At 36.0% G+C, this 69,749-nt stretch overlaps 2 protein-coding genes and 3 pseudogenes across 2 annotated transcripts; all 5 read right to left on the reverse strand.

The window, feature by feature from the left end:
• Positions 1 to 971: 971 nt before the first annotated feature.
• Positions 972 to 1,897, reverse strand: LOC131395729 (olfactory receptor-like protein OLF2; annotated as a pseudogene).
• An 11,414-nt stretch (positions 1,898 to 13,311) lies between these two features.
• On the reverse strand, positions 13,312 to 14,245 carry LOC131395097 (olfactory receptor 5W2-like; annotated as a pseudogene).
• Positions 14,246 to 28,143: 13,898 nt separating this feature from the next.
• On the reverse strand, positions 28,144 to 29,078 carry LOC131395098 (olfactory receptor 5W2-like; annotated as a pseudogene).
• A 4,289-nt stretch (positions 29,079 to 33,367) lies between these two features.
• On the reverse strand, positions 33,368 to 34,312 carry LOC131395095 (olfactory receptor 5I1). Its single transcript, XM_058526896.1, has one exon. It carries the CDS (start codon positions 34,310 to 34,312, stop codon positions 33,368 to 33,370), a length of 945 nt encoding a protein of 314 aa, XP_058382879.1.
• Positions 34,313 to 64,328: 30,016 nt separating this feature from the next.
• LOC131395094 (olfactory receptor 10AG1-like) lies at positions 64,329 to 65,273 on the reverse strand. Its single transcript, XM_058526894.1, has one exon. It carries the CDS (start codon positions 65,271 to 65,273, stop codon positions 64,329 to 64,331), a length of 945 nt encoding a protein of 314 aa, XP_058382877.1.
• Between the last annotated feature and the right edge of the window lie 4,476 nt (positions 65,274 to 69,749).

The raw sequence follows: 69,749 nt of genomic DNA on the forward strand, positions 1-69,749 counted from the left end.
GTGTTCAAAACCCCGCACTGAAGGCAGTAGTTTAGGAAACAGAGCCGTGTGGTTGACAGTGTTCTGAGGCGCAGGGCGGTGTGTGAACCAGCCTTAGAGAGTGATGGGAGGAAGGAAAGGCGCCTGGAGGAAGTGGCTGGGTTCTGAGCTGCAGCGCAGAGTCTGGCTCATCAGGCCAGTGCCCTCTGAGCTCTGTAACCAGCCACACTGGTCTCCTTTACGTTCTTTTAATCCCACAGAAATGACATGTTCCTGCCCACATCAAGGCCTCTCTAATTGTTGATCCATCTGCCTAGAACGCTTTCTCTACCAGCTCTCAGTTAATTCCAATTTATCTTTTAGATCCCAGATTACTTGATTCCATTTCCAGGAAGCGCTTTATAACTTTGTTCACTATACTTGAACAATGTGTTTTGGGTTTATAGTGCCTAGTCTTTCTACATTATGGCATAATAATAGTTCATTATAAATAATTGAACGATTATTCAATTCATATTTGACACTTCCTTTAGGCAATAATTAAGATTCACTAGTATAAAAACTTCTAGAATCACCATGAAATACAAAGCACATAGAAGTACAACAGACTCTTAGAAAACGCTCAATAACTTCTAGAAATTAAGTTAATGCAAAAATAAAAGATTGAGTAAACAAAAATTTGACAAAATAGGAGTCTAGAAATTTTCCACAAATCGGGAGTGCTGAATATATACTCAAGACATAAAATGAAGCATGGTGTACTTATGGAATGACAAATTTTGGTATGGCTGGGACATAGTATAAAGACTTATTGGATCCCTCCACATTACTCAAAACAATTTTGATTTTCAAGTATTATAGTGTAAGATTGGGAGAAGATATATACATATACTTTGTAAGTGAAACCACTTTTTATTTTTAAATATTTTCATGTATAATAGTGTAAGACTGAGAGAATAACATATACATATGTATGTAACTTTTCAGTGGAATCACTTTTTGTTTTTAAATTTTTTCAGGGCCTCTTTCACATCTTTGTTCCGTAGGCTATAAATCAGAGGGTTTAACGTGGGACTCACAAGGGTGTAAAACAATGAGGTCATTTTGTCTTGATCCAGGGAGTAGGAAGAACTGGGCTGGAAATACATGAAGAGCAGAGCTCCCTGGAAAATTGCAACAACTGTTAAGTGGGAGGTGCAGGTGGAGAAAGCTTTGACCCTGCCCTCAGCAGAGTGGATCTTTATCACGGCCAGGATGATGTAACGATAAGACACAAGAAGTCCTGAAAGAGCAACCAGTTCAATCAAACCAAAAATGGTAAATATCACTAATTCATTGACCTGGTGTCTGAACAAGATAGCAAAAGGAGAGGAGGGATATCACAGAAGAAGTGGTTAATCTCATTTGATCCACAGAAACATAAATGGAGTGTTAATATTGTATTTATCAAAGCATCCATAATTCCCACCATGTAAACTCCAACCATGAGCAGGGAGCACGCTCTGCTGGACATGTTGACTGCATAGAGTAAGGGGTTGCTAATGGTCTTGTATCTATCAAAGGCCATCACCACCAACAGTAGACACTCAGAATCTACAAAAGTACAAAGGATCAACCATTGCAGAGCACAGCCATAGAAGGAAATTGACTTGTTCTTGGCAATGAGGCCTACCAGCATCTTCGGTCCAATTGCTGAGGAATAGCAGAGGTCACTGAAGGAGAGGTGGCTGAGGAAGAAGTACATCGGTGTGTGCAGCTGGGGATCCATTCTAATTAAAATGATCATCCCAAGGTTTGCAACAAGAATAATGAGATAAACAATTAGAAATGTGGTAAATAGGGTCACTTTGATTCCAGGGTTATTGCTAATTCCCAGGAGAAGGAATTCATTCAAAGAAGAGCAATTTTCCCCATCCATTCTACTTTATTCTTCTAAAATGCTACAGAAATGAACAAGAAAATGATAGATAAATGTTTTAACTCTTCTTGAAACTCACAAAAATATAATCTATAAATCATATAGAGTTTATGTCAGTATATCATACTCTTTATCATCAAAAAATAATCCAGATGTCTTATTTTTATATTGTTGACAAAAGTTATAGTGTCTGTGATAGGATTTTGAGAGTTTGATTCTCAGTTTGGGTGTAATCCATGAGGTATGCGGCTTGTGTGTACCTTCATTGCTCTATCTCAGCAGTCAGTCATGAACTGAAAGCTCATTACAGGTCAAAACACCTAAATTAAAGACAAAGGTGGAATATGCAGCCTTATGTTTGAAAAATAAATAACCAATGGAGCGTTCAAGTGATTATACTGAGTTCTTCAAGAATCATGGTTTATTTGAGTGTGTATTAAATTCAGACAAAACAAACATCTCTCATTTAAAAATAATGAATGATATGATGTTACTCCTTATTCTATGTTGTTTTATTATTTATTGAGACACTAGATATATTCTAATGAACTTTTCTTTAGAAATATATTACTGCTTTGCCTCATTATTATTACTTACACACAGGAGTGTTCTGATGCCAAAGAACATGACTCTTGACCAGCAAGAAAGAAATGTTAAAAACAAGTGGAAACAACAGAATTCAACATGTTTCATTTCTTTAGATTTTAAACCTTTTTCATGAAAAATAGAGATGGGAACACAAATAATAAACATATCTTTGGTATATAGGCTTCTGTTTGTGTGAGTGTGTGTGTATGTGTGTGCATGTACCTAGGTCTTTCTCTATACATATATGAGAATCATAATATAAGTGATGATCTGATTTTGTTTTGACTTGAGTAAATGTGATATGTGGGTCATATGGGGTTGAATTTATACAAATTAGTATTTGTATTGTGATATCTCAATTATTACTGATAAAAATAGAAAAAAATTTAAAATTTGCATCTATTTTTTCACAGTGATTAAAAAACCCAAGATTTGTCTTCTTAATTTTGATTAAGATATAAATAGGTAAAACCATTCATTTGCTAAACAAAATGAGTCTGATTCACCCTGCTTTAACAAGAAATATAATATTTTGTCACTAGATTGTTGACTGTTAACTAAAGGAAATAAATTTAAAAAATATTCATTTACAGTTTTTTAAATATTTGATTCCTCATTTTTCCAAACGTAGGGGTGTTTTTTCTTCATTCCTTAAATTTGGTGACTCAGAAACCTACCTGTATGAGCAAGTCTTTCTGTGCTTGTCTCTGGTAGCTGAACAATTTAGACAGATCACATTTTATTTTTACTTAGTGACATTCGGGACTTAAATCTCTGTAGCTTCTGCCCTCACACTTCAGTATTATGCAAACATGTGATTAATTAGATTTCTAGTTCTGAATTTTTCTCTGAGAATATTGAAATAATTTCAACAAAGTTTGAACTTTTAACTCTTCACTGTTGCACCAAATTGATCAATGTCAGGCAGGGAGAATGATTGTTACAGTTTGATTCACTTCTACCCTGAGTCTACGCCGGCTTCCTCCAGTCAAATCAGACATCCAATGAAACTCAAATAGACCATCTACTTAATTATTTTATCTGTTACTTATTATTTATCCTGTTAAATTGATTAAATTAATAAATTTATTTAGTAAAATGATTATTTTGTTATTATTTATCCTTAATTATTTTTATCCTGTTCCTTTCCTTTCTGAAACAATCTCCTTCACCTTCCCAGTTAGAAATATAGCAATCCTCAATAGTTATATTAAATACTTTTTTTATTAAGCATGTGTGATTTCATTCCTCCAACCACGTCATCCAACTAGATTTCAATTATTTTGTGAGTATAACGTCAACTGTACTTAGCACACTTTTTTTTTTAATTTTTTATTTATTGCAATAACATTGGTTTATAACATTGTATAAATTTCAGGTGTACATCATTATACATCTATTTCTGCACAGATTACATCATGTTCACCACCAAAATACTAATTACAACCTACCACCACACACGTGCCAAATTATCCCTTTCGCCCTCCCCCCTCGTCCCTTCCCCTCTGGTAACCACCAATCGAATCACTGTCTCTATGTGTTTGTTTATTGTTGTTATTATTTACTACTTAATGAAGGAAATCATACGGTATTTGACCTTCTCCCTCTGACTTATTTCGCTTTGCATAATACCCTCAATGTCCATCTATGTTGTCACAAATGGCTGGATTTCATCGTTTCTTATGGCTGAGTAGTATTCCATTGTGTATATATACCACATCTTCTTTATCCATTCGTCCCTTGATGGGCACTTAGGTTGCTTCCAAGTCTTGGCTATTGTGAATAACGCTGCAATGAACACAGGCATGCATGTAGCTTTACGCATTGGTGTTTTCAAGTTCTTTGGATAAATACCCAGCAGTGGAATAGCTGGATCATATGGTAGTTCTATCCTTGATTTTTTGAGGAATCTCCATCCTGTTTTCCATAGTGGCTGCACCAGTTTGCACTCCCACCAGCAGTGTATGAGAGTTGCCTTCTCTCCACATCCTCTCCAACACATGTTGTTTCCTGTCTTGTTAATTATAGCCATTCTGACGGGCGTGAGGTGATATCTCATTGTAGTTTTGATTTGCATTTCCCTGAAAGTTAATGTTTTTGAACATCTATTCATGTGTCTGTTGGTCATCTGTATATCTTCTTAAGAGAAATGTCTGTTCAGGTCTTTTGCCCATTTTTTAATTGGGTTGGTAGTTTTTTTGTTGTTGAGATGCATGAGTTCTTTATATATTTTGGAGATTAAGTCCTTATCAGATGTATGGTTTGCAAATATCTTCTCCCAAGTATTAGGTTGTCTTTTCGTTTTGTTAATGGTTTCCTTTGCTGTGCAGAAAGTTTTTAGTTTGATGTAGTCCCAATTGTTTATTTTTTCTATTGTTTTTCTTGCCTGGTCAGACATGGTGCTTGAAAATATGTTGCTAAGACTGATGTCGAAGAGCACACTGCTTATGTTTTCTTCTAGAAGTTTCATAGTTTCAGGTCTTACGTTCAAGTCTTTAATCCATTTGGTGTTAATTTTTGTGTATGGTGTAAGGTAAGGGTCTACTTTCATTTTTTTGCATGCAGCTATCCAGTTTTCCCAACACCATTTATTGAAGAGACTTTCTTTTCTCCATTGTATGTTCTTGGCTCCTTTGTCAAAGATTAGCTGTCCATAGATGTGTGGGCTTATTTCTGGGCTTTCGATTCTATTCCATTGATCTGTGTGTCTGTTCTTGTGCCAGTACCATGCTGTTTTGGTTACTATAGCTTTGTAGTATATTCTGAAATCAGGGAGTGTTATACCTCCAGCTTTGTTCTTTTTTCTCAGGATTCCTTTAGCTATTCGGAGTCTTTTGTTATTCCATATAAATTTTAGGATTCTTTCTTCTATTTCTGTGAAAAATGTTGTTGGAACTTTGATAGGGATTGCATTAAATCTATAGATTGCAATGTTTAAAGTAGCTATTGATAAGTATGGACTTACTGCCATTTTTTAACTTTTTTTTTCCTCAGTGTTTTAGTAGTCTTTCTCTCTTCCTTTCTTCTTCTGTACAGAATTGATGGTCTCTTTAGTTTGACCTGTGTCTGAAAGCTCTACTCTTTAACTCCCTTCCTCCTTCCTTTTATGTTTTTGATATCATATCTAACCTCTTGTTTGTGCATTTGTATCCATTACGTTCTTATCATGGAAATAGATAATTTTTCCTATTTGAGGTCTTCTCTTTTTCCCTTAAATCAGTCCCTTTAACATTTCCTGTAGCACTGTTTTCTTGTTGATGAACTCCTTTAATTTTTGCTTGTCTGGAAAATTTTTGATCTCTCCTTCCATTTTGAATGATAACCTTGCTGGGTAGAGTATTCTTAGCTGTAAGTTTTTTCCTTTTATCACTTTAAATATATCATGCCACTCTCTTCTAGCCTGTAAGGTTTCTGCTGAGAAGTCAGCTGATAGCCTTATGGGGTTTCCTTTGTATGTAACTTGACTTTCTCTTGTGGCTTTTAGGATTCTCTCTTTATCTTTAATTCTGGACATTTTGATTATGATGTGTCTTGGTGTGGGCCTCTTTGGGTTTATCTTGGTTGGGTCTCTCTGTGCTTCCTGTACCTGGATGTCTGTTTCCTTCCTTAGGTTAGGGAAGTTTTCATCTATTATTTCTTGAAATAGATTCTCTGCCCCTTTGTCTCACTCTTCTCCTTCCAGGACACCTATAACACGGATGTTAGCGCGCTTGATGTTGTCCCAGAGGTCCCTTAGACTGTCCTCACTCTTTTTAATTCTTTTCTCTTTTACCTGTTCAGCTTGGGTAATATCTTCTAGTCTTTCGCCCAGCTCACAGATCCGTTCTTCTGTATCCTCTACTCTGCTTTTGAGTCCCTCTAGTGAATTTTTCATTTCCAGTATTGTATTCTTCATTTCTGATTGGTTCTTTTTTATATCTTCCATTTCTTTGTTGACATTCTCACTGAGTTCATCTATTCTTCTCCCCACATCAGTGAGCATCCTTAACACTCTTAGTTTGAACGCTCTGTCGAGTACGTTGCTCATTTCTGTTTCACTTAGTTCCTTTTCTGGGGTTTTGTCCTGTTCTCTTACTTGGAATGTATTCTTTTGCCTCCTCATTTTGCCTCTTTCCCTGTGCTTGTGTCTACATGTTAGGTAGGTCAGCTACGTCTCCTGCTCTTGGATAAGTGACCTTATGTAAGTGATGGCTTAGGAGGCCTGCAGTGTGCTTCCCTCAGTTCTCAATGTTCCAGGGGTGACCCCTATGTGGGCTACGTGTGTCCTTCTGTTGTGGCCTGTTTGCTCTCCCTGTAGGCGCCCAGGGAGGCCAAGTTATGCTCCTGGCCAGCTGTTGTAATGCTCAGCTGCTTGTAGTTGTTGTGGGCCCTTCAGTGTCTTTATCAGGTGTGGGGAGCCCCAGTACAGTTGGCTACAAGTTCTAATACCACATTTGTGTTGCAGTATTTCTTTTAAGTGAGTAGGCCCCCAGCGTGGCAAGTTGTTAGGCTCAGGGCCTTACAATTGCTGTAAGCCTCTAGCCTATTAGGTCTCTTGTCAGCTCTCTGAGGATTGCAGCTGGGTGGGGCTGGCCTCAGGCACGGGAGCACCCAATTGTTTCAGGCTTTGGAAGGTGGGGCAAACCCCCTATGTGGGTCTTTGAGAAGCACAAATCTTGTGCAGCTGACAAGCCCTGCAGCCCACCGGTCCACACACACAGCCAACACAGTCCTGCCCCGTGTGCGTGCCCTGACCTCCTGAAGCAGACCCAGTGTCTCCATGGCGTGAGCCCCACACACTCCACTACTGCCCCACACTCTCCACAGGCTCCTTGTGCATGCCCTGCCCAGCTAAAGTCGGCTCAGTTGCCAGGCTGCAATCCAGTCACCAATCTATGCAGGCCCACAAGTTGCCTGAGGGCTTGTTGTTGGGTGGGGCCAGTCTCTAGGGTGGGCTGCGTGCCCTGGCTGAGCTGGATTAAATTGGTGCTCTAGCAGGTGGGGCAGACTGGGCTAGCAGGCCCCAGGGAGAACTCCAATGGCGTCTGTGTCAGCACGCCCACATCAGGCCACAACAAAGGCCGCAGCCAATGTCCCAGTCCCTGGAGAGGTCTCACCCCTCACCAAGATGCATTCAGGGCCTATTAGGTGGGTGTCTTTTCACCACAGCACTGTGCACCTTTCTTTCTGGAGATTTTAGGATGCTTTCTGAAATGGGTGAGTTTGCACACAGGTCCTTTAAGAGCCGGTTTTAGTGTCTTTGTGAACCGGGTTTTCTGGGGGTACTCCCCAATGTTTTAGTAGCAGGCAAAGTCAGATATTATGCCGCTGGTCTCCATTGTGCTGGGCCCACAAAATGCCCACAGCAGGGGCGCTCCCTGGCTCAGGGCCCTGTGCCTCCAGGGAAGCTGCGGACCTGTGCGCTGCTCCTGGCGGCCGTGAGGCGCTACGGCTTGTGAAGGCGGCATTTTTCCTCTCCAGAAGGGAGTCTCTGCCTCTTCCACCTCAGTTAGGATTGTCCGGTGTTGCAGGAGTTCCTCTTATCCAGTTTTCTGTTCTGTCTCAGGGGTAATTTTCCACGAGTAGTTGTAAATTGGCTGTGTCAGCGGGAGGAGGTGAGTTCAGAGTCTGCCTAGGCTGCCATCTTGACTTCCCTCCTAACCCTATGTTTTATTTAGTTTTATGGTTTCAGGTCTTATGTTCAAGTCTTTAATTCATTTTGAGTTGATTTTTGTGTATGGGGTAAGATAGGAACCCAGTTTCATTTTTTTGCAGTGGCTACCTAGTTTTCTCAGCACTGTTTATTAAAGAGATTATTTTCCCCCATTGTATATTCTTGGATTTATTGTTGTAAGTTAATTGACCGCAAATGAGTGGGTTTATTTTTGGGTTTTCTATTCTGTTCCATTGATCTATATGTAAAAACATGTCTGCTTTTATGCCAATAACATACTCTTTTTGATCACTATGGCTTTGGAATATAGTTTGAAATCAGGAAGTGTGATGCTTCTAGTTTTGTTCTGCTTTCTCAAGATTGCTTGGTAATTAGAGGTCTTTTTCGGTTCTATACAAATTTTAGGATTGTTTTTCCTATTTCCACAAAAAAAATGTCATTGGAATATTGACAGAGATTGCATTGAACATGTATATTGCTTTGGAGAGTAGGGACATTTTAACAATATTAATTCTTCCAATGCATGGTCATGGAATATCTTTCCATTTATTTTTGTCTTCTTCAATTTCTTTCATCAATATCTTATAGATTTCAGTATGTAGATCTCTTACTTCCTTGGTTAACTCTATTCCCAAATAGTTTATTCTTTTTGACACAACTGTAAATGGGATTTTTTTTCTTAATTTCTCTTTCTGGTAAATCATTGTGAATGAATAGAAATGCAACTGATTTTGTATATTGATTTTGTATCCAGAACTTTCCTGTATTTGTTTATTAGTTCTAATTGTTATTTGGTGTAGTCTTTAGGGTTTTCTATATATAATATCATGTTATGTGCAAATAGAGACAATTTCACTTTTTCCTTCCCCATTTGTATGTCTTTCATTTCTTTTAGTTTTTCTGGCTAGAACTTTCAGTAGTATGTTGAATAAAAGTAGCAAGTTTGGGCATCCTTGTCTTGTTCCTCATCTTAGAGTGAAAGATTTCACATTTTCACTGTTGAATATGATGTTAGCTATGGGTTTGTCATATACGACCTTTATTTATCTTGGTGTGAATGCCCTCTCTACCTAGTTTGCTGAGAGTTTTATCATGAAAGGATGTTGAACTTTGTCACTTGATTTTTTTCTTCATCTATCAAGATGATAAAGGGATTTTTTTTTCATTTTTTTAAATATGGTGACTACACTGATTGATTTGCAAGTGTTGAAACATCCTTACATCCCTGGAGAAAATCAGACTGGATCATGGTGCATGATCCTTTTAATGAACAATTGAATTTGGTTTGCTAATATTTTGTTAAGGATTTTTGCATCTATGTTCATCAGGAAAATTGACGTTTAATTTTTTTTCCTTGTAGTGTCTTTGTCTGGTTTTTGTACCAGGCTAATGATGGCCTTGTAAAATGAGTTTTGAATTACTGCCTACTCTTCTATGTTTTGGAAGAGTTTGAGAAGGATTGGTATTCATTCTTTAAATGTTCAATAGAATTTGCCAATAAGACGATCTGGTTTTAGACTTTTCTTTTTTGGGAGTTTTTGATTGTTGATTCAATCTCCTTACTAGTATTTGGTCTACTCAGATTTTCTATTTCTTCCTAACTCTGTCTTGGTAGGTTGTATGTTCTAGGAATTTATCAATTTCTTCTAATTTGTTGATTTTTTTGGCATGTAATCATTCATAGTAATCTCTTATGATCCTTTGTGTTTGCATAGTATCAAGTGTAATGTCCCTTCTTTAATTTATAATATTATTTATTTGAGTCCTGGCTCTTTTTTTTGCTGGTAAATCTAGCTAAAATTTGTTTATAGTTTAAAAAAATAAGCTGTTAATTTGATTGATCTTTTCCGTTGTCGTTTTAGTCGCTATTTCATTTATTTCAGCTCTGATATTTATTGCCTTTCTTCTACTAAATTTTGGCTTAGTTTGTTCTTCTTTTTCTTTTTCCTTGAGGTACAAAGTTATCTCTTTTTTTCTCTAATGTAACTATTTCTCACTGTAAACTTTATTCTTAGAACTGCTTTTGCTGCATTCTCTAACTTTCAATATGTTGTGTTTCTATTTTCATTTATCTTAAGATACTTTTTGAGCTCTTTTTTAATATCTTCTCTAACTCATTGGTTGTTCAGCAGCGTGTTGTTTAATCTCCACATATTTGTGAATTTTCCAGTTTTCTTCTTCTAACTGATTTCTAGTTTCATTCCATTGTGATGGGAAAAGACGCTTGACATGATTTCAATCTTCTATGGCTTTCCTGAATGGAAGCACTGTTGGCCATCAGAGTCAGGTGATCTGGGAACATGTTCCTTGGGTGGCAGCCACAAAAGCTCGGGTGTGGACATGTATACAATCTCCTTCCAGGGAGATATCCGTGACTTGAGGTGGGCAGGAGTGAGAGAGTTGGGGGGAGTCTGTAGGCTTTCCTGATCTCCCAGGAGGATGCCAATCAGCCTCCAGACGCATGCTAAATTTAAGGCCTGACTCTCAGGCAGCAGCTTTTAAAATATGCAAATAGAAACCAATCAGAGAAAGACTAAGAGATGGGCTTTTCTGCCCTCTATCTCTGCTCCAAGCCCTGGTATAATAACTGCAGATAGTGCTGACTTCCCTTAACAACTGCATTTTTGTTTGCTCTAGTCTCGTGGGTCTTATGGATGCAAGCTCCATTGGCTTTCAGAGATATGGGGATTTGGAGGCCTGTCCCTCTGGGAGTATTAAAATTTGGGACACTATATGTGGGGTCCACACTGTTCACTCCTCAGGGAGAAGCTGGGAGCTAGTTGTTCCCTCTCAACTGTATGTCCCTGAGTTGGGAGTGAGAGTTATGGTGAAAGTGTGTCTGAGCCTTCTTTACCTGTATCAAGGTGGATATTTTCTCATTACTCAATGTGTAAGAGTCACTTAGCTAGTTTCTTGATTTCTTTCAAAGTGAATGGTACCATGTGTAGCTCTTCATTTGTTGTGCCCATGGGAGAAGAGCAGTTTAGGAGCTTTCTGTGTCACAATAAACACTGCCCCTTGACCCCAATAATATTGTATTTGGAAAATAATATTTGTCATCAGCCACTGGGGACATGTGAGAAGGATGTGATGTAGAGTGACTAAGGAGGGAAGGGGTGATGAGGATTCAAGTAGACAGGCTGGAATATACAAAGGCTTTTGATGTAGTGCTTCCTTTTTGTATAGAATACCAAGATAAAGACTCATTATAGTCCATCTGCCCAAGCTTATATTTGAGTCATGATTCCCTAAAAAATATTCCCCATAATCTATTATTCAACCTCACAACTTTAAGAAGAGGAAGCCCAAAATTAATTGACTCACTTCTATTTTTCAAATTCCATTTAGAGGACTTAAAATTTCCTTCTCTTTAGTTCACACCCTCTAGGTCTGATAAAACAGCCGATATGTAGATCAAATCAGTCCTTAAATGCTGTAATATATAGCAGTCATAAGAGAAGGAGATGAGTTAATCAGATTGTGTGTTTACTTCCTCTAAATTAGTGGCAATCCACTGACACCCCGTTATCCTTGAACAATATATTTCAAAAAATGTTTTCTACCATACTGATGCATAAGTAACATTTCCAAAAGAATATGTGTCAACTGAGGAAAAAGTGGTACAGGTGAAATGCCTTAAAGTTTTTTATTGAGAATAAAAATTCTCTATATGTTTGTTGAGCATGAGTCTGTGTGAGAACTCACAGTGTCACACAAATGCCCCTTTGAAAACCAGAGAATCTTCATAGGCTTTACTTTCATTTAGAAATGTTTTCTTACAAAGGAATTTAAAAACAGTAGCTAGAAAATCTAAGACATTCAGTGACTTTTAACTTCTACAACTGTAATGGATAATTAAGCAAGTCCTTGAGTCTTACATGCTCCTTCACATGTCTGGCCGTATCCATGTTGTCTCAACAAGCTAATCAGTGCTTTAATCGTCAGAAACTGGAGCAGAGACAGAAGAAATAGTCAAATATTCAAGAATGTACACAGAAGAGTGTTGTTTACTTCTAGTGTAATTAATACGTAGATTTCTATAGTCCATTACCTTAGTATCCACACCATTTATGTACTTTAATAAAAGTTATAAAATATATATAATCAAGCCACATATCATTAATCCTCAGTTAATTTTGTGTTATTGACATATAATTAGCAATCAAAAATGTTATCTGATGTTTCACTTTGTTATATATTTGTTTTGCCATTTTGTGTCCCAGACACCGTGCAGTGCTTTGTATAATGGGGATGGAATGCTCAATCCTTGAGCAAAGATTGCTTACAATCCCATATTAGAGACAATGATTTAATAAACAGCGTGATACTAAAACAATATTTTAAGAAGAGCGTTGTCTGTGAACTACAAAATGGGACATTTAACCAGAGCTGAGAAAGGGGAGGAATGGAAGAGAAGCTTCCTGGAGGAAGTGATGGTGGAGTTGATAGTTAGTAATTACAGCACAATGATGTAATTTATCAAGACACTTTACATTTCTCTTTACCACCTGTCCGTGTTGGACTTCTTTAATACTAAAAAGTTATAGAACTGGCCACCTCAAGACCACTGACTGTCAGACCCTCTGTCTAGAATCCTTTCCTATCTCCAGCTTGCATTTTTTTAGATCTGAGACTGAGTATCTCCATCCAGGGAAGCCTTTCCTCTGTACACTAGATTCTAAATTTTTTTCTAGATTTTTAACCCCCAGGTTTTTACTTCATGAAAGTTTTTACTCTTATTATGAAATATTTGAGTACTTAGTTAATAAATGTTTGTTTATTCCTCTAGATTATAGGATTCATTAGTATGGAAACTACTGGATTCATCATGAAATGCAAAGTATCCAAATACACAAAAAGCACTCTGTGAACACTAGATAAATCTTAGTATCCTTGAAATAATGTTTGAATGAAAGAATGAATGATAAAAATATGGTAAAATTAGAAAAGTCATGTTAGTTTTCACTATAAAGTAGTATCATAAATAAAGTCAAGACCATAGTGAATGACAACAGGTTAGGGAGCTGCAGCCTTTTCTTATTTTGGGCTTCAGTACGGATACTCACTCATTTAAACATGTGAGAAAATTGTGTTTCCCATCTATTGTGTTATATAATTTTATGAAAATGACAATCACTAAATGTGTCTGTGTGCATAAGCGTAATATAAATATTTAAAACCATCCTTTACTTTTCAATTTTTCTAGGGCCTCTTTCACATTCTTGTTCCGTAGGCTATAAATCAGAGGGTTTAACATGGGAATCACAAGAGTGTAAAACAGTGAGGTCATTTTGTCTTGATCTAGGGAGTAGGAAGAACTCGGCCTGAAATACATGAAGAGCATAGTTCCCTGGAAAATTGCCACAGCAGTTAAGTGGGACGTGCAGGTGGAGAAAGCTTTGAACCTGCCCTCAGCAGAGTGGATCTTTATCACTGCCAGGATGATATAACAATAAGAGACAAGAACTCCTGAAATGGCACTTAGTTCAATGAAGCCAAAAATAGTGAATATTGCTAACTCATTGACCTCTGTATCTGAGCATGAGAGCAGTAGGAGAGGAGGGATATCACAGAAGAAATGGTTAATCTCATTTGACCCGCAGAAACATAAGCAGAATGTTAATGTCGTGTGTATCAAAGCATCTGCCATTCCCACCAGATAAACTCCGGCCACGAGCAGGGAGCACACTCTGCTGCACATGTTGACTGTGTAGAGCAAGGGGTTGCTAATGGCCTTGTACCGATCAAAGGCCATCACTGCCAGCAGTAGACACTCAGAATCTGCAAAAGTATAGGAGACGAAACATTGAAGAGCACAGCCATGAAAGGGGATTGATTTGTTTTTGGCTAAAAGGACCCAAGATGCTGGGTCCAATTGCTGTGGAATAGCAGAGGTCACAGAAAGAGAGGTGGCTGAGGAAGAAGTACATCGGTGTGTGCAGCTGGGAATCCATTCTAATTAAAATGATCATTCCAAGATTTGCCAGAAGATTAGTGAGATAAATAACTAGAAGCATGGCAAATAGGGTCTCTTTCATCTCAGAGTTATTAGTAATTCCCAAGAAAATAAATTCAGTCAAAGAGGAGAAATTTTCTCTCTCCATTCTTCTTTGTTCTTGCCTAAATTTATAAGAAAATAATCAAGAAAATGACAGTCATATTTTACCTCTTCTGGACATCCACAAAACATCTGTAAGGCAGAAAATGATTTCTTTCTGTAACTGTTTTTTAATGCTCAGAAAATTACCCAGTCACATACCCAGTCTTTGAAGAGATATTGCTATCTGTAAGACAATAATAAAAAATATCTGGTATAGGCAGTCGAGAAACTTTGATCTAAATCTAAATGTCATTCCTGAGGTATATGACTTCCTAGAAGCTCTATCATTTCTCTGAGCGTTACCTTCCTTATCCCAAGGAAGAAATTTAGATGAATTTATATCTAATTGTGTATTCAAAATGATATGGTAGAAACACTGGTGTTAGAGAGACCAGGTTGTAAGATGTGGGATTAAGCATTTTCTATGGTTGAAAATATTCATATGGACGCAAAAAATATTACAATTGTTATGTTCCTCAAAAATCGTAGTTGACTTGAAGACTTTGTATTAGTTTTAGAAACAATGAACATATCACACAATAGTAATAATAAAAATTACGATCTCACTGCTCCTGTTCCAAGTTGTCTTAAGTATCTGATGAGACATGAGATAAGTATTATTGATATTTTCTCTCAAAATGTTTATGGTTTGCCACAATACTTATTACCTATTTGTGAGAGTGGTCTGGTGCCAAGGAGAAGGTTTTGACCAAAGAAAAGTGCTAAAAAAATAGAAAGTGAAAACAATAGAATTTAAGACATACATTTGCATCTCTTTGGATTTTAAAGGACTTTTATATTAAAAAACAGAGATGAACCGAGGGACAATAAATGCTCCTGAGATATATAGGCTTCTCTCCTTGTTTATGTGTGTTTTTATGTGTCATATGTTTGCAGGTATATACGACTCTGTTGATATATGAGAATAGAATGTCAGTGTTGGATGTATTTTGGGGACTTCAGTAAATATGGCACGTGGTTCAGATGAAGCTGAGTTTGCTCGTGTTGTTATTTGTAATGTGGTACCTAAATTATTTTTGAAATAAAACAAAAAAACTTAAAGTCATGTATATACCTCCCCAATGATAAACACAGAAAATACTTTCTGGTGAACTTACATTAAAATAAAATAATTAAAACCATTATTTTATGGATACTATTAAGTTCAGATGAATTCTTCCAGTTCTAAGGAGAAAACATTATTTTTTGGACATTAGATTGCTGAGTTTATTAAACTGAGTAAGCAGGCATAAATGGTTTGGTTTACAAATCTCTCATGTTTTAATGTAATGTTTTCTTGTATATGCTTAAATTTAGAGACTCAGTGGTTACCAGAGGGGAAGTGAGGAGCGAGGAGGGTGAAGGGGATAATTCAGCACATGTGTGTGGTGATGGGTTGTAATTAGTATTTTGGTGGTGAACATGATGTAATCTATGCAGAAATAGATGTACAATGATGTACACCTGAAATTTTTACAATGTCATAAACCAATGTTACTGCAATAAACAAAAAATTAAAAAAAAAAAAAAAGAAACCTACCTGAGATGAGCAGGTCTTTCTGTACTTGCTACTGGTTGCTGAGAATAGGCAGATGGCACTTTATTCTACCTGGTAGCATTTGGGACTTAAATCTCCGAGGCTTCCACTCTCAGGCTTCAGTGTGTGCTAACGTGATTAACCACATTTTCTGTGCTGTATTTTCCCCTGTGAGTACAACAACTGCTTTACCAAAACCTGAGCTTTATTTCTTCACTATTGTCAACACATTGATCAGACAGGAAGAAAATTGCAAATTATTTTACGTTAAGCTTCATGTTTACACTGAATCTATACACTCTGTCTCTAGTCAAAGCAGAAATCCAGTAAAATACGAAAAAGTAATGTTCATCTCCTTTCTAGTATTCATTTTATTTCTTCCATTTTTGAAACACTCACCCTCACCACTTCATTTAGGAATATTGCTGTTCTTCTATGGTAATATTTTTATTGAGATACAATTTTATAAGCTATAAAATTTACCCTTTCAAAGTGTACACTTTTTGGTTTTCTGTATATTCACAAGGTTGTGCAGCCATCACCACTATCTAATTCCAAAACCTTTTCATCACCCCAATAAGTAACTCATACCCATTAGCAGTCACTTCGGCTTCTCGCCTCCCCTCAACCCCTGGCAACCACTGATCTACTTTCTGACTATGTACGATTGCCTATACTGGATATCTCATATAAACGGCATCATACAGTAGGTGGGTTTTCTTTGTGTTTGGTTTCTTTCTTTTAGCATATTTTAAAGGTTCATCCATGTTTTCACATATGTCAGAATTTTCTTTTTTATGCATGAATAAAATTTCATTTTATGAATATAACACATTTTGTTTACCCCTTCATCAATTAATGTACATTTGGGTTGTTTCTACTATTTCGATATTACAAATCATGTTGTTTAAACATTGATGTCAACAGAAACTATACAGGTCAGTTTCTTGAAAAGCATTGTCTTGGGGCCGGCCTGGTGGCACAAGCGGTTGGGTGCGCGTGCTCCGCTGTGGCGGCCTGGGGTTTGCCAGTTCTGATCCCCGGTGTGCACCGACACACCGCTTGGCAAGCCATGCTGTGGTGGCATCCCATATAAAGTGGAGGAAGATGGGCACGGATGTTAGCCCAGGGCCAGTCTTCCTCAGCGGAAAAAAAAAAAAAAAGAGGAGGATTGGCAGATGTTAGCACAGGGCTGATCTTCATCACAAAAAAAAAAAAATGATGAAAACAAAAAAAGATAAAAGCATTGTCTTATTCCCATCCCCCAAACACATGTCAGCCATCTATACTTCATGGATTTTATGACTCTATCACATTCTTTACACTTAGTATACTCTTTCTCGAATTATGTTTATTTTTTTCATTTAAGAATTTCTCTACTACTTTTAGGTCATTTAAGTTCTACGCTTATTTTTTGCATCACTGAAGTCACTAGTACAAGGATTTGCAAAGATTATTGCTTACCAAATATTTATTGCTAAATATTTTAGGTTACTTGAAGTAGAGCGTGGTGTACAAAGAATAGAAATATATTGGTTTTGGGAATTTTTTCTACTAGTATAGCTCATATATGCAAGGATGATTTGTTTAAAAAGTTTGCATGAATAATCATTTTTCTAAAAAAAAAAGAGTTCTACTTTTTTCTAAAAAGAAATTTAGTTTGCTGCTATCTATACTAGTTCTTTAAGAAATTGAAAATTGCTGCTAAGTTTGAATTTTATATCTCCGTAAATACTCCCCAAGGTATAACAATGGAATTCTCTATACTTCCTGAATCTTGCTCTGCTATCTTGCAATCTGATGTGACTGGGCTACTTCCTAAGGTCCCGGAGCTAACCACGCTTTCACAAAGACAATAATGATTGAAATGCCTGTCACTCTCGCTTCTACATGTGTCCTGTTCAAGTGCTGCTTCATTCAGTGGCTTTGTAAGTATGTGCAAAACAAAGAGTAAAAAGAGATTACGTAATACTTATGGATTTACTTAAAGTGTTAAAAATATTAATAAAATAATCTGAAATGAGAAATCTCGGAGTCCTACAATGGGCTGATGATAGTTTGGGCAGATTAAAGACGAGTGGACACTTTTTAGACATTTTCCTTGGAGACACAGTGCCTGTTTACCCTCCCTTGAGTTTTTGCTGTCCTTTAACTGCTTTAACCAACAGAAACAGGCAGAATTACTGGAAGTCACTTCTGAGTCCAGCCTTTAAAGAGACAGTCACTGAAAGCCATGAGCTCCATGTAGGAAGTCCAACTATCCTTCTGGATAAAGCATGTGACAGGCTCTGAGACTACGTGGAGAGGGAAGGGGGCCAGCTGAGTCTGTCTTTCTAGCCATCTCACCCTGGTGCCGGTTAAGAGAGACCCTGCATTCTAGCCTAGCTTTCCATTGAATGCTGCATTGTGATCTCAGTCAACATGAGGAAGAACAGAATTTTTGCCCAATGATCATTGTTTTAAGCCATGTAATGTTGTAAAGTGAAAAATAACTAGAATAGTGTAGAGAGAATATAACCAGAGAGAATTTTTTTTCAGGAAGCATTTATTTTTACCATTACGTCGTATTGTATATACATATGGACACATACACACACACGCACACACATATATATATATCTGCAAAGACTGAAGAAAATATTTTCCAACAATACATCTGACAAAGAACTTACACCCAGAATATATAAAGAAAACTGATAACTAATAAAAAAAAAACACAGCCCAACAAAAATGGTAAAAATGGGAAATGATTTAAATAGACAATTCACTAAAGATATATAAATGGCAAATTAACACATAAGAATGTGTTAAGCACCATTAGTCATTAGGGAAATGAGATTTAAAGCTACAATGAAATAATATGACACACCTACTAGATGGGCTAAAATTAGAAATTCTGACCATATCAAACATTAGGGAAGAAGTTGTGGAACCTCAACTCTCGTACACTCTTGTGGGGAATGTAGAATGCTACAATCACTTTGAAAAACAATTTGGCAGTTTCTTAGAAAGTTAAACATATGCCTGTACTATAATCCACTTATTTTGCTCCTGGGTTTTATCCAAGAGAATTTAAATCACATGTCCATACAATGATTTGTACTTGAATGTTTATAGCAGTTTTATTTATAATGGCCAAAAAACTTGGAACAATTCAAATGTTCATCAATAAGTGAATGACACACAAATTGTGGTATATCCATTCACTGGAATAACACTCATCAATAAAAAAGACAAACTATTGAAACATGCAACAACGTTCGTGAATCTCAAAATAATTATGATGAGTTGAAGAAGTTGCATATGAGATAGTACACAGTGTAGAATTCCATTTACACAAAATTATATACAGTGCAAACTAAGAGTGACAAAATACATAACAGTCGTTACTTGATATGGGGTGAAAAAGAAGGATGAAAAGGAAATACAAGGATATTTTGGGAGGTGATGGATATGCTTATTGTTTTCCTTGTGGTGATGGTGTAACCAAGGATATTTGGCAGAAAGAGAGTTGAAAGAGAAGAAACTAGTACATTTTTTAATGTACTAATAGCTTCACATTCATAAAATTATCGCATGTAATTCTCTAGATGGGCACCATGGAACAAAAAGAAGCCTATTTCTAGACTCAGTTCTTTAACTAACTAGCACTAAGTCTTTGATTCATCCAAATTCTCTATGTTTTAGTTTCCTTAGCAGAAATAATTGGTCTAAATAATTCCCAAGAAAATTTCCAGTACTAAAGGCTATAAAGGAATACCAAAAACATAGTACTAAAGACTAACAGATTCAGGAATCAGTATCTAAAACCACTTCTTGTATTGCCCTTATAATGAACACAGGTTTGGTTTGCAGTAATACCTGGATTCCATTAACAATCTTTGGAAATGAAAAATGAGAAAAAACGTACTGATCTCACACCTGTGGTATATCTTCACTTTTAGAATGATGATGGACTCACTAGTGTTAAAGAGTTATCACAATTCATCTTATAGTTTCCTCTCTGTTTAGTGAGGCAAAACTGAGATATTTTTACAAATAAGAATTGATGCTGAATGTAAGTTCTCTTAACAATCATTTTATTAACTCTCTACAGCAAATGGGTGATACCACAATAGCAGTTCAGAGACATGTTACTGAGAAATGAGATAAAATTAGAAACCCCCTAAAACATAATCCAGAGAAACAAAATGGATTCTATGTGGCTAACTGGGACCTAAAAACAAAATAGAGTCAGTGGCCTTAACGGGACAGAGGTGAAGTCACATATTCTGTTCCCAGAAAAACCTCAGTCGTACTTGAAACCTAATGTTTCCTTCTGTATCTGGGTTGCTCAGCCCAATACAACCTCACCTTAACCCAGCAACCAATCAGCACAAGACAATGGTTTCCATGTGAGGAGAAGCTAGTAGAGGCACTGCTAAAATGTTCCTGTGGCTTCTATGATGTTAGCCTTTGAAAGCTTGGCTGCGCCTTCCCCTCTTCGGAGTCTACGTTCAGTTTGCTCCAACGCTGCATCTCCCTGGTTTGGAAACTGTTGATGCAAATGCAATAAAACTTTCCTTTGACAAAATTCCTGTTTTCCAGAGACTTTTTGGTCAACATTACGTTCAAGTAGTAACCTTATAGCTTGAAGAAGGGCTAGAGAAAAAGAATCACCCCTGCAGCACAGATTTGTATGCAGTGTGGCAATTTTATCATTTGACATTAGAAAAATAATATCAGTAAGCTGCAGTGTTTGCTGACCAGGAGCAAATTCATACATGTGTATACATGTATATACCCTATGTACGTTTGTGTGAGTGTGTGGTTCTATATGCATGGACACACATTTTGAATTGAGGTGGAAGAAGTTGGGTTGTATTCGTTTTGGTACATTTATTTATGTAACCGTAACAGTATTACTTTGATTCTGCTTAATAATTGGCAGGGTAATGTTTATACCTAATTCTATATCATACACACACACATAATTAGGGAGCACTACATGTATATGTGTATACATATATATATGTGTGTGTGTGTATATATATAATGAATTCAAATCAACATCATTTATGACCATAATTTAAAAGATGATTATTGCTTTTAAAATTTGTGAACAAGCTGTAAATACAGCATCACTACGAGGCCCTTATTTTGAGTTCATATCTTTATTATAAAAAATAATATGTGTCTGTTTTTAACTGGAGAAAAGTCTACTGGAATAGAAAATGACTAATACTGTGTTATTTCTCTATAGGAAGAGAGTAGACCTCTTCATTCAGTGGCGCTTAACACTTCCATCTCTAAAGTCTACCCTAATTCACTATGTGGTAAAAATATGCAATTAATTAAGATTTTTCTCCACAATAAATGATGCATCTTTGTTTACAAGAGGTGAAATCTTTTGTTTTAGTGAAACGAAGAAAATAACTAAGAAAAAATAAAATATAAACAAGAAAACACAAAAAATTATTAGTACCTGCAGCTGAACTGGTGGTGTTTTTCTTGTACGCAGCTCTATCTGCCTGCTTGGGGGTTTCATTGTTGTGTCTGGAATAGTGTAGATTATATATCTATCGCTGTGTCTGGTCCCCGGGTTTTTCAATATTTTATTCTCAGAAATAAGTGACAGATATAATCGTATGGTTTATCTTCTGATGTTTCATATAGGTAGCATTATTGAGAAAGAAGTATAGAATATTTCCCATTGTTCTTTTGCTCCTATCTGCATAGATGTTCAGTCTTTTACCTGATTAAAAATAGGTCATGATCTCCAATCAACCAACATCTATTATTTATGTTTCACCAATCCTGATATAGGTATATTATTTTAATTCCATGATATTAAGCACACAAATGTACATGAACATGCACACTCCCATTAAACACATTGTGACAATTAAGGAAGATTTTATGTAAAGATAGGAAAAGCCAACTGAAATTACACTGCCTAGAGATAACCATGTTTTCTTGTATATATTATCAGATTTTCAAACAAAAAAGAGATTATAATAAACACATTTATATATAAAATATTATCAACAGAGGCATTGTGTTTCTTTCCATTGATGTATACTCATTTATTTCATTCATCCTCTGGCTTATATACAATTATTCATACCTCTTTTGCTTTTTTCAACATGGTGTTAGTGGAAAGATGGAAAATTTATACACAAAAATACTCATATACAACTCTTTATATCACAAACAACTTTAAAATGAGTGAAAGTATGCATGTATAATTCATCATATCCAGTGTTTCTTTAAGGAAATCCTCAGAAATGGACTTGAGGGACAAGAAGAGACAATTTTGGAGTTGTTACCAAATGCTAGGAGTTTTCGTATATTATCTCTTTCATTACTATAAAATATCGCATATTTAATATATTTTCTAATTTATTCTAAGTGATTATTAACAACCTCCTTAAACAGATGCAGACATTGACATCTAGACTCCCACAGATATTAGGCTTTTCTGGTTGCAAAGCACTTGCTCTCAATAGGTTCCTGATGACAATGTAATGAAATACGTCCCTCTTAAGAAATAATTATCTTAGTTAATATCATGAAACACTAAAGTATGTTTACATGAAAGTCTCATTTGAAAATTTACAAAATAAGTGGTCCCCAGATTTTTAGAGTTCTAAGCCACTGAGAGACCATCTAAGTATCACCTCTAATACAAAGCAGGATTTCAACCTTGGTGATTGATATCAGAGGGAAGTGTAAAAAGAAGGGTCACCAGCTGTGGAAGTGGTCTGTTTAATTTATTACAATGAAACACTTGAACTCTGTTAACCTTTGTGGGAAGAGAAAGTCATGTGGGGTGAAAGTGGAGGGTGGTGGCACTGCACAGTTCCAGGGAGAAACTAGAAAATAAGAAAATTGGTGACCCCTGAGATTGTGCAGCATGGCAGCCCTGGGGGATACTCTCTGTATTGGCCATGTTCTGAGTGATATTTTACAATATGTAAATCAAGACAGCTATGTGTTCGTTGAATGTCTACTGTTGATTGATATTTCATGCATAATAGTAATTCACATCAGCTGTATTTTCTGAGTCTTGATATAGTTAATTTAATTGCCGCTAAGCCAGTAAATGCAAAACTTGAGGGGGAGGAGAAAGTAAGAAGTGTTAGGCGTCTACTAGTTTATGCTGCAGAGCATTACAGGTTCTTTCCTGTTTCTTCAAAACCTCACCTGGACGTTAGCAGGGACATAGGATTTCTTCTGTTTTTTCTGTTTGTTTCTTTTATTTGTTTGTTGTTGTTTTCCTCCCTTGCTTTCTATAAAGCTATAAAACTCATCAGGCTAAAATTAGTAACATTAGTACATTTTTAAATTTGGGAGGTGATTCTTAGCAACAATTTTTAATGCCTTCATATATTTCAATGTCATTCTTTATGTGATGTTCCCAGTACTAAGATACCAAACGTACTGCTGTAGGAGATACTGTTAAAGCAAAGCTCAAACTATATAATGAATTGCTAAATATTTTCCACCAGTTAAATTCAAGAAACTGATGCATTTGTGCTACCCAAGACATTTACTACCACTGTTTACTTTTCTGGTACATATTTTAAGGATATAGGATTTTTCTTGGTCTTTTCTCCTGAGTACTTTCAAATCAATGTTTTTCCTTCAGTTGCTTCCCTGTGCTCAGGGATGTGAAAATCCCTCAGGTTACATTTTGATCAACTAAGACCTAACTCTAGCTTCTTAGACAGGGCTGTTCTTCCAGAACACGTAGACCACGTTCCCTTCAATCAACCCCCTCCTACGATTTAAACCTGAGTTGTGGAGCTACATTATTACAAATTGGATGAGCTAATTTAATTCCCAAGGGATTTCTGTTTTCATTAAGAATGGAACTACAAATAATTGAAAAAAAATGTCTTTAGGAGAAAGACATTTACTTCAGATAGAAGGAAGTGAGAAAAATTTATCTGTATGTAGGAGTTTCCAGGTAACCTTGGTGACACTACAACAATACTGTGTAAGCAAATGTTTACCTAGAAGATCACATTCTTCAGAAAATAGTTGTGTGCTCCTGAAGCTCTATTATGACACAGTTTTTATTTCATGATATTGGTACCAAAACACATTAAATTTTCATGCTGCTGGAGGAAAGACTAGCAGTGCCTGTGGGTGGATGAAGACGTGGTTATTCTACAAGCAAAGCAGCACTTTAAGTTACATAAAGATTATGTATTGAGATAGTCTATGAAATAAGTGCACTACATTAATTTTACAAATATATTATGAATACTTATTGTGTACAAGGACTTGAAAAATAAAATCCTGTGGTGGCTTACAATCTGATAGTGAATATACTTTGATTTTGGAAAATCTATTGAGTAAAATATACATATAGAAAATTTTATTTAAAGAAGTATACTGCAAGTAAGTTTTCAGAAGTAAAAGATTCTCTTCAACTAGAACCAAGCCAAAAAAAAAAAAAAAACATGTCTAGTATCAGAAATCATCCCCACACCCAGCACAAATTAATGTCCAATGTGGTAGGTTAGTTTCTAAGTTTTTGAAGTATATAGTAGTAAAATTATACAGCACTTACAATTTTTTGTCTTGCTTATTTTACTCAACATATGTTTGTGAGATTTCTCCATGTTGTTACATGTGGAGGTAGTTCATTCATCTTCATTGCTGTGTAGTTTTCCAACGTACAAAATTACCATAAAGTTATTTATCTGATCTAGAGCAAGAGCCAGCAAACTATGGCACATAAAGTTTTATGGGACTTGGGACACACCATCTTACTTACGTATGATTGAGGGTTTTTTTTGCGATACATGGACAATCCTAAGTGGTTGTGACAAAGAGTTTATGCCCTGTAACACCTAAAATATACAATATTTAACAGTTTAAGAAAAAATTTGTCAACACCTGTACTATTGTGTTGATAAAAATTTGAGTAGGTTTCAGTTTTGTACTATTGTAAATAATGCAGTGGTGAATATTTTTGTACTTGTCTTTGAGTGGACATAGCCACTCGTTTCACGTTGATATAAATCTAGGAATAGAATTTTTAGGTCAGAGGACATTTATATGTCCAGCTATAGTAGACACAAGATTACATTTTACAAAATAAAATGCCAATTCTCATTTCTACTCTCAGTGTGTAAGATTCTCAGTTGTTCCACATCTGTACCAATACTTGGTATTTCAATTGTTTACATTTTTCCCATTCTGTTTTGAGGCATAATACTCCATTTAGATATTCATTTTCATATCCTTGAATAGTAATAAAGTTGTATATCCACTTATTGAAGTGTCTATAAAATTCTGAATTTGGATAACAGGTCATGAAAAAGGTCATTTGGATACATATTTATAAGTATTCGGCCTTCTGAAATCTGTACTATCTAGCTGGCTTCAAAATCAGGGAGAGGAAGCCCACAATTAACTGATTCAGTCAATTTTATTTTTATAATTCCATTTATTGGGTTTAAAGTTTCCTATTTCTTAGTTCACACCAACTAGATCTGATAAAACAGTCAATATGTAGATCAAATCAGTCCTCAGATGCTCTAATATATAGTGGTCAAACAGAGGGAGATATATTCATAAGATTACATGTCTACATCCTCTAATTGAATAGCCATCCACTGACACTCTATTTTTCTTGGATTTATATATTTCAAACAATGTTTTCTTCCATGCTGCTGCTCATTAATAACAATTTCAAAAGAGTGTCAATTGAGAAAATATTGTACAGATGGAAAATATTGTACAATTGAGAAATATTGTACAGATTAAAGCCTTTTATCAAAAAGAAATATACTGCTCATAGGTTTTTCCTAGCATGATACCTAGTGACAAGTCACAGCGTTCAACAAATGCCCCCTTGGAAAGCAGAGGATCCTCTTGGGTTTCACTTCTATTCTGAAATGTTTTGTCACAAGGCATTTTAAAATAGCTGCGAAAAAAGCTAAGACATTCCTTGGCTTTTAACTTTGACAATTGTAATGGATAATTAAGACTTCCCTTTAGTTTTAAGGGCATGTGGTCTTTCAAATATGCAGCCATATCCATGTTGTCTCAACAGCTGAATCAATGCTTTAACCATCAGAAACTACAGCGGAGACAGATGAAATAGACAAATATTAGGAATGTACAAAGACAAATGCTCTTTACTTCCAGTGTGATTAATATGTAGGTCTTTATAGTCCTTAGTATCCACAACCATTTGCACACTATTTTTTTTTCTTTTTTCTGCTGAGGAAGATTAGCCCTGAGCCAACATCTGTTGCCAATCCTCCTCTCTTTGCTGAGGAAGAGTAGCCTGGAGCCAATATCTGTGCCCATATTCCTCCACCTTGTATATGAGACACTGCCACACGTGGCTTGATGAGTGGTGCATAGGTCCATGCCCAGGATTCAAACCTGCGAACCAAGGGCTGCAGAAGAGGAGCACACAAACTTAACCACTAGGCCATTGGTCTGGCCCCATGTACTTTCTTAAAAGTTTTTTATATAGATATATATATACGTACATATATATATACATACATATGTATTCAAGCTACATACTGTACCCTCATTTAATTGAGTTACTAACTTCTAAAAGGCATGCAAAAGTGTGACTTGGTGTTTTTAATTTATTATTTGTTTGTTTTCCCATTTTGTGTCCCAGACACTATTCAGGGCTTTGGATAAGGGATGGAAAGCTCAGTCCTTGAGAAAAGCATGCTCTAAATCTCATACTGGAGGCAGTGATTTAATCAACATGATATTAAAACAATACTTAAAAGAGATTTTTGACCATTAGCTACAGAATAGGACATTTAATCAGAGCTGACAAGGGGAAAGAAGGGATGGAAATTTTCCTGGAGGGTTATTGGAGGAGTTTATTGTTGATAACCACACCATAGTGATGTACTTTACCCTTTTCATTGCTCTTTATAGTCAAACCAATTGGAATTATTTGCTTCTTCATTTTTTCCAGCTTTGTTGAGATAAAATTGACAAATAACATCGGGTATGTTTAAGGTGTACAATGTATGTTTTGATATATGGATAATTTGTGAAATGATCACCACTCTACCTTGTTAAACAACCCATCACCTCACATAGTTACCATTATTTTGTTGTGTTGGGAACATTTAAGATCTACCCTCTTAGCAAATTTCAAGTATACAATACGGTATTTTTTGTGTGTGTGTGAGAAAGATCAGCCCTGAGCTAACATCCATGCTAATCCTCCTCTTTTTTTTTTTGCTGAGGAAGACCGGGTCTGAGCTAACATCTATTGCCAATCCTCCTCGTTTTTTTCCCCAAAGCCCCAGTAGATAGTTGTATGTCATAGTTGCACATCCTTCTAGTTGCTTTATGTGGGACGTGGCCTCAGCATGGCCAGACAAGCGGTGCATAGGTGTGCACCCGAGATCCAAACCAGGGCCGCCAGTAGCGGAGCGTGTGCACTTAACCGCTAAACCACAGGGCGGCCCAACAAAACAGTATTTTTAACTATACTTACCATGCTGTATATTAGATCCCCAGAACTTATTGATCTTATAATAGAAAGTTTACACCATTTGACCAACATCTCTTCATTTCCTCCAACCCCCATCCCGTTCCAACCACCATTCTACTCTCTGTTTCTACGAGTTCAGTGTATTTAGATTCCACATATAAGTGAGATCATACAGTATTTGTCTTTCTCTGTCTGACTTTTTTCACTTAGCATAACGCCCTCAAGATTCATCCATGTTGTAGCAACCATGACTTTTTACCTCTAAAGAGTCATGGACTTGTCCACCTCAAGATCTCTCTAATTATCAGACCCTCTGTCTACTATCTTTTCCTCTCCCAACTTGTACCTTTATAGATCTGAGACTCAATATCACCATCCAACAAAGCCTTTCTTTTATATTAGATTTAGACATTTTACATGGTATATAAAGCCCCCAGTTTTTGCTTCATAATATCTTGAGGCTTAATATGAATTATTTGAGTACTTAGTCAATTCATGTCAATTACTTCCACTAGATTATAGGATTCATTTGTATAGAAACTACTGGATGTACCATGGAATACAAGCATTTAAAAGCTCAAAGTTCACTTAGTAAACACACAATTAATTTCTTGTAATAAATTAATGTTCAAACTAACAAAAATTTGGCAAAGTTAGAAAAGTCAGGAAAGATTTCAAACAAGGAGCAAGTTTCATATATAAATTCTAGACACATCATAAAGTAAGGCATGTTTGGGGACCTGAATATTATTATGTTTGAGCTTTAAAATAAATACAAAGTATTAAATCCAAGTATTTGAGACAATTTTATTTTTCTTGTATCATGCCATATAATGTTGCAAAAATAATAACAACAATATGTGTTTGTGTGTATGTACAATACAAATATTCAAAACCAACTTTTAGTTTCCAGTTTTTCCAGGGCATCTTTCACATCCTTGTTCCGTAGGCTGTAAATCAGAGGGTTTAACATGGGAATCACAAGAGTGTAAAACAATGAGGTCATTTTGTCTTGATCTAGAGAGTAGGAAGAACTTGGCCTGAAATACATGAAGAGCATAGTTCCCTGGAAAGTTGCCACAGCAGTTAAGTGGGAGGTGCATGTGGAGAAAGCTTTGAATCTCCCATCAGCAGAGTGGATCTTCAAGATTGACAGGATAATATAACAATAAGAGACAAGAACTCCTGAAATGGTATTCAGTTCAATGAAGCCAAGAATGGTGAATAACACCAACTCATTGATCTGTATATCAGAGCAGGAAAGGATGAAAAGTGGAGGTAAATCACAGAAGAAATGGTTAATCTCATTTGACCCACAGAAACATAAGCGGAATGTTAATGTCGTGTGTATCAAAGCATCTGCCATTGCCACCAGATAAACCACAGCCATGAGCAGGGAACACACTCTGCTGGACATGTTGACTGTGTAGAGCAAGGTGTTGCTAATAGCCCTGTACCGATCATAGGCCATCACTGCCAGCAGTAGACACTCAGAATCTGCAAAGATACAGAAGATCAACTATTGCAGAGCACAACCATAGAAAGGGATTGATTTGTTCTTGGCAATGAGGTCCACTAGCATCTTGGGCCCAACTGCTGTGGAGTAGCAGAGGTCACAGAAAGAAGGTGGCTGAGGAAAAAGTACATTGCTGTGTGCAGCTGGGAATCCCTTCTAATTAAAATGATCATCCCAAGATTTGCCAGGAGATCAATGAGATAAATAACTAGAAACACGGCAAATAGGGTCACTTTCATCCCGGGGTTGTTGGTAATTCCCAGGAAAATGAATTCAGTCAAGGAGGAGCAATTTCCTCTATCCATTCTTCTTTGTTCTTGTCTAAACTTTTGAGAAAATGATCAAGAAAAGGATAGATGCATATTTAACTCTTCCAAACATCCACAAATATCCATAAGGCAAAACACAGTTTCTTTCTGCAATTGTTTTCTATACTCAGAAAATTTCTCAATCACATGTCACTCTTTAAAGAAGCATTGCTATCTATAAAATAATGCTAAACATCTGTTATAAGGAGTTGAGAAACTTGGATCCAAATCTAAATGTCATACATAAGGTATGTGACTTTCTACCAGCTCCTTAATTTCTCTGAGCATTACCTTCCTTATCTTACGGAAGAGATTTGGATGATTACATATCTTATTATATATTCAAAATGATATGGTAGAAATACTGACGTTAAAGATACGAGATTGTAACATATAGGACTAAGCAAAGCATTTACTATGCTTGAAAATATGCACATGGACACAAAAATGATTACACTTGTTATGTTCCTCAAAAAACATAATTAATTTAAAGACTTTATATTAATTAATTTAAAGACTTTATATTAATTTTAGAAACAATGAGTATATTACACAACAATAATAATGAAAATTATTATGTCACTGATCCTGGTCTAAGTTGTCTTTAGCATTTGAGGTGACATGAAATAAGTATTACTGACCTTTTCTCTAGAAATGTGTTATTGCTCTGCCACAACACTAGTTACCTGTTTGTAGTGGGCTGGTGCCAAGGAGGAGGCTTTTGACCAAAGAAAAGTGCTAAAAAAAGAAGTGAAAACAACAGAATTTAACACATACGTTTGCAGCTCTTCAGATTTTAAATAGTCTCTTATATTAAAAAATAGAAAGAGTATGAGAGACAATACATTCTTCTGAGATATATAGGCTTCTCTTCCTTGCATACGTGTGTGTTTACGTGTGTGTGTTGTGTCATTTCCTTGCATGTGTGTCTGTCTTTGTTGATATATAAGAATTGGAATGTGGGTGATGGATTCACGTTTTTAGACAAGAAAATAGGGCACATCGTCCACATGGTGTTATTTGCACACGTCATTTTTTGTAACGTGGTACCTCAATCACTTTTGAAATAAAACCAAAAAAACCCACAAATTCTTGTATATACTTGCCCAGAGATAAAAGGCATAAAGTCTTTCCATTGAACCCAGATAAAAATTTAAAAAATGTTATTTTGTGAATATTAATAATTTCAATCAGATTCTTTCAGTTCTGAGACGAAAATATCCATTGTGGACATTAAATTGCAGTTTGTCAAATTGCTTAAGCAGGCAGAAAATGATTCATTTACAAATCTCTCATTTCTTTTTTCCAAAAAGGTAAGTTTTTTTCCCTTTATGTTCTTTAAATGTGGAGACTTGGGCACCTACTGGGGATGAGCGTGTCTTCAGCACCTGGACAATAAGCAGACGGCGTTTATTTTACCAGGGAGCATCTGGGACTGAAATCTCTGAAGCTATTGCCCTTAGGCTTTGGTGTTACGTCAATATGTCGTTAATTATATTTCTGGTTCTGCATATTCCCCTGTGAATATAGCCCCGATTTTACTACAGCCTGAGCTTTAATATTTCACTGTTGTCACCTAATGGGTATAGACCCATTTGCAGGAACAAACCTGCAAATCATCTTTACGATGGCTTCACAGCTGCCTCCTTCCCAGTCACAGCAGACACCCAATGAAACTCAATAGAACCTACTTAATCGTTTCCACCTCCTTTCTAGTGTTCATTTTGTTTCTTCCATTTTTGAAACATTGTCCTTTATGACCATATTTATGAATATTGCTAACCTTCAATGGTATTTTTTTCTTTTTTTTTGAAATATGATTCATATACTATAAATCCACACTTTTAACGTGTATACTTCTTTGGCTTTCAGTATATTCACAAGGTTGTACCGCCATCACCACTATCTAATTCCAGAACATTTTTCATCATTCCAATAAGGAACCCATATCTATTAGCAGTCTCTTCTCTCTTTTCCCTCTCCGCAGCTTCTGGCAACCACTAATCTACTTTCTGTTTCTCTGTGTTTGCCTGTTCTGGACTTCTCTTATAAACAGAATCATGCAATATGTGTTTTTTTGTATCAGATTTCTTTCACTCAGCATCTTGTTTTCAAGGTTCATTCATGTCTTTGCAAGTGTCCGAATTTTGTATCCTTTTATGGCTGAATAATATTTCATAGATATAACGTATTTTGTTGATCCATTTATCAGTTGATGAACATTCGGGTTGTTTATATTTTTTGGCTATTATGAATAATAATGCTATAAACATTCTGTTAATGCTCCCTTTCAAGACCACTTTTATCACTGAGCATTTTCTTACTCTCGTCCCCTCACCATATGTCATTCACATACATTTCATTGATTTTATGACTTAATCACATCCTCTACATTTAGTACTCTTTTTCTCAAATTATATTTACTTTCTTCATATAAGAATTTCTCTACTGTAGTTAAAGCTTCATAAATAAGATCAATGTTTATTTCCTGTATTCCCTAAAGTCTCTAAAACAAGGATTTATAAAGGTAATTGCTTTCTAAATATTTATTGTTAAGGACTTCAGACAACTAAAAGTAGAGGCTGATGAACAAAGAGCAGAAATACTCTGAATTGGGGAACTTTTTTCTACTAATATAGCTCATATGGACAAGTATGATCCATTTAAACATGTTTGCATGGATAATACTTTCTCTAAAAACACTGTTTTTTCTAAAAATAATTTTAGTGTGTGATTATCCTTACTAATTCTTTGCAAATTGAGAAATACAGGAAGTTTCACTTTTATATCCTCCCTAAATATTTCCCAAGAGATAGCAATACCATTCTCTATGCTTCTTGACCCTTGGTCTGCCATCTTGATATCTGGGGTGATATGACTACTTCCAAGGTTCCCAGAGCTAACGTTCTTTCACAATGACCTGAGATTGAAATGTGTCACTCTTCTTTCTATACGTGTGCTGTTTAAGTATTGCTTCATTCAAATATGAAACAATTTAATATTACAGAATGTTGGTGTGCTCTGTAGTCATAAGTGGCTGTGTTTTCCTTTTACCAAATGAAACAACAAAAATACTCAGGACAAGCATTGGTGGTCAGAAATCCAAAGTAGGGATTCTTAGGGGAATTTAAAACTGACAGTGATTTGGTTTGTATGTTTACAGTACACAGTGCATGGGTTTAAATATACTTTTACATTTTGATATTTCCAAGTCCAAGCTTGTAGACATTTATTATCATAGTCAAAATTAATAATAATAATAAATAATGTACAGCAAAAAATATCATTACTGAAATACATTTTGCAATGATACACGTCCTGCAATTTCAGTCTTCAAATGCACGTTTCCTGTGTGGTATCCCAACATGGCATGTGGGATGATCTCCCCACAAGGACACAGGTGATACGTTAGATAGCTGATTCTGTTTCTAAGATGCCAGAGAATGTTCCACACTCTCAGTAATACTTTTGTGTGTAAAAAATGAAAGATAGAAAGGAAAACAATTATTTTGCCTTGCAATTAACCTATATTATTCAAGCTGATACTTAGAAAAAGGTTCCAAATTACTTTGGAGTAATTGAGTGTAGAAGGTTATCAACTTTCTCAAACTACACTTAAGAAAATGTATTTGATTTTGTATTATTGCTTTCTTAACATTCCTGACTCTCACCATCTTGTTGTAGAACATACATTCTAATTAAGACTACATATCATAAAGTATATATAATGAACATCTATTAAGTGCTCAAAATGGTACAAGCACCATTCTCAGCATTTATTCAGTTAACCATCCAACAATCAATGACATAGGTACCATATTCTTCTCATTTTACAGATAAGTTAACTGAGGCATAGAAAAATGAAGTAACTTATTCAAAGTGCCACTGACTAACCAGGTACAGAGCTGATGTATGAACCAAGGGAATCTGGCTTCTTCCTTCATCAAGTAATCTACTCTTGTAAATGAGACATTCTACACATGAACACACACACACACACTTTTCTGAGGTATTTACTATATCCATGAAGACAGCCTGATATAACCCATTTTAGCATTAACTCTAAGCTAGAAATCATTGAAGAGTAGTCTACTATTTAGCAGCAATTTTCAAACTTTCAAATGTTTTCTTATATCATGGGGTTATGACATGCATTTGGCTGAGTAAAAAAACAACTGTTTGATAAAATCTCAATTGTGTGAGAAATTGTGGGTGTGCTGGTGAGGTTGTTGGAGGTTCCAATTAGAGTTTCTAATTGAGGATTTAGATGAATCTTGGAATGTTATATCTCACGAGGAATTTACCTTTGATTTTATGGCTTTCTTAGCAGCATCTTTCACATCCTTATTTCTCAAACTATAAATCAACGGATTCAGTACTGGGATGATAATGGTGTAGAACACTGAGATAATTTTATCAGTGTTGGGAGAATAGAGGTAGCTGGGCTGTGAGTAAATGAAGAGAAGAGTCCCCTGATAGATGGCCACAGACGTCAGGTGAGATGCACACGTGGAGAAGGTTTTCTTCCTCCCACTGGAAGAGCGAATCTTTAAGACTGAGAGAAGAATGAAAAAGTACGAGATGATGATGATGATGAAACAGATAATTTCCACTGAGCTGCCATATGTGGCAAGAAGCCACTCATTAATTGATGTGTCTGCGCAGGATAGCTTAAGCAGGGGAGGGAGGTCACAGAAAAAATGATTGATGACATTTTTATCACAGTATTTCAGAATAAAAGCAAAAGATGTGTGAACCAGGGAACTCATGCTGCCTCCAACGTATGACAAGACAATCAGCCCTACACAGCTGCTCCGAGACATGACAACTGTGTAGAGTAAAGGGTTACAGATGGCGACATAGCGATCATACGCCATGGCAGCCAAGATAAAGGATTCTGTATCTGCAAAAGTACAGAAAAAATAAAACTGCAGGGCACAGCCACAATAGGAAATAGATTTGTTCACTGAGAGGAAATTGACCAGCATTTTGGGAACAATGACTGAGGAATAACAAAGGTCCACAAAGGATACGTTGCTAAGGAAAAAATACATGGGGGTTTGAAGGTGCGGGTCAATCCTGATTAACATCATCAATCCAATGTTCTCTATTAGAATCATACCATACAATGTCAGAAACGCGAGGAATACGACAATCTGCAGTCCAGGATGAGTCGGAAACCCTAATAGAATAAACTCAGTTACCAAGGTGTAGTTTCTGTCTATAAATTCCATATTCTGTGTTGTTTTCATTTTATGAGATTTCTAACATCCTAAAATATAATTAGATATAATTATAAGGTTATTTTATTGTTTCAATAAACACACAAACAAGCAATCAAGTAAAAAATTCAAGCCCAAACTTCCTTTCAAATATAAACTCTGAGAAATATATTTCAGAATTTAGTAGTGATCACATTTCATGGTTGTTAGTTTTATTTTATTTCTTTGATTAATGATTATTTCTTCCATTGGAGAGTTAGCTCCCTGCATGCAGGAATCATGTCCGATTTTGCTTACCTTTTTTTTACCCCAAATATAGCACAATAGCTGGCCCAGAAGATTAAGGAAGTAACAAATTAATTAATAGACTGGTGATGATATTTAAAAAAGAATAAAAAATATATGATTTTTTATTTTAATTTTTAAAATTTTTAAAATTTTATTTTACAAATAAATTCACTTAATTCTAGAATATGACTTGGAATGATAATTATAGAACATTTTGCTCTTTCTGTCCAGATTAAATAGATAGTGGTGTGCCATTCTCTTGACAGAGCAGATGGAGTGGTATAATGAAACATATGCAAGTTAATCATTTTTTAAAAAAATGTAATGTAAAAGTAATATTAATTAACAACAAATGTCAATAAACATCAACCGTGAGTGTATTTTTGATAAGAAAAATGTTTAGGATAGCTTCATAAATCCTAATCAAGATACTAAACTAAAATGACTAAATTAATCAACTGTTTTTTCCTGTCTTTGACATTTATTATGATTCTTGGCCTCTAGTAAGCGCTCAGTGACTATTAGTTGACTGACTGAGTAAAGAGGGCAAAAATTTAGTCATAAGTTGACTTCTAATTAGGTAAAATTACTCTATATGGCCTCCTCACTGATTATATGTTATGGGAGAACAAAATAGTTAGCTGCCATTGATTTTTATGCTAGTATAATTCAGAGTTTTGAGTCTAAAAATTCTGTCAATATCTGCTTCTGGGGTCTCAGAATTTTGCCAAGAGTAGGAGGAATTTGAATCTGCCTTTGAAGTACAAGCAATACCTTAACCTTGAAGGATGGACTTGGAAATATATAAGACAAACAAGCAAAGCATCCAATGAGCTATGTTTGTGTTGCCATGGTGAGCCAGGAAGAGAACAAAATGGTTTGGGGTCATTCTTTCAATTACAAAAGTGACGATGCTAAGACCTTCATTTGTGTATATCATCTAATCATTAAAACCACTGGATGACAGAGGCCCAGAGACGCCTAAGAGAATCAGGAGAGTTAATGTGCTGTCTATGTTATTGCCTCAGAGAACATGAAGGAGGTGCAGCACTACGTGAGGACAGCGGTTAATTTATTCTGATGTTGCCTGTTTTAAAAGTAATCAAAGTATTTAGAAAAGATAAGACTTCACTTTAGAGTTAGTAAGAATGTGGTTAGAATCTCATCTTGGCCACATGTGGGCTGTGTGACCTTGCAAAATTTAACATATATATATATATATATATATATATTTAAATCTGTACCGTGAGAATGACAATAGATATCTCACAAGGTTGCTGTGTGGGTTAAATTAGAAAACACCTATTTATCATCTATCTACCTACCTACCTGTCATTCCATGTGGTCTCATTTTAGACAGACTTGCACATACTAAGGTAAAGAACAAAAGTTAGTTTCAGTTGTTCCAAGGCTCTATCTTATCCTTAGCTTATGACTAGCACTATGTGGCAAGGTTTTATTGATAATAGCTGTCATTTATATAATGATTATTACATGCAATGCAATATTCTAAATACTTGACACGTAATTTATTTAATTGCCACAAAAAAACTATCAAAATTACATGCAGTTACTATCACTATCATCTTTCTTTTACAGATGGGGGAACTAAGGCATGGAGAATTTAAGAGCTAACATGTAATAGAAACAGGATTGGAACCCAAGCTAGTGACTCAAAGCTTTATAATACAGTGGCTCCCTATAAGCTAGATTTTGTTATTAATTCCATATTTTGTACGAGAATCTTGAGGTTTAAAGTAATATCCCAAGTCATTCAGCTAGTAGTTGACAGGTATAATTCAAATTCAGATGTGTTTGAAGCCAAAGCTCATGACAGCAAACATGAGGGTGGATAGAATATTAATAGCGTGGCCACTGAGACAGGCTGAGGTGCATAGCGTTGCTGAAGGGAGGTAGGAATGGCTCATATATTTACTAAAAAAGCGGAACATGTGTTCTGGAGAACTTCACATTGATCCTCCTTTCTGATGGTCTAAGAATCTCATTCAGAGAAAAGTGAGAGAGAAGAGAAGAAGCCATGAGGGTAAAGGCAAGAGAAGATAGAGAATCTTGGATTCTTGCTTTAAAAGGGAAAGAATAAAAAGATTCAATCAAATACTATGATTCACTAAATTCTTCCCAAATATATAACAAAAACCATCTTAGGATAGAAAATAAATTAATTCAGACCATCAGGTAGCCAGCCATGTTTCAGTTCTCTTATCTGTAACAAGAAAGCTTATTTAAAAAAAAAGTGTGTCAGATCCTTGTAGAAGCTGTATAAGAAAGAGTGACACAAGACAGGTGACTTTGTGGGTGCAATATGAACTGATATGTGGTTTACCAACTCTTTGGACACAAATCAGTGGTCTTGCTCTCAGACCCCCAGAAGCCAATTTTTGCACCATTAAAGCCAGCCTAGTAACCACAGAAGCTACTTACCAAGGAAAGAGCTGTTTTCCAATTACCTAGATGAATCATTTTGCCAATAGAACCAGGGGCTTTTATATTCATTCTGGTGTCATTAGGGGCCTAGTACTTGAAGGATTCCAAACAGGCTCATTTTCAAGGGACACCTAAGGAATAATTAGCAAGGTTTTTGCCATTGTGAATTTTTTTCTAAAAAAAAAAATAACACATTGGTAATATTAATTGGTATAATTACACATTGATAATTATAATAGAAATACAGTTAGTATTAGTTTGAACAGGCAGTTTTCATTCTCAGTAATATTGGGCTTGTTTTTAATGACACTTGGGATCCTACAAAGGATCCTCTTTATTGTGAATGTCCTTTGCGAACAGTTCAAATATTGAAAAATGTAACTATTGAGAAAATGTCTGTTCATATCCTCTGCCCGTTTTTTGATTGGGTGGTTCATTTTTTTGTTGTTGAGTTGCCTGTATTCTTTATATATTTTGGAAATTAAGCCATTTTTGGATATATGATTTGTAAATATTTGCTCCCCGTTGGTGGATTGTCTTTTCATTTTGTTCATAGATTCTTTTGCTGTGCAGAAGGTTTTAAGTCTAACGTAGTCTCATTTGTCTATTTTATCTATTGTTTCCCTTGCTTGAATAGACATGGTATTTGAAAAGATACTGCTCAGGCCCATGTCAAAGAGTGTACTGCCTATATTTTACTAGGAGTTTTATGGTTTCAGGTCTTACATTCAAGTCTTTATTCCATTTTCAGTTAATTTTGGGGTATGGTGTACGATAATGGTCTATTATTATTCTTTTGCATGTGGCTGTCCAGTTTTCCCAACATCTTTTATTGAAGAGACTTTCCTTTCTCCATTATATGCTCTTGGCTCCTTTGTCACAAATTAGTTGTCCATAGATGTGTGGTTTTATATTTGGGCTTTCAATTCTGTTCCATTGATGTGTGTCTGTTTTTCTGCCAGTACCATGCTGTTGTGTTTACTATAGCTTTGTAGTATTTTTTGAAATCAGGAAATGTGACACCGCTAGCTTTCTTCTTTCTTCTCAGGATTGTTTTCGCTATTTGAGGTCTTTTGTTATTCCACATAAATTCTAGGATTCTTTGTTCTATTTGCATGAAGAATGTCATTGGGATTGGGATTGGGATTGCATTGAATCTGTAGATTGCTTTAGGTAACGTGCACATTTTAACTATGTTTATTCTTCCAATCCATGACCATGGAATATATTTCCATTTTTTTATGTCTTTCTCAATTTCTTTCAATAATGTCTTATAGTTTTCAGTGTATAGGTCTTTCACCTCCTTGGTTAAATTTATTCCTAGGTATTTTATTCTTTTTTGTTGTGATTGTAAATAGGATTGTATTCTTGATTTCTCTTTCTGTTAGTTCATTGTTAGTGTATAAAAATGCAACTGATTTTTGTATGTTGATTTTGTGAAGATATACAGATGGCCAACAGGCACATGAAACAATGTTAAACATCGCTAATTATTAGGGAAATGCAAATCAAAACTATAATGAGATATCACTTCACACCCATCAGAATGGCTATAATTAGCAACACAAGAAATAACAAGTGTTGGAGAGGACTGGGAGAAAAGGGAATCCTTATACACTGCTGATGGGAATGCAAACTGGTGCAACCAATATGGAAAACAATATGGAGATTTCTCAAAAATTAAAAATGGAAATACCCTATGATCCAACATTCCACTACTAGGTATTTATCCAAAGAACATGAAAACAATCATTCAAAAAGTTATCTGCACCCCTATGTTCATCACAGCATTATTCACAATAGCCAAGATGTGGAAGCAACCCAAGTACCATTAATAGATGAATGGATAAAGAAGATGTGGTATATATATACAATGGAATACCACTCAGCCATAAAAAAGACAAAATTATGTCATTTGCAACAACATGGATGGACTTGGAGGGTATTATGCTGAGCAAAATAAGTCAGCCAAAAAAAGACAAATACCATATGATTTTACTCATATATGGAAGATAAACACATAGATAAGGAGAATAGATTTGTGGTTACCAGAGAAGAAAGGATGAAGGGGCACATATATATGGTGATGGATAAAAACAGGACTGTTGATGCTGAACATGATGCAATCTGTACTGAAACTGAAATATAGTGATGTACACCTGAAATTTACAGAATGTTGTAAGCCAATATGACCTCAATAAAATAATTTAGAAATAAATCAATAAATAAAACTATTTCCATTTAAATAATTTCAAAAACCACATGGAAACTCAAAAATGTTACCTAGTATTATCAGTACTGAAAATTGATCATTTTTTTTAATGACACTGAAGAGTGAGACCAGTGGAGACTTCTCTACAATTTGGTATCAGCAGGTCCTTTCTGAGAAGATGGAAGGACTTATAGAGAAGCATCTTATGCCAGAGAGCATCAAAGTGATGGCAAAGCCATCTCAATTAGTAAAATACAGGATCTCATCACCAACTTAGTCTTACATGCGCCGTGCATGACAGTTTCACTAAAATAATATTTAAGGGCTACTTGTAATTAGTGGAACTCCACTGATTACATTATAGTCTCTACATTTTTTTCACAGCATAAAATGGGTTTGTTGACTTCTATATCTGCAGAATCTTAGTGGGAATCTTGTTAAAACTTAGATGCACTTCTAAATCCAATGCAAAAATCCACTTCTAAATCAAGACTGAAAAGTGATCATACAACTTCAGTTTAATCATTTCTTAGGGTATTTCAATGCACTGTGGAAGTTCTAGCTGTTGAAAAAAATGCCCATTATGGTGAGCTTAAATTCAAATTTTTTTTCCTCTTCATTTGCATTGTGATGCTTCTACCTACATGCACAATATTGAACTTATTTTGTGATTTGGGACCGTTTAGTGACAGAGTTGGTAAACTGCAAGTTAACTCTTTAAGCAAAAATGAAAGTTAGCTATTTTAGCATAATGTGGCCATACTGGGAATTTACCAAAATTTTTATTTACTGTGATAATAATGATGGTAATTAAATAATTTGAGAAATGTTTTAAAAATTTACTATATAAAATGACTTTTCTGAATATGCCTTCTTTCCGAATTTACATTTTACAAAAAGCTGTTTACAACTTCACCCATTAAAAATACCCATTCTCTTTTCCTATTCCTACTCTTCAGAGAGGAAAATTAGAACTTAACACTGAATAGTCTATTAGAACCTGCGGGCAGAGGTCCAAGCCTCCAGGATTGTTGTGAAAAGGGACCTTCTCTCCATTAAAAGCAGCATTGCTTCTGCAGAACAACACTTGCAATCTCTGCATAACCCCTGAGACTCAGCACCACTCCATTGTGATTCTAAATGTCCCTGATTTAGAGTCCAGGAGAGATAAAGGGCAAGGTGAGATGAAGGGCACATTTCTTATAGCAGTAAGCTAATTGTAGTCAATATTCAAGTGTTCTAGAAAAGCATAGTTGTTAAGCATATAGATAGAGTTGAAATTTAGCTTTTTAACATCAAATCGGCTGGTATATAGCAAGTATGACACAGGCTGTTAGCTTTAGATTTGAGTTTAGAAAGAAGGCACCACAGACGGTATTGCTTTGCTACATTTGATTTTATATTATCTGATATCAGAAAATGACACAGGACTTTGCAGGAAACTGATCAGATATCTCCCATGTATGAAATACTGAGAGAAGAAAGAGATGTAGCTGTCGGGGGAAGAGGGCTAATCTCCCTCTGCCCTTTTCCTTAAGGTTCTTCTGGCTGGCCAAATAATCAACAAGACAGGTTAGCAGGAGAAAATAATACCAAGTTTAATAACATGTATACATGGGAGAAAGCAGGGACACTGCGTTTTTCAACACAATAGTAGAAATTCTCGTCTTAAATATCATTTTCAGCCAATGACAAAGGAGGATTTTGGGGGTGGGGGAGTCAATTACAGGAGATTATCACTAAAGCACAGTAAACAAGAGTAAGGTTTATTATACAGCCCCAAGACCTCATCTTCTACATTGATAAGTTACTAGAAATGAGCTCACCCCCCCTCTCTTTTCCAAACAGAGAGGGAGATACCTTTACAAATGGAGATTTTTCCTATAAATGTAAATGATTGTCTGGCAACTCTTCGCAGGGCCATCCAAAGAATGTGGCCAGAGAGACAGGACTCCCGATAAGATGGGCTTGTTGGTGCCTTTTCTATTGTAACCTCTATCCTAAATTATCTTTTATAGCAGTCATGATAATAACCCCTTCTTAAAACAGATTTTTTTTGGTTTTAAATTTTTTAGGCAGTTTGGGAGGGGAAACTCAAATATTTTTCCTGAGCTCTCTGAGTCCTTATTGTCTTCAGCTCGAAATAATCCGCATACCAGAGTGGTGCTTCCTGGGGCAGCTTGCCCTGAGCACCATCAGTTCCCTCCTCTGAAACTTCCCTAGAAGTTTCACATATTAAAAGCTGAGCTGGTGACTGTGGAGAGAGAAATCGTGTTAGTACCCGGGTGATAAGAAGTCTGCAAAGAGAGAAAAGAACATAGATTAGAATGAGGATGAACAAGCAGAAAAGAACAAATCGGAGCACATTTCCCCACACTCCATTAAACCAGTCCCCCAATCCTGGAAACAAGTCAGTCTAATAAAATGTGTGAGCTTCGTTTATCTGATGAAAAATGTCAATCTTCTCTTTTAATAGATTTAAGTTAGATATTACTTGACCTGTTTGATTCACATAAAAACAACATTTTTCTCCAATGATTGCGCATGTTCTTTCTTGCTGGGCAGTGAGTATGTTTAGAGCACGCCGATTTTGGAGCACCACAGATGCTAGGCTGTTAATCTCTGACTGGAGTATGTTTAAGGTTTGCATGGTGGTGTTGAACTCTTGTTCCATTACCATAGAGAGATTTAATATTGCTTTCTCCAACTCATAATCTCCAAAGCCGGGGAATAGGACTCTCAAGGCTGAAAAGAACTTGGAGTTGTGATACACAAGTGGATTTTCCACGATTTCTCGACTGGCACATTTATGTGGCACAATCTTATGAACAAACGAACCCAAGTTTGTAATTTGGCTAGCATTTAAGGTGGAGTGTTTGGTGACAGAAGGAGCCAGGTATCCAAGTCCGCATCGTCTTGACCAATTAGGTGGGAATCCTTTATACACTTTGTTGCCGCATAAAATGAAAAGACCAGTGTAGTTTAAAGACAAGGTTAGAATTGAGTCTGTAGTTCCCAGGATCTGGACTATTTCATGATCTGTGCCACTTGCACTGTTATTACCTAAATATCTCTATTTCCCATGAACTCCTGTCAGTCTGTGAGAACAGAACAGATTGCGGAATAGCTGGTACAGGAGGCCTGCAGTCTGATTCTGACAGCTATAAAGCCTGGTCTTGTCACCTGACCAGGTGAGTCCAGATTTTTGATCCACCCATATATAGTCTGTGGCATTGGGCAGCTTAACCATGCGGATAGCTGCTATACCCCAAGTTGCACACGGGTGGCTCGTAAGCCATCCAGAGCACTTGGTGATTTGGCAAATGTTTGTGCCAGAGGGAGTAGTGATAGAGTCACTTACAATTCCCTTGAGAGTTCTGAAGATGCCACCTGTGGAATCAAACCACAGAGTTTGACGGCAATATTGTCTCTGTATATCACCCAGGAAAGGTCCAGTGCCATGTTTACTTTCAATGCAGAGGGAAAAACTTTTACCTATTGCTTGTACTTGGGCAAGGGACAGTCCTTGACCTTTTAAGTAATCTTTCTGGGGCCCAAGTGACTCACCAGGAGAAGAAGCAGAGTGAAGTTTCCCTTGTTGTGGATATCATACTCTGTTATTCATCCATTTTCCATACTTAGTCTACCAGGTGTTCATATCAGCAGGAACAAAGACTAGTTCAGGTTCTTTTGCACTATCTAGCTGTTGACATAACCAACAGTCAGATTGATTAGTTAGCGTGGCTAGGGCTTGGTAAACTGGCATAAGGGGGTGTTTGGTCTGTGCCCGACCTGTTGAAAAGGAGAGGGTTAGTAAAAGCAAGACACGGATCGGAAAAGAGCCCATAGCGGAGACTTAGAGAGGGGAAGAGGGACAGATAGAGACCAGCACTCTCTAGTCAGCTTTCTATTAAATGATTAAAAAAAATATATATATATATATATCTACTAATAGTTTGTGTGTGTGAGTGTGTATATATATAGGGAGTTTTGAAGCAAGGGGGAGGAAATGGGTCAAAGTAGGTTTTCTTGATCCGTGATCTTGGGAAAAGCTGTCTACTTCGTGATGTCGGCTGCTTCTGGGGCTGTGTTTTGGCCCTCGAAATCCTTAGTTTAAGGTCACCTGTGGGGATTATCTCCCAGTTGTCTTGAGAGCGATGTTCTGGGTCTATTTTGGCGTGGCTCGCATGGATCCAGGAAGATTTTTTTTTTATTTTGATGGCAGTGCAGGTCGTCAGTAAGACTTCATAAGGTCCTTCCCAGCGAGGTGACAGTGTGTGTTTTTTTTTTAAAGACCTTGATGTACACCCGATCTCCTGGTCGAAAGGGATGGCAAGGCTTGTCAGAAGGTGGTGGCCATGCCTCTTTTACCTGTTGACGATATGCTTCAAGTATACTAGTTAATTTTTGTATATAACAAGTCATAGCATCAAATTGTTCACTTAAGTTCCCATAATATTCATTTAATCCAGGAATTGAAGGTTTAGAGACGCCAGTAGGCATCGGACGCCCAAAAACTATTTCAAAAGGAGTCAGTCCATGTCTTCTATTTGGAGTATTTTGAATCTTCATAAGGGCCAAGGGCAGAGCTTCTGGCCATTTAAGTCCAGTTTCTTGACAGATTTTTCCTAGAGTTCTTTTTATATCTAGATTTTTACGTTCCACTTGCCCTGATGACTGAGGGTGATATGGGGTATGAAATTTTAATGAATACCCCAGAGTTTTTGCAAGCAAGTGGTTTATCTCTGCTGTAAAATGAGTTCCTTGGTCTGATTTAATCCATAAAGGAATGCCAAAGCGAGGAATAACTAGTTATTAATTTCTTTACCACTGTTGTGGCATCTGTATGTCTGGTCGGATAGCATTTAGTCCATCCACTAAACATGCAGACAATAACCAAATAGTGAGAGTAACCTAAAGCTGAAGGCATGTCTATAAAATCCATTTGGAGTGCCGCAAAAGGCAACGTGGGCCTGGGAGGACTTCCTGGATCACACTGATTTTTCCCAGAGACTTGATAAGATTTGCAAGTTGTGCACTGGGAGGTGATTTGGCCAGAAATTTTATGGATGCCAGGGCAAAACCAATTGTCTTTCAGTTCCTTAACTATCCCCCGTTTGCACATATGTCTCATTTGGTGGGAGATAAGTGTAAGTCAAAAAGTCAAAAGAAAAGGAGCTATTGGAAGTCTATTTGGTCCAATGTATAATCTATCTGATAATTGTTTGGCACCCTTTTGTATCTAATTGTCTTTTTCAGATTGTGGGGCATTTGCCTGATAGTTAATAACATCAGTCAGGGATAAAGGCAGGTTTAAGAATTGGGTGGAAAACGGATAAGGGGGTCTATAGTGAGCTGCATGTTTAGCAGCTCTGTCAGCCCTGTCATTCCCTAAAGATATGACATCAGTCTCTTTAGTATGGGCTGAACAATGAACAATGGCAATTTTTGAAGGAACGTGAATAGTTTGTAATAAGGCTGCAATTAAGTGTCTATTAGCAAAAGGAGTTCCTGTAGAAGTTAAGAATCTACAGGATTTCTAAATTGTGTCAACAGCATGGCAGACTCTAAAAGCATATTTGTGTAAACGAAAGAAAAACAAGGTTAATGGTTAGAGCAAATTGTAAACCAGTTTTTGAGTTCAGAGGACAGCCAGTGAAGAAGAATTTTAGATGTCAGCATCAAAGTATCTTTTGCAGTTTAAAATGTCTCTGATGGTGTCGTCAGGTCATCTCTTAAGTTTATATCAAGTTCATCAGCTTTAGTTTGTAAGGCTTTAGGAAAAAGGGCAGGTTCAGTTCTCAGTGATTTTAAATGAAAATGATGGAAAAAAAATCAAAAGCGTTATTTTGGACATCTGTAGCCAGATATTTTATGAGACTAGAAGAAATCAGGATCTAGTTCAGTCAACAGATATAAAACAAAAACCTCAAAAGACAACAAAACTAGGATCTAATATCCGCAAATTTATATTGAAATAGTTTTTGCTGAAATATAATTTTTTTCTCTAAAATCACCCTCATTTTTATTAAGATAGCAAAATTAAAACTAGTTTGCAAAATAAGTCTAGTTTCAATAGAGTTGGCCCAATTATTTACATAAGTACAGCAAGAATAGCAGTTGATCACATAGGCTCTTTTAAATCTGCTTTGCTGGAACTTTTTATAAGGAATCTCAGATTGAACTTTAAAGGTCTCTCGAGGCCAGGAAAGCCAAGCCAAGGATTTTGTCATCAGACTTTGTCTGTAATATTTATAGATTTGGGTGAATTTCTCTATTCCGAGGTTTCCCCAAAATATTTTAAGGTTCCTTGTACCTGCCAGATAAGTGACATTTTTTATTTATCCTGGTAAGTGCTGTTTGGAACATAAGGTACCAGGCCAATATTTCTATGTGGCTTTATTCCATAAAGTCTAATCTTCATTTTTCAAAAGCTGTATGGTTATATTGTAAATATGATGTTCTAGTCACAACCTTGGTAATAGAACCAGTGTTTCCAATTGTGTCTTGTTATAAGGAGAACAGATTTTTATTGAACTTATGTAAATAACTATATTGCCATGAAAACAACAATATTTATTTATTAAGAGTTTTTAAATTCGAGGGATCAGGTAGAGAGAAAAAGATAAATATTTCAATTTTACTTATAAAAGTATCATTTACCAAATTGCTATAAGTCATAGCTAGCTCAGGAGAAAAGAGAAAAAGTTTTTCTTAAATCTGAAAAAAACATTAAAAATTTAGCAATACTTTAAATGAAAAATCATAAAAATTATAATCATCTTTATCAGTTGGTTCAGTCCTGTGTAATCCATTCTTGATCTCAATCTTTTTGTTAGCAGCTTTATGAAGTTATCAGTCTCTCCATCAGATTTCTATAATTTTTTACCCAGTTCAGTTTTATGATCAGAAAGTTTGTCAGAAACCTGTACAGTTCTAGTGTAAATGTCAGAGTCTTTTTTATGAATTTTTCTGAAGTCGAAACATTTTGCAAAAGCATTAGAGCAAAGAAATAAGTCTGTAAACAACAAGACCTCAAAATGGCAATTGACAAGGAAATTTGGTTAATCTTGTGACATACAACACTTTAAAATAATAATAACCAGAATTATGACTGATAACCAGGACAGATCAGAATTTCAGTAATGTTATATAATTTTAAAACACCTATGTCAATAACATTTGCCCACATAATAGCACCTAAGCAGGCTTATCATCTCTTGTCTGACAATGCTTTCCATGTAATTGAACATATTGAATAAGCCTAATAAGTCTAGTATCTTTCCCCTTATAGGAAGAGAGCAAATTTCTTTGAGAAGTTCCAGGGCCCTTTGAAAATTTTCAAAGAAAAAAGTAAAAAAAAGACTTTATTTAAGATATGAATTTTGGTGGAGCTTGTCAAAAATATAAACAATCAAAGCAAACAGAGCATTAACAGTCCAAAAGCCTTAATAGAGAGACCTCAGTCTTTTGAACGTAGGAAATTATTTTAACAGTTTTTTTTTTTTTCTGTCTTTTAGGTAGACTTACTCAAAGGTAAAGAAAAATCTTTTGTAACCTCTTTATCAAGTTTAAGCAAATTATCTTTTTAAGAGACAGAAGACCAAATTTTAATTTTGCACCAGCTTATTTCTGCTATTAAAACTCATTTACTTAATTAAATTCATTTTAATCTTAGCCAACTTGATCATGCATAAAACTCCTTTTCCAGAATTCTTCTTCCACAAACCTTTTATAACTTTCCTTTTACATTCAGAATTTGTCCCATGTCTTTTTTTTCCCTCCTCGTACTTGAGGACAAATTTATCTTTCTTAACCAAACAAAATATTTCTATTCTTTGTACATTTATACATCTTACTTTCCTTGTACACAGACATATTTTTCTTAATTTTTAGTAGCTTCAATCACATATACTAATTAGGAATTTTACCCCTTAGAAACTTTAATTTGTAAGTAAAAACTAAGTAAACAATTGTAAACTTTTTTTTACATTAGTATCTTGTGGCTTGGAAAATTTATGAACACTTACTTCATCATTTCTGGAAACATGTTACTTTATAGTATAATCTTTTAATAAAACACATGTTTACCAATAGACCCAAAACACCTTTTAGTTTTCCTGTGATGAAAAGCCAAAAGTAGATAAACGTAAGTTTAGCAATCAATGTCTAATATTTTATCTTATTTGGAAATGATGATACTCAGAGAATTTTTATCATAAAATTCAGCAAAACTCTAAAGTTTTAGGTCACCAAAAAGAGTTTGGAAACTGTAACCACCATAACATATAATTATTGTTTAAAGTTCATCCAACATTCATCTTTTTCACAACTATTTAGTTACTTATTCCCAATAATTATTTAGATTGCCTACAAGACTTCATAAGACTTGAGATAAAATTAGCCATCATTTAAATTACTATTTTTGTTAACCAGTTCTGTAATAGAAATAACATCAGTTTTTTTTTCTTACAAAATTTCATGTAAATTTCGTCACCTCTTATACCTTTAAACATAATTATCATTAAGATTTTTATCAATAGGTCTTGGTCTTCTAACTTTGGACAAGAGAAGCATTTCCAGTAAGACATTTTAAAACATACTCAGGCAAAGTTGATGTAACCTCTTTGTATAAAATTAGCTCAAACATTCTAACCTTTATAGTCTTATCAACACTTACACTTTTACATGTTCTCAATTTAATTGTAACCTGAGTCAAGGTCTTAAGACTAGTCAAATTTTTTCTTTCCTTTTTCTGTCCTTAATTCTTAGGTACCAATTAAGCAATTATGTGAGAGCTCTCAAAACATTTTTTTTCCCCCAATTTAGAAGTTTTTCCAATTCAAAGGATCCGTCGTCTGGCCATTGACGAGTAGGATCTTCATTTGTATATTTATTCCAATAGTGACTCGAACCAATAAGCCTTTTTAAGGAAAGACCCGGAGGTAACTTTCCACGCTTAGAATAAATCTTTACCATGGACGCAAGAGGCGTCCCTGGTGAGGGCGCAGATGATGTAGCCCCCATGATCCACAGAATTCACTCCCAAAGATATTCAGAGACAGTAAAGACCTTCGTTGCACAGGCGGTAAGGACAAAAGGGTGTCTCCGGTCTCCCACAATAGTGTGGGACGCCTCCAGTCACAGACCCGCTAATCTGTGACACCGGGCGGGCGATACTGGAATGGGATTTTTCCAGCACTAACAAGCAACGAAGGTAAAGACAACAAAAGCCCTTATGGACTGGGCCCTTTATGACAAACTCCCCTGAGAACTTGGCACAGCCGGACAAAGAGACAGTTCGGAACTCCAGTCTACTCGACTGGCCACCAAGGTGCACCCCGGTAAATGCACCTTCCATATGGTGGAGACCAAGGAGAATATTCTCACTGGTCACAAAGCCAAGTTTTCTCAGGACACAGAACAAGACAGAAGGAAAAACCTCATCCGGTTTTTTTTCTTTGCACAATGACAGCTTTAGTCACGCCTTAGGTCTCTTGGAGCCAGAATAATACCTAGAGGGGGAGGTGCCGCGGGGTTGGGGACTGTGTGCTTTTACAGAGTACCTCGTCGTTGCACGGACATTTTCTTGCAGTTGGCGGGGGACCTATGTCATCTACCCCGTTCCGTGATCTAACTTATCCTGTCACGGGAGTCTTCTGAAAGTGGCGAGCGCCCTAATGGCTCTTAACTGCTCGACCCGCGCCCACTTAAATTTGCGGCCTTTTTGGCTTCCAAGATGCCCTTGGCAATGACCTTTACTTTATGTGCATAATAACCCACAGCAAAGTTTGTAGACGCCGGTCTGGTGAGACCCGCAAACTCACCAGTCTGTGGGGCCGGCCGGACAGCAGGCTTGTAGGGCCTATGCCTGCGTCCTACCCTATGGTATTTCCTTCTTATGACAAAAGACACAGACAAAAGAGAAAAACAGAGACTATCTCTGGGAGGAAAAGGGATCAAGATCAAAAACCAAGAGTACTCTACCAAATTTAAACCAAGAGTCACTAAAAGCCCAAGAAACTAGTTTCCCAAATATTTTTTCCTGCCAATCTAAATTTAGAAAGAGAAAAAATTCTCACCACTTCCTTCCGCCGGACTCCGCAGATAGAGATTCCGGGAGGCTGACGTGGTAAGAAGTCTTACCTTTTGCCGGCTTTCGTCAGGCGTTCCCGTATCTCATCATCTGCAGTAGTCCAGGGAGAAGGCAGGTCTTCCAGCCAGAGAAGGCAACTTACCAGCCAGTGCTTCTCCTGGCTGGCTCGCCAAAACTGTCGGGGGAAGAGGGCTAATCTCCCTCTGCCCTTTCCCTTAAGGTTCTTCTGGCTGGCCAAATAATCAACAAGACAGGTTAGCAGGAGAAAATAATACCAAGTTTAATAACATGTATACATGGGAGAAAGCAGGGACACTGCGTTTCTCAACACAATAGCAGAAATTCTCGTCTTAAATATCATTTTCAGCCAATGACAAAGGAGGATTTTGGGGGTGGGGGAGTCAATTACAGGAGATTACCACTAAAGCACAGTAAACAAGAGTAAGGTTTATTATACAGCCCCAAGGCCTCATCTTCCACATTGATAAGTTACTAGAAATGAGCTCACCCCCCCTCTCTTCTCCAAACAGAGAGGGAGATACCTTTACAAATGGAGATTTCCCTTATAAATGTAAATGATTGTCTGGCAACTCCTCGCAGGGCCATCCAAAGAATGTGGCCAGAGAGACAGGACTCCCGATAAGATGGGCTTGTTGGTGCCTTTTCTATTGTAACCTCTATCCTAAATTATCTTTTATAGCAGTCATGATAATAACCCCTTCCTAAAACAGATTTTTTTTGGTTTTAAATTTTTTAGGCAGTTTGGGAGGGGAAACTCAAATATTTTTCCTGAGCTCTCTGAGTCCTTATTGTCTTCAGCTCGAAATAATCCGCATACCAGAGTGGTGCTTCCTGGGGCAGCTTGCCCTGAGCACCATCATAGCACATACAAAATTCAATAGCCTCTGTTATTTTCATAAAAAATTTTAAAAAAATATAAGCCTTCCACTTGAAGTATAATTCCATAATTCACAGTAGTTTTTTGCTCCCATTGAGAACTTCTAGGAAAAAAGAAAGATAAATTACAAATATGTAGAACAAAAATTGTCTACTGCTGCCATACTCCACCTGAACACTAAGAACTAAGACCACACTTTAACGTCTACGTTAACAGATCTTTGCTATTCTGCTGTTTTCATTAGTGTGACAATTCTTCCAGGTGTTTCTTGCTCAGGCAAGTGTTTTGACTGCTCTTTACAGAAATTTCATAAACAATCATTGGACGCTTCAGTGGACAATATCAACAGAGAGTTTACTCCCCAAATTCTTCAAATCTCTTTCCACAAAGTTCTTGCCATGTTTCCACCAAGCTGAACTGTTGTCTTTTGATCTCTAACCAATCCTAATCAAACGCTTTCTTCGAAAGACCCACCTTAAACCAAACTTCTCATTCTTAATAAATTCTTTCCCTGCTTCCTCCTCCCCTCAGAAACTGCCAAAGCTCTGTGAGATGGTGTTCTCCCTTACTAAGGTGAGCAATAATCTCAGCTTTGTCGTATCAACTGGCTATGTTGGTGATACTCAGGGAATCACCTTTTGCATCATATATATAAAGTCATCAATACAGACTAAAGTGACTATAATTCAAAAAAGTTATAACTATTTAGAGGTGAGCTAAGACAAGTAGATGTCACTGTAGGATTTTACCAATTATGAGTATGGGCAAGAGACTGAGAATATGGGCTTTTCTAGAGATTTGGGCAATTACAGTGCTGGAATGTCAAAACTGGAGATGTGAGGAATCTCAAACAAATGGCAGGTTTCTTATTTTAGGCACTTTCTAAATTCAAAGCTTCAGCATGCAATAGATGAAAAGCACTAAAAATCTAGGAAAAGCAAAGTGGAATATCCCCCAATTTCTTAGCACTTATGATACAGAGACCTGCTATGAATTTTGTTCTGAGAAGGAAAAAGTGTAAAACCCTGGAGGGATTTGTCATATGATACTGACAGTCATAAACAACAATTCTCTGAGAATCTGGGCACACGTAGCATCTAACAATACAGGAAGAGGGATTCAGCTGGGCTCAGGAAAACTTGCAGAACTTTTGGTAATTGCACAGGATTAGAGTGACAAAATGGAGACTTGCATGACCTCAAACACACAGTGATCTTCTTTTCACAACATTTGCCAAATTCTATAGTTGCTTGAGGTGAGCGATATAAGATATAAGCCAGAAACTGATGCAATACAAGAGGAGAAATTCTTGCATTCTCTTCTTGCTGAAGAGACAAAGGAAGCTCAAGCCCTTAAGTGGGAGCCCTGAGTTGCCATGGCCGAGAAATAGGGGTGCACTGGAGGTACACTGCATCTTGCTGAAGTCATAAGGAAGATCCAGCCCAGATCAGTTTCTGATTGGATTGAGCTTATCGGCCTTAACTTCATCAGAGAAATTATTGAGCCCCCTTTAGCGAGAGAAATCATCTAGAACATCTTTCTTTATATATTATGGCAAACATGAGAACAGGCAAGACCTTATGACCAATACACAAGTGAAAAAAATGCTAAAAGCAATTTGGTGCTGGTAAGCAAGGACTTTAAAATAACTATAATATCTTTAAAAATTATTTTAAAAAATTTGGAAATGACAAGTGAAGAAATTCACCAAGGAAATGGAATCTATAGAAAATAATCAGATTGAATTGAAAAATAAAATATCAAGAATGAGCAAATTATTGAATAGATTTAATGTCATATTGAATATTAGACAACAGGGAATTGAGCAGAAAGTAACAAGGGTCAGGAGGGTTTAATGTGAATATCTTTTGCTTGGAACTTGCAACTAATGTAGTATAGAAAGTCATCAGAAAATATGTGCTGCTGTTACCCAAACACGTAGAATGTCCACCTTGAACCAGCCTTAAATCAGACTTTCCAGCAAATACTCCTTCACATTGGGGTTGCATGACAATGAATGGATTCAGAGTGTTTTCTTTTTACCAGGGAACCTGCAGAGTTCTTACGTCTTCCACACACTAGATGGTACCAGATACAATTATGTAACCACCTAAATAATAAGTCAGTCTCTAAATCCTGGAGAATTCCCTAATCTTTCAGTATTCCTAAGATCTTTGGTGCAATCAGTATCTCTCATTCGGTGGACAGTATCCAGTTTCTTGCCCTATATATATGTTTCCCAGATCTGTTTATTTTCTTTTAAGAAACTCTTCTGTTACTTTAGTAAGCTGGTATCATTCCTCTCTGCACATGATACCCTGACCCTCAGGTTCCAGTAAATCAGCAGCAAAGAGCTCCAACTCTATACTACCCCACCCCTGGTAGCAATACTCCAGTAGACTGGATTAATTTTAGCAAAGTGGAATTTACCACAATTTCTTAGTGCTTAGGATACAAAGACCTGCTATGAAATTGGGTGGCATATCAGTTAAAATACAATTGAATTAAAGTTGAACTCATGTTCTAGAACAAGTACCAAATTAGCAAAGGCTAATGGTAATTTATCCATAAAGCAGTTCTGGAGAAACTTGCAAAGCCAGGGGAAAATGTAGTTTACATGAACTAGCAAATATCTTGTAAAAGATGAAATTCTTCTTTTGGGAATAGGCTGAGATATTCAGAACAACTCTGTTACTAGAAACGAAGAAGATGTTGAATGATTCTATTTTAAATCTACACAAATGCATCAAAGAACAGACAAATTCCATTTTTACCAGACCAATCAATGGAAAAGGACAAATCTTGATCCCTTTACTATGTATAAATAATAGAAATATTTAGAGTTAATGGGGAAATGAATTTAATTAAAGCTGCAACAAAACCTAGACCAATCTCAACCACAGATTTGATTAACTCAGCCCCACATCCTAGTAGCTCATCAGAGGAAAGTTAATGATTCTGAGGGCAAATATTATCAACCTGAGTCTCTGTTGTTCTTTTATGCAAAATTTCCAGGGTAAAATGAAAAAAAAAAATCTTGAGACATGTGTTGAGACAGGAAAATATGATACCTAAGAAAGAAAAAAACAATCAATACTACAAAAAAAAACAGAAAAATTTCAACAAACTCACATGTAGAATTCTCAGTGAATATAAAGCATAATGAATGCAACGTGAATCACATCTAGGCATATAATAGTTCAATAAAAGAAAATGACACAAAAACAACTATAAAACAGACAAAACAGCCCAAACAACAATCAAATGAAACAAACATAAAAATGACAGTTTATTTCTGATCAGAAATAGTGGATTTCCAAAGACATTAGAATGACAACTTTGAAAAGATGAAATTTAAAAAGTCAAACTATTAATCTGTATTCATAAAAAATTAAAAACTTTCTTACAAAAAATGTCACTAGCCCAAAGGGCTTCTTTGGTGAATTCTAAGTATTTTAACAAGACATAATTTCAAATTTTGTAAAATGTTTAGGAAATAGATAAACAGCATAGTTTCATACTTTTTGTACGAAACCAAAATAACCCTAAAATCAAAACCTAAGAACTTTTAAAAAATAAGAACATTACAGGCTAATATGACTTTTAGAAATAGACATAAAAATTCCTTCACAAAGTATTAGTAAATAAAATCCAATGCTATATAAAACAGATAATATAACATGTTTAAGAAGAATTTATTTCAGAAATTCAATGTTGATGAACATTTGAAAATCAATTAATTTATTTAACCATATTAACAGATTAAGTGATAAAAGCCATAAGATTATCTCAATAGATGCAGAAAAAATGATGTGACAAATTCAATACACATTCAATATAAAATATTTTAGTGAATTCGGACAAGAGGGAACATTCTCAAGCTGATAAAGGATATCTATATTAGTTATATATTGCTGCATAACAAATTACCAAAAACTTAAGAGATTAAAACAACACCTCTTTATCATCTCACAGTCTCTGTGGAGCAGGAGTGTGAGCATAGCTTAGCTGGGTTCTCCACAAGTCTGCAATAAAAGCCTTGGTTGGAGCTGAGGTATCATCTGGATGCTTGACTGGGAAAGGATCCATTTTCATGATTACTCAATCAGTTGGCAAAATTAATTTCTTTGCTGTTATAAGAATAAGGGCTTCATTTCCTTGCTGGCTGCTGGCTGGAGGCTGTGGCCCTCAGCTCCTAGAGGCTGTCTTCTGTCCTTTGCCACATTAGCTTCCAATATTCCTGCCTGCTTCATCAAAACCAGCAAGAGAAAGAGGATGTCTTAGTAAGACATGTCAAAATGGAAGAAGCAAAGAAGTCCCTGGTCTGTAACAATTGTGAGATACAACCAGGCAAATTTCCAGTTCTCAAGAGCTGAGAGTAACTTTCTGTGGCTCTCAGCTCCACTCTGTGGGGTTTTTGTTCCATTGTCCTCTGAGTCATCCTGCTGGGGGAATATGTCCATAGAGTGAGGATGGACATCCCATTACACAAATTTTTGTTTCAGATGTTGAGACTGTTGATATCACACACACCAAGAAGGCATGAAAAGGTTGATTACATTCTGGGGAGAGCAGAGTGACTCCCAAGGAAGACCAAAAATGGTTTCAGAGAGCAAAGAAAAGAGACTGGCTTGGGGTTTTCATACTAGTTAGGTGGGAGAGCTGGAAGGAGGGTTTCCACATGCATTAGTTTTCCATGGTTCCTGTAACAAATTATCACAAATTTAAAAGCTTAACACAACACATACGTTTATTCTCTAATAGCTCTTGAGCCTGGAAGCCGGAAACCAGTTTTACTGGGCTAAAGTCAAAGTGTTGACAGCGCTGTGTTGCTTCCAGAGGATCTAGGGGGAAACTTGTTCATTGCTTCCTCCAGCTTCTGGTGACTACTGGCATTCCTTGGCTTGTGTCTTCATCACTTCCATCTCTGCCTCCATGATCACATCCATTCTTCTCTTCTGTGTTGTGTTAAATCTCCCTCCTTCTCTCTTATGAAGATATTTATGACTGCATTTTGTACCCACCCAGCAAATCCATGATAATCTGCCCATCTCAAGATTTTAATAATATCTGAACTTATCAAAAGATTATTAACATATGCAAAATACCTTTTCCTTGTAAGATAGTATTCGTATGTTCTAGGAATTATGACTTGGTATCTTTGGTGGCCATTATTCAGTTCACTACACTGTGCAGGTGGGCTAGGCCTTTCAAGGTTTGAACTTTCCACCACTGCCAAAAAGAGAGTACACTTTTTTTTTGTTTTTGTTTTCCGTTTTCTTTTTATCAGCTTGCCTAGACATGGGACAGATGTGGAAGAGAGTGAAGTGGAGCTGTCATCAGTCAAATATCAAAAATGGAGTCAGACTCTATACTACCATTCATCCCTGATGTTTGACTGACACTGAAATAAGCCATGTTTCACTTAATTGAATTTGAACTCCATGAGGCCTGCATCCTGAGACTGGCAAGGGAGATGGAAGTTTCATTGACTATCCTTTTTAATGGCCCAGTGTTATGTATTGTAGAAGTGAAATGAGTGACTTCATCACTATCAATAATATCTGAAATTCTGAATGGGACTTGTGAGGAATTATCTTTGCGAGGTCTTGTATTGTAGTTTTAGCACACATGGAGACGTGGGTGATTTTGATCTATATTTTGAGTATCTGTGAAGCAACAAGTTTTTTACCTCAAAAGGGAAAACTTGAATAAGGGATTATCGTCACTGCCATTGTGCAAACCAGACAACCCAAAAGTCTATAAAAAGGTGAAGGTGGGGCTGGTTATTGGCCAGAGAATCCAGTACTAAGGTGGCTGCTTGAAGTCTGAGCAATTGTGCTGATCCTTGCTTCTCATCTGTGATTAGGGATGTCCTGATTAGGGGACAAGAAGCAACTGCTCTGGAGAGCTCCACCTTGTGCAATGGTAGGGATGCTGTCCTTAGTATAAACTCCCTTTCCTGTTCATTCAACTGATTCCAAGAGCTCCTCAGTTATCCAAAGAGTCCAGGAGAAAAGTAACTCACCGAGCACCATGGTCTCTGGCAAGGGACTGAGGACAGGAGAGGCCACACACTTCTGCAAGTGGGATACACCAGACACCTCAGGTTTGGCTCTATCCTGTAGCAGGGAGGCCTCAGTAGCTGCACTAAGCTTGTGGGGGTGCTGCTTCCATGTCCAAAGGCATAATGGGCAGCTAAGGACAGAGGCCTGTGACAGCCTCTATTTTCAGGAGAGCCCAGCATGCACCTTACATCTGCCACTCTAATGGTGTGTAGCATGGAGCTGAGGAGGGCAGTTTCTTGTACCAGAAGTCTTTGGCAACTTTTGGCCATCTTGGGTGGTCCAGAGACTATAGGACCATGAGGAGGTTGCTAAAGTATCTAGAAGAAAGGAGCCTCTGGGAGACACTAACAGGAAATCCAGGTGTATTGTAATTTGGACAGACACTAGAAGCTCTTTTTAGGAGGCTTTCTTAAAGTTGGGCCAATTTGTAAGAGCATAAATCGGCTTAAGTAAAATTTTAAATTAAGTATATAACATCATAATGCCTTTCTTACTCAAAAGTATTTTACAATTTATTTGTAATTTACATACAGTAACTTTTAAATTTACATACAAAGTAAAATATACTGTTTTGGTGTACGTTCTATGAGATTTGACAAATCCGTGCTTGTGTAACTACAAATACAATCAAGAGACAGAGCAGTTCCATCACTCTCCAAAATCCTCACTTGTTGTCTCTTTATGATTAACAACTTCCACCAACTTTATCACCAGGGAACCTATCCTATTGTTTTGGTTTTCCCGAATGTTATGTAAATGGAATCAACTATAGTAAAGCCTTTCACGTCTGGCTTTTGACTTGGCAGAAAGCATTTGGCATTCCCCAAGTCATTGCGTGTATCAACATAGTCCTTTCATTTATATTGCTGAGTAGAAATACAATTATTATGATGTTATATATGGCCATTCCCTCGATCCAGTCTAAAAAGTACATTTTATCCTCCTTTAACAACCAATCTCCCTTGGCACCTCCATTTAAGAAACTATCTTCTAGAGTCGGCCTGCATATTTAGAAATAGTCTTGGTTAGATATTGGCAGGAGGTCTTTGTTGTTCCCCAGAGGTCACTTTTGTTTGTCATGGGCATTCTCATGCACTGGGTCAATACAGAGAGACAGTGGCGAATGATAGAACAAAATACACGTAGTTTGTTATATCACAAATATTACTAAGATATTTGCACAACATTGTTAAAACGTCTATATTTCAAATACAACAAACTGAAGTCTCTCAAGACAAAAGGATAACTCATTCTTCCTTATGAGGCCATTTGTAAGTATTTAGCATACTTTATCTTAATGATGAAATTACAGTTACAGGAACTTATTATCATGATTGCATGAATGTTCAAAGGAAAGACAGATTGAAACATAACCACAAATAAGTACTGATACAGGTACTATTCATCATAGGCTCTTAAAATAGTTTTTCCTTATTTGAGGTATCTCTAATAATAGTAAAGGGGTCATATTCATTGTAAGCTAAGTAATAAAGAAAATCTGTAAAGTCTGCAGATTTAACAATGCTTGTAATGTCAAAATCATATATGAGCAGCAACAAATTTGATGACAAAGTGGAATATCTTTTAAAATTTAAGAGATTTGCACAGAAACTTTTTTCAAATCATCAATTGTCTGGCTGTAGCTTAATTATGAAAGCCTCATCTACAGAAACATGCCATTCTTTTCTTTGAAATATCAATAGGTCATTTTAATACCTTTCTGGCTAACATAACCCCCACCCACCATTGCTACTTAGAGTATATTAAATTCTTGAAAAGTATTGTTGAAATGTGCCTATACCCGGAGCTATTTAGACCCAAAAAAGTTCATACATCAGGGGAAGGTGTGTTAAATATATGAGTCAAAAAAGAAAAGCACCCTGTGAACACCTGTAGTGTTCAGTCATATACACTCATTAAAAGTACCCAAACCTGCATTCCTGAGAAACATTTCCTACCACAAAAGGATTTCTGCACCAGCTGAAAAGACACTAATGAGATACTATCCCACCAAACATGGTGAAACATGAATATTGTAGATATTTTCTCCTTTAGAATCATGTTCAGGCCTGTACAATAAAATATATTTATTTACCTTACACAGCAAAGTTTCTGGAGAGATCGTGTAACTAGTCCAGTGCTTTTAAAATAACGACATCAAAGGGCCAAGTTTCTTACATCTTCCTGTTTTCCCATTCTCAGATGTGTCTTCTGCAACCTTCCAGGTATGAAAGGAAGTGGAAGCAGAAGACACAGCACTCGCTGACGTCTCCAGTCATCTCATGAGCAAGACCTGGGTCATCTCCTCATACTTAGCTGGAAAGGAGGCTGGGAAGCTGAATATGTCAAATCCCCAAACTCCAGTTAAATTGGTTTGGGTTAGAAGATTTAGATTGCTATATCCTGAGCCAGTCTACAACATCTCCTAAATCATTTTATGTGAATCTATGTACTAGTTTTCTATTGCTGTTGTACTAAATTATCACAAATTGAGTGGCTTAAAACAATACAAATTTATTATCTTACAGCTTTGTAGATCATAGGTCCAAAATGGGTCTCACTGATCAAAAATCAAAGTGTCAATGGGGCTGCATTTCTTTCTGTATGCTCTAGTGGGGATTTCATTATTGCTCAATTAGATTATTGCTCAATTGATATAGAATTCAGTTCCTTATGGTTGTAGGACTGAAGACTCTGTTTCCTGGCTGACTGTCAGGTCACCAGGAGATCACCACATTCCTTGGCTCATGGCCCTATCCATCTTTAAAGCCAGGAATGACAAATTGAGTCCTCCTTTCTCTGCTTTTTCTGTCATATCATATCTTTCGACTACCCTTCTTTCTTTCTCTTCCTTTTTTTACGGCTCATGTGATTAGATTGGGCCTACTACACCCCATATCAAGATTTGTAACTTTAATCATATCTGCAAAGTCCATTTTGTCATGTAATGCAGCATATTCACAGATTCCAGAGATTAGGACTTGGTCATCGCTGGGGGACAATTATTCTGTCTATCACAATCTCCCAATGAAATAAGATGATTAGCTTATGTGGTCTTCATTTGATTGAATCTCTAACTGCCATAAATAATTCACTGATGCATTATAACATTGTGTTCCAGGATAAAGCTGGTTAAGTTGTTCAGAAGTCAAACTCCACTGTGTTCGTGTTAATTGGTAGGTTTTATATATTAAGTTTAAAGTTCAAATCTCAGGAGGAGAGCACCAAGAATAGATTTCCTCTGACTCCCCCAGGCACTCAAGACATTGACTCTTGTCCAGCTGCCAGGTCTCTAGTTTAGACGTGTGCTTAGATGGATGTATCTAATGTATTTAGACTGGCATCATTCCTCTAACTCCTCATTTGCCATCCTCATGGCATAACTCTACGTGCTGCTCTTTATTGCTAACTTCATCTTGCATAACTTGTTGTACACTAAGAAACTATCCTCCTCATATCTAACTCTAAAAAAATTCTCTTTGGCCATCTGGTGAAGACTGTGAAGATTGCAACTCATGAGACAAAATGACTTAGCGAGTAACCCCCTTTCGGTCAATAAAGAAAAATCCAATTGAACTGTAACATCAGAGAGTCACCTCTCTCTACTGAGAGTTAGTCAACCTCATGATACTGTTGTCATGTGGTTTCTCTCGCCAGGTTTCAGATGACACTCGGTCCTTTGGATTTGCACAAAAAAGAAATTGTACATCTACAGCAGAGATATTTGCCTTTTAAATATGAAAAGATTCTTGCCTGGGTTTATTTCCAAAATGATCATTTTGTGTGTCATTACTGTTTGTTATCCTCATTGTTGTCACTATGGTTGTATACTCATTGAAAAATTATTGAACAAAGATTTTTCAAAAGTCAAAGATGGAAAAGCAAGGTAAAAATGTTTGGATCAGTCACAAAATTATATGTTATACATTCCCATACAGGTCTTGGAGGCAGGGGGTGGAACAGGCAGGGTTCATTGATAGTATTTGCCTTTCGGGTAGGAAACGTATAGTTCCATAGAGTTGATTTTTTTTTTTTTTCCCATGAGCTTAGAGGTTTGAAGAGGTTCATGTTCTCTTGTCGAATCCATTGGTCTCTAATGACATAATGAACATGTACCTAGGACAGACATGTGAGTTAAAGATCTAATAAACCTGTAGTGAAACATTATCAAAGGGGCCCCACCAATCTTAGTGGGTAAGAAGTAAGCAGTCATTTATGACAAGCAAGACACATTGACAAATACTCAACTACTTCTTTACACCAGCAAAACAGGCTATTGGTAGTGAACAGGAAAATGATTTCAAGTGGACTTAGCATTGAAGTGGTGTGATCATGGATCGGGTCTTGTCACTAAATGCAAATTCATCATAATGTCAAAATAAGCACTGAATTATATATTATGACATGTTGTAGCATTGTCTTATGTATGATGAACTGTAGTATGTATGTAATTTGATATATATTATACTATACTGTATATATAACATAATGCAAATTATGTAATTATGTGTAACTGTATAACTCTATATAACTCGCTCTCTGTCTCTCTCTCGCTAGATATATGTGTATGTATATTCGTGCATCTAAAACAGTAGCTATTCCCACTTTTTAGTCTAAATCATACTTTTTATCCTCACTTAAGAGTCAATCTTCCTTGGCAACTCCATTTAATGTGACTTTCTTCCCAGGAACCAAAGACTAAGGAATTTAAAAAGAAATGTGAATAGATTTACCACAACTTAAATTCTTATTACTACAATTTACTACACCCTTGGCAGAGAGTGAAGTATTGAAGGAGGCAACACAGAAGATGTTAGGTGTAGTTCAGAGAAAACAGGCCACAAATTATTTTGGGGTTTAAAGTCACTATGTTAAAATCTTTTATATGTCCTCTAAGGACACGTATTTCTCACGTCATTAAATTCTTTGATGAAACAAGTTTCTGTGATGTATAATAACTACCACATTCTTTCCATATTATGGATAACTATGCTTAGCTTTCAACAAGTATTTTCTTTAGAGAGACGTTATGCCAAAGGTGTTACTATTGTTAAAGAAACAATGCGTAAACAGTCCTTGTGGAGAGGCAATCTTCTACATATAACAACACTCATCTGAAATGAATCTAGACAGGAATGTGTATGTGTCCTTTCTCATCAAATGTATATTTTTGATGATGAATATATTGATGCCACTATTTTAACATAACAGAGAATTTAAATCTTCAGTGAATGACTCACCAAGTCATATATTGGATCCCTCATATATTTGGGGTGCAAAAGTCAGTTAATGCTACTATCCAGAAAAATGGAGTAAAATAAAAATCAGAACAAAGCAAGATACATGAGAATAATTTTTTGGTCTTCACTTCAAGAAATGTATGTAGCCCTATCTGGCAATGTGGCTAGTCAAAGAATTATATAAAAACAGGTGACTGTTTTTATAAACTATGTCACAAGTTTCTTTCCACTCAACCTCAGTTATATTAGCTGGTAATGGATAGCAAATAAATAATTAAATATATCTAGGGAATAATTCCTAGAGGCTGCCTCATTGTGAATTAACAGATTGGGAAGACAAGGAGTAAAGAAATATCAGAGAAAATACAAAGGTATCAAGGAATTTTGTAAAAGTATTAAGGAAGTCATAATCCTAACTTGTTAATTGGCACTGAGTCCATGATGATATAAATGATAATATATTTCTTGAATATTAACAAAGATTTAGCTCTTTTCCATAGTCCCTGTTTAGACGAACAAAGATTTGACTAGCACATTTTTGAAAAGCTAAACATAGCACATTAGTGAAAGGAAAATAATTCTAATGTGTAAAGAAGCAAGTTTTCTCTTCTAGGTAATTGATATAGTGGAATGTCTGTTTTCCTCAAAAATAGCACTATGAATTGTCTATGAATTGGAATATAAAATAATACAAAGCTAGTGATTTCACCAAGAATTATACCAAAATAAAACCAACACTTCAATTTTGGTGCTTTAAACTTTTCCAAATACTTCTCCATGCCAAGTGGATATTAAGCCTTATAATAATCCCAGGAGTTTGTAGAAAAGAGTGCATTTTCCTCATTTTACTAATTGTAAATTGTTCAAGACAAGACAATTGACCCAAAATAGAGTTGCTTATGCTAAGTCCCATATCACCAAACTGAAACTTAACTTAGTTCCGGTTTCAACTCTACCAGAAATGAGATCTTAAAACAGTCAATCAGGATTGCCTGACCAGTGGTAGTCAGGTAATCTGCCTGATAAACACCTGCCCTTATAGGAAAAGTCACTTTGTAGAAAACAATCCAATTTTTGCCTAGTATAACTTCCTTGTTCCTGCTCCCTTCTGCTTATGAAATCTATTGCCTTGTGTAGCTCTTCAGAGCTTCTTTCTATCTGCTAGATTGGATGTTGCCTGATTCATGAATTATTGAATAAAGCAAATAATATCTTTAAAATTTACTCAACTGATTCTTTTGTTTTTTAACAGAATGTAATGTAAATAGTAGCTAAATGACTTGCTCAAGATTTTAGTAAACAGAAGCTTAAAAATCAGTTATCTGAACTCCCGGGACAACACTGTACCCATGACATTGTGATTCCTGCTTTACTAAATTTCAGAAACAAAAACTACCATCACTACTATCTCCATCATAATCATCATCTTTATCATCACTATTATCATCTTCATTATGGTCTTCATCATGGACCATGGATAACATTCTTATAACATGTAAAACATTAAATGAGAAGGGATATATGCATATATACTTCCATGAATAAAATACATTAATAAATAAATGTGGTACATCATGTTATATGGTAGAGGATGTAAATGAGTTGATGAAGTAAAATATAACTGTTTATAGAACAGGAGCTAGCATTGTCTTATACGTGTGTATTCAGTTGTAACTAAAACTACAGAATGGCTAATTTTCAAAAGAACTGCAAACAGAAGTTCTCAGAGATGGATGCATTAAATAACCTCTTAATGTGAGTTGCTGACTTTAGAATCTGGAATTGGGAGGATAGGCATCAATGGCTCTGTTGATAGATACTCACTTTCCTTGATAATACCAGTTCAAAGGTTTAATAATTTCAAACACTTTAGAAAGGGTTAAAGACATGGAAGATTAGACACACCAATGTATTTGCAATTGCATGGATTTTGGGTAATCCTGAAAATAACTTTTAACACTTTACTTTTAAACTCATAGATATTTCATTTAAAAATTGGCATAGGAGTAGCTATTTGGAATGCAGTCTTGAAGGAGAGGAAAACATTCAAAGTGAACTATTTTTGGGCCATAACTGCTGAGTAGAACATAGAATATGTGCAAAGTAAACTGGCTGAGACAGGTAGGCATTCTCTCTTATACTGTGTGTTGTGACAAGAAGTTATTAGGAAGCGAACTAAGTGCACACAAATTTTCTTTTGGTATTATGATTGGAATAATTCCACACAGGTGCATAGTAGGTTGCATAAATATGCTCCCTTTGTTGATGCTCTAAAATCTCTAGACTTTTCCAGGAGTCTGAGGTGGGGTGTAGCAATACCTGTTTATCTATTCACTCACTCAATCACGCACTCAACAAACATTCCTTATTCAACTGCCATTGCCAGTCTCTGTGCTATAGAATCAAAGAATGCTAACAAAAACAAATGTGAAGATTTAGGAAATTAGTTAGGTAAATAATCTTGTATATTTTCAAGTATATTTAAGGCAAAAATATTAATATATTGAATTCTGATTTCAGTGTTTATGTGAAATATGTGATACACATTACTATTTTGTTCACTAGGTCAGATTATTCTTTAGGCATGGAGACTGAAGATAGATTAATTTGCCTAGTATATAACCAAGCACAGTAAACTGTAGATTAGTGCTTAAAACTATCTGAAAGTACATCATAAGCTGAAAGTAGTTAACTTCTTAAAGGGAGAATGTAGAGATTTGAAATGTTTCTCTGATAACTGTGTGGCAAGTAGTTAAAATATTTACAATTAAACTCATGACACTATTTTTTAAGTAATAATTTTCTCAGTGCTGCAATAACATCCTTGTTCCTTAGGCTGTATATCATGGGATTAAAGATTGGAGTCACTATGGTGTAGAAAAGAGAGAGCAGTTTGTCAGTTCTTGAAGAATGATCAGATTTTGGTCTTAAGTAGGTAATGGTAACAGATCCAAAGAATAAAACCACAACCAGCAGATGGGAAGAACATGTGGAGAAGGCTTTGGCCCGTCCTCTGGCTGTTGGCAACCTCAGAATGGTGGAAATGATTTTACAGTAAGAGGCAAGTATCAACATGAATGGTATTGCAACAAACAACGTGGCTGCTACATAGACCGACATCTCATGTGCAGAAGTGTCTCCACAGGCCAGCTTGAGGATGGGGGGTATGTCACAGAAGAAGTGGTTAATTTGGTTCGAATTACAGAAATGCAGAGAGAAAATCTGACATGTTTGCCCTATCTGGACTGGGATTCCACTGATCCAGCAGCCAACAGCCAGTTGGATACACCTCTCATTGTTCATGACTAGAGGATATCGCAGAGGGTCACAAATGGCCACATAGCGGTCATAGGCCATCACAGCTAAGAGGAAACATTCGGTAGCTCCCAGCATAAGGAAGAAGCACATTTGGGTGGCACAGTCCAGCATAGAAATGCTTCCATCCTGAGTCCAAAGGCTTACTAAAATCCTAGGGAGCGTGACCGACACATAACAGATTTCCAATGAGGAGAAATTTGCCAGGAAAAAATACATGGGTTTCTGTAGTGTAGTGTCAAGCCTGATTATTATTATTATGAGGCTATTTCCAAGTATGATAATAATGTAAATGATGGAAAACACTCCAAATAGTAACCCCGGGAGGTTTGGAAGGTCAGAAAATCCCAGGAGTACAAATCGAATCACTGTGGAAACATTGTCTTCTGCTTTCGTCTCTTGATATTGCATCTGTGGGGATGATTCAATCAGGAGTACAAGTTACTTCATTTCCCTGACTTTTGTTTTCTTATGTATAAACAGGATGGTATGCCTTCCAATTTTTCCAATTCCTTATTAAGACAAAACGTATAACTGCCAGGTGCTCTGAAAGTGTGGTGAAGTGTATTTTTCCTTATTATTAAATGTATCTGTAAGAAAATAATCCCCTTAGTCTTGTCTTTTCTGTTACAGATTGTCATATTTCTTTGTGTCTGAAGATAAGATATGTAATTGTAATTTTTCTATTCATCTGAACACTCAAAAATGCAAAATCTGAATTTATGTTCAATTGTAACAATGATTCCATTCTTTCAGCTGACTTATTTTCCTCCTCACCTCTCAATTCTGTTTTCTATTATTATCAACTAAAAATCAATTTCATTGCACAAGCAAATATTTTGTAAGTCATATAAAATAGTTTTAGGGATGAATATTGTTAATTTTTAAATGTGATGGTTTTTTTGTGGTATTTACAAAATCTTGTTTAGCTTTGACATTCTGCATATTTAGACTATTTTATTATAAAACAAAATGGATGAGTCAACTACTATAATACAGATATTATAGTCTGTTATTTAATCTTTAAAACTATGTATTTCAATGTAAGGTCTATGAATAAGCAGTCATAAATTTTATTCAGATTTTGCAGTGGGGAGAAAAGGAACTCTAAGATCATCTTCCTGTCCCGGAACACTCAAGAGGTAAGAGGCAGGTTCATTTAGCATTTATGTTCAATAAAGCAATTCCAACTAGAAGGTACACCCCACACATGCTTATGCTATGAAAGAGACATCAACCACAACTTATCTCTGACATCTTTCTAAATTACCCACATCCTCAATAATTTCTATTATTCTGCCAACCTCATTTAATCCATCATTCTTTTCCTTGCACACATGCATGTGTGTTTCATACACATGAGTGTGTTGTGGTTACATTGCTCATCTTTATTATGTACTTTTCTTATTGCTATAGCTAGATTATAGTCTTCTTTTGATATTCTATACATCTTTCTGCACAATGCGTAGTATATTTGCCCCTCAAAATGTGATTTACTAACTTCTTAAATAAATTACAAGTAAGTCAAATTGATTGCTTCTTTCCAACCAACCAATTAAGCAGAGGTTACTACCCAAAATGCAGATCTCCCCTCCTTATCCATTCTGGTGTAGATCAAGAATGCCTTCTGTGTGTGTATTTGTGTGTGTATGTAGGAATTATACTCTTTTCATTCACTCTTGCAAAAGTATCAAATTACTTCATTGTTTTCACTATGTTCTAGATAACTTCCATATTATGTGTTAACCAATTTGAAAGCTGATAGAGACTAACTCACTGCAAAGAAGAGACACACCTATAACCACATTCTAAAGTGTTAAGTGTGAGCAACAGTCAAGATTTCAGCAACAAAATGTAGACACAAATGGGGCAGGAGCAACAGTCCATGAAAAACTTGAGCGTCCTGAGGGTTTTCTGTGAAAACGTTTTCTGAGAAAAAGAAAGTTAAATAACAATTTCTTTTGAAATTTACAGTATTCTAGACTACATATTAAAGTACTAAATATATTTAAATCTTGCATCATTATTATACAATTCTCCCAATTAAAATTTGATTGTAGAGAATGTAAAAATGCTATAACTGAGTCTCTAAGATGGTCAAAAACTAGTAGCTGACAGACGACATTACTAAGATATGATTTCATGCGTATAAGACTACTCAACTATGCCTTTTTTCACTACACCATCCTACACATGTTTGACCATGTTTTATTCATCTATTTAATTCAATGTAGAGTCTAATACTTGGACAATGATTAAAACTGTTTGTTGACTGAATCACCACATCTTTCTAGGCTAGCATGCATCCTGCACTCACATTTGATGAGCTAACCATTGTCTTCAGAAACTGCCATCCTCTTTATTCTCCTTATTGTCTCTGCTCTTTATGTGCGTTCTTCGCTCATTCTCCAATCCCCTCTCTAAATTATTCCTTACTGTTCAAGCAGGGCAGTATATTTGAGAAGTAAACTGAAACTAAGGTGACGAAAAAATTAGCAAGAACAACAGAATTTGCAATCAAGAATATAGTGTTCTACATCTAATGAAATCTTTTTTGTTGGCCTCAACTTTTTATTTGGCAAAGGGAGTGACAATGTCATGAATATTAAATGGAACTGTCAATGTAAAACTATTTGTAACATAAGAAATATTATAATCATTCAAATTCTATCCAAATGGTACTTATCTTCTAAACACAAGCTCACCTGTGAAAGCTTCCTCAAGTCTTGCAGCATAGCTACTGATTTCTCTGACTTCTGGAAATGTTCAGATGCTTCTATTTATGCAACTTAGTAAGAAATACAATATATAATTAGCTAAATGTAGCCACTTTCGTTTCTGTTCAAATACTTTATGTTTATTGTTCTGATCTTCCCACTGAATAATGATTTTCTTTGGTGTGGAGATTGTGATAGCCATTACACCATCTATCATCAGAATGTAATAGTGCTTATATTCAGAGCAAGTTTGTTAAATCAAGTTGAAGATAGGAAATAAAATCAGAAATTGATGAATGCAATTTAGAAAGCTTTTTCCTTTAGGAGAAGTCTCTAAAGATAAAAATAAAAACATACAATATCTCTACAGCATTTTTCAGATTCATTTATCATGGACCTTAACATTTAACAAACAAGGAATCCCATTGGTACTAGTAAAACCCATTTCAGTAAAGTCAATTCACTTTCTTCTTCCTTAGCTATGAATAATTAAATTTTTTATGAGATAACGACTTCCAGATTTAATACATGCAAACTACTTAAATGCATGCTTAGCCCATGGTAATCACTTAATTAATGTTAGCACTTAAGATGATGATAATGATGATTATGATGATGAAGATGTCAGTAATCTTTGGGATATTGGCCTGTTGTATTGCAAAGTACTTAGTATTTCCTCATTTATAGTAATGAGCGTCAGAAGAGTAAAAAGACTATTCGAATCAGAGTTTTGAAATTAAAGAGCAAAAAACAACAAAGGATTTATTTTTAAATTTTCTGTAAATGAGTGTTCTTTGCTGAGGCTTAAAAAATACAAATATATGTAAAACTAGATTTGGTATTGGAAAAAAATAATTCACGCTTACCTGTTTGGATTGATGTTAAATATAATGCTTACGTTTATTGATTGAGTTAAAAGACAGAGAGAAAATGAGAAAAAAAAATATTTTTGAGAGGTAATTTACTTTTATTTGAAACAGAGCTTAACTACCTTCTAAAACATGCTCTATGGTCATAACAGACAGCGCTCTTTAAGTAGGAAATAGTCTTCACCCTCGGGATCAGCTTCTTTCCCACGTCACTTTCTAATTGAAGTAAACCTTTCTGCCTGCCCCTCAAGGAGTTCGGTACAACAACCACAGCGTATCTGGCCATACTCCTTCTTCTCTAAACTCTCTACCTCTCTTACTTTGTCTGTGATTATCAAGAAATATAAGCATTATAAAATCATAAATTTGTAATGACATATAAGTTATGATATAAACTAAGATATCCTTGTAAAGATGCAAGTGTACAGGGTCTTAAATTAACAATAAGTTAATTTCTTTGTTATTAAAAATTCAGAAGCAAAAAGTCTAGGGCAGTGGGGCAGTTATGTGATCTTCAACATGAATCTTCCATCTCCACGACCACATTAGCCAAGTAGGCTGCATCGTCTCCTACACTCAGAAAGGAGAAAGGGGGTGAAGGGGAGCACTCATTTATTCCTTTTTAGATGGACAAACTAGCAACAGCATGCAGAATTTCCAGTCATCATCCCTCATGTCAGATTTAGTCACAAGATCACCCCAAAATGGAAGAGAAACTGGAAAACATTTCTAGCTGCACCCCCATGTGACCGGCTAAGACTCCTTGTGTCTATCGTTAACTGCCTTCATTTGTCAAAACCTAAAATTCCAAGTAGTTACTGCATTGAGTTCTCAGCCAAGGATGTCCTCAGGTTAACTGTGGCTCCTCTTAGTGTAGTGATTATAAAACAATGGAACAAGTTTCTATGACGCCCCTTACGAAGAAACACACATAGACACACATTCACAACATATGATGGATGAGAATATTACATCTAACTAAAGATAGCAGGAATAGATTTATATTTGTATAAAGATTAAGGAATAGAGAGATGGAAAAACAGATTTTAGAAACATCATGGTTCCTGCATTGATTGCTGTCACTATTCAAGGGCTATATATGTATTCATCAATTTTGAGTTATACCATTTTGTGATTTATTTTATTTTAACTCTAGCCACTAAAATACACATGTAGCATAATCTCATTTTGGTTTTAGTTTGTGTTTTTAATAGCGGCTAATGATGGTGAGCTTCTTTCATGTGATTATTTGACTTCTGTATATCCCCTTTAGTAAAATCTCTCCTCAAGTTTTACTACAT

Source organism: Diceros bicornis, chromosome 31, assembly GCF_020826845.1.
Source record: "Diceros bicornis minor isolate mBicDic1 chromosome 31, mDicBic1.mat.cur, whole genome shotgun sequence".
Classification (NCBI taxonomy): domain Eukaryota; kingdom Metazoa; phylum Chordata; class Mammalia; order Perissodactyla; family Rhinocerotidae; genus Diceros; species Diceros bicornis.

Bases quoted from the DNA above. Each gene is read 5' to 3' on its own strand.
- LOC131395095 (XM_058526896.1), bottom strand. From the start codon at position 34,312: ATGGAATTTATAGACAGAAACTACACCTTGGTAACTGAGTTTATTCTA.
- LOC131395094 (XM_058526894.1), bottom strand. From the start codon at position 65,273: ATGCAATATCAAGAGACGAAAGCAGAAGACAATGTTTCCACAGTGATT.